This window comes from Gymnoscopelus braueri (genome assembly GCF_963280865.1).
Source record: "Gymnoscopelus braueri genome assembly, chromosome: 20".
NCBI classification, from domain to species: domain Eukaryota; kingdom Metazoa; phylum Chordata; class Actinopteri; order Myctophiformes; family Myctophidae; genus Gymnoscopelus; species Gymnoscopelus braueri.
Window position 1 is genome coordinate 6,731,156 of NC_137622.1, and position 70,918 is coordinate 6,802,073.

The following is a 70,918-nucleotide window of genomic DNA, read 5'->3' on the forward strand; positions in this document are numbered from 1 at the left end:
TCTGGCAACGCCAACACACAACTGGACATGAGAAGTGAGGCTGGAAGTGTCTAGAGGCTGGCCGAGAAGGTTTAGAGGCTGATTGCAGCGCTAGGAGGACTTGTGTAAGTTTACTTATCTGCTCTTGCTGCTGTTTTAACAGGTTTTTGATCTCTGCCATCTCCTGTTCAGCCAGCCGCTTCTCCTTTTCGTCCTGCAGTTGCCTCACCAACTCTCTCAGGTCCTGGAGTTCATTAGCCATTGCCACAGTCGGACACTTCTGATGTCACTCCTGGAAATGGAAGCAGTCAGCTGGTACCGCGGAGCACCAACTGCTGTTTTGTTAAAACTGAGCGGTTTCAACACAAAATTGAGCTATTTCAACATAAGAAAATAAAACAAAAAACTGCATGTCTCAGTGGCCTCGTTGAAGTCCTGCTGACTGCGCCAGAATGTAACCGGGTGTCAAGCAAGGAATTTACTTTTAAACAATTGTTGTATGACTACGCCACCTTGATGTTTGTATCAAGGAATTAGAATAAATGAATACCTCTAGAAATCGGGTTCCCCAATATGCACAAGTTCGTCAATGAGATTGAGACATGAGTTTCCCCAAACATATGGAAGTTTATTTAAGTTTTAGCACAGAACAGTATTTCAGTTTCTATATTTATTAAAGACCTGCTTAAAATACCAATTGCAGTGCAAGTCATTCATAAAAACCAAATAGATTATACAAGAAATAGCTCAATAAAATAATAAAAACAAACGATAAAACTCAGGCTAAACAAAACAGCAGTGGTGATAACTAAGGAAGTGGAAACAACATACATTAGTACAACATACAAACAGAATAAAACAAAACAAAACAACCACCACAACAAATCATTTGTATACCTTGGATTGACTGTGTTCTGTAACATTATCCCTCTCGGCACATGGACTCGTCTCTTCAGGACTTGAGACACATAACCTCAACCTGGGCAGTAACAAAATAATGATTAAAATACTAAAACAGCATTTTCAGTGCAACAATTAAAACATAAATGCAGTGTTACTCACCCAGGCAGGGAAAATAATAAAACATAACACATGATGAGACCCAGGTTGCAAGACCTGCGGCCATCAAACACCAAGCAGAATGTGTTTGATAGACTGCAGGGCCTTTAAATACTCTGACTGATTGGCAATGAGGAAGTGCCAGTGCAGCAGTCCTATGGTGGCCCCTGAGGCTCAACTCTGACTGGCTACATCTAGTTCATTGCTTTTCAACTTTACCTAACTGAAGGCTAACATACAAAAGAACGCTTCAACAATACAAGAGACATCTGACACAGGAAGCAGAGTTAAGTGTCCCGGTGCAGTGGGGCAGCTGATAAATTGGATGATATCCGTAGGTTAAGTTGTAGCGGTGTGCTGGCTCAAATCCAGTCACCAACACCTAGTTCAAGAGTATAGAGTTGTTACTCAAAGGAGAACAAAAGCATTGTCACAGCAGACAGCTGATAGCCAACTGTGTAGAGATGCTGTCTAGATGATCCAGAAGTCGTGGGTTCAAATCCTACCCTGCTTTTTAATGTGAAGCTTTTCTGGATTACTGACTTCCAGAAGAACAACTTCAAAACAGCACAGAAAGCTGAGTCGAGTGGGACAGTAGATACATTTGATGATATCCACAGGATTTCCTGTTGGATTGTGCTGGTTCAAATCCAGTCACCACCTATTTCAAGAAAGAATAGAATTGTTACTCAAATGAGAACAAAAGCTTAGTCACAGCAGGCAGCTGAAAGCTCGCTGTGTAGCGATCCAGAGATTGTGGGTTCAAATCCCACCCTAATCTTTAATGTGAAGCTTTTCTGGAAGACTGACTTCCAGAAGAACAACTTCAAAACAGCACAGAAAGCAGTGTCAAGTGTCCCGGTAAAGCGGGGCAGCGGATAAATTCGATGATATCCGCAGGATTTCCTGTTGGATTGTGCTGGTTAAAATCCAATCACCACCTATTTCAAGAAAGAATAGAGTTGTTAGTCAAAGGAGAACCAAAGCTATGGTGCAGCAGACTGCTGATAGCTCACTGTGTAGAAATGCTGTCTACATGATCCAGAGGACGTAGGTTCAAATCCCACCCTACTCTTTAATGTGAAGCTTTAAAGAAGAACAACTTCAAAACAGCACGGACAGCAGATAAATTCAATGATGTCTGTAGGATATTATTTAGGAGTGTGCTGGTTCAAAAAAGCAAGTCAAAAGCACAAAGAAACATGATATGACCAGCTGAGAGATGGTGTAGGGGTCTAAAGAGTGGATTCTCAGCACAGAGGTTCCATGTTCAAATCGCAGTTGTCCTATGTTTCAATGTTGTAGTACTTTGACATTTTCAAGGCCAAAAATACAAAAAAGCAAGACAAAAGCACAAAGAGACATCACATGAGTAGCTGAGAGATGGTGTAGGGGTCTAAAGAGTGGATTCTCAGCACAGAGGTTCCATGTTCAAATCCCAGTTGTCCCATACTTCAAAGTTGTAGTACTTTGACATTTTCAAGGCCAAAATACAAAAAAGCAAGTCAAAACCACAAAGAGACACCTGCTGAGGGCCCAAAGGTGTGTTGGCGCAGTGGTCTGGGTGCTTGATCGGTTGCCTCTGCTACAGACAGTTGGCAGGTTCAAGTCCCATGCCATCAACGTACTGGAGGACCATCGGGGGGACTGTGTCCCTCCCCTGTTTCCTGATAGTTAAAGGTGGGGGGTTATGTCTGAAAGAACTCTGCTCAGCTAAGGTTTTACAGAAATATACTTTGGGTTCTGTGAAACCCATTTGGCCCGACCCCCTCCGTAGAAGCTCAGCAAAGGTGTTTTTTGGGGATCACATGGTTTTGCTGCCTTGGTGCCTCTGAAGGACCTGTATGGTATCGCTGGTTTGCGAATAGGGCATGGGACTTGAACCTGCCAACTGTCTGTAGCAGAGGCAACCGATCAAGCACCCAGACCACTGCGCCAACACACCTTTGTGCCCTCAGCAGGTGTGTCTTTGTGGTTTTGACTTGCTTTTTTGTATTTTGGCCTTGAAAATGTAAAAGTACTTCAACTTTGAAGTATGGGACGACTGGGATTTGAACATGGAACCTCTGTGCTGAGAGTCTGACCTTCAAACCACTACACCATCTCTCAGTCACTCCCTTCACATGTGTCTTTGTGCCTTCGACTTGCTTTTCTGTATTTTGGCCTTGAAAATGTCAAAGTACTACAACATCGAAACATGGGACAACTGGGATTTGAACATGGAACCTCTGTGCTGAGAACCCACTCTTTAGAGTACTACACCATCTCTCAGCTACTCACACCATGTGTCTCTGTGGTTTTGACTTGCTTTTTTGTATTTTACTTACACCTAGAACCCCCATTCAAACTTTAAAATGTTCATCTTACTGTGGACATGTTTGCCTGAAAAGGAATCTTTGAAATGTTTCATTCTGCACAATGAGTCTGTCTGTCTGTCTGTCTGTCTGTCTGTGTCTCTCTCTCTCTCTCTCTCTCTCTCTCTCTCTCTCTCTCTCTCTCTCTCTCTCTCTCTCTCTCTCTCTCTCTCTCTCTCTCTCTCTCTCTCACACACACACACTTACTTTAGCATCATCTAAGCTCATGTCTGTCTGTCTGTCTGTCTGTCTGTCTGTCTGTCTCTCTCTCTCTCCTTTTTCTCTCTCTCTCTCTCTCTCTCTCTCTCTCTCTCTCTCTCGCTCTCTCTCTCTCTCACACACACACTTTAGCATCATCTAAGCTCATGTCTGTCTGTCTGTCTGTCTGTCTGTCTGTCTGTCTCTCTCTCTCTCTCTCTCTCTCTCTCTCTCTCTCTCTCTCTCTCTCTCTCTCTCTCTCCCTTCTCTCTCTCTCTCTCTCTCTCTCTCTCTCTCTCTCTCTCTCTCTCTCTCTCTCTCTCTCCTAATTTTGTTTAGTACTTTCTTTCTGTAAGAGTTCAGCTGCATTCCAATGAAAATAAGTTATTGTTTTGTATCCTGATTTGAACTGTAGTTCAGGCTCACTAAACAGTTGACAGCTTCTGTTGCTATGGATACAGGGAGGGAAGGTAAAGACAAGTTGGGCTCTATATTTTCATTTTGCAATAAAATAAAGAGGCTTGTTCTAAAATACTTTAAAAAAGAATTACGAGTACATGAAACAACATTATGAGTGTCAACAGACTAGTAAACAGAGAAGTGTAGGCTGCTGTTAGGGTGCACTAAGGACACAGGATGTGTGTCAAACCACATCCTCCATCACATTGCAGCTTGACTGGATGATGTCATCTTATACTAAATTAGTTTGAATTTTCATGTGTGGGGTCCGTGACCAAATACATATTAATTTAGGGCTCCTTTTTGATTGATTGCTTGATTTTATTTGGTGACAAAAAATAGCACAAAAGCAGTTTCCAACATACTGTACCGTCATTGTATCACAGAGGATGAAAACACAATTAAGCCAGAGGGCTTATTTCCATTGAGGTCCTCTTAAACAAAAAACACTAAACATCGGGGCGGCAGTGGCTCAGGAGGTAGAGTGGCCTCTTGGGAACTGGAAGGTATCCTGGTTCGATCCCGGGCTCCCCCAGAGTTAGTGTCAAAGTGTCCTTGAGCAAGACACTGATGACTGTCAAGTTTATTCTCAATTGTGGCAGTTTTTCAGTATGTTATTTATTTTGGCGATACAACGTGTTGTACAGTCGGTGGGGTGGAGGGGGGGCAAACTTGAGCTTTTCTTGGAACTCCAGCATTGCTAAATCCACCAGTGCCTCTAGTACTTACACATACACTCAGCGGTTTTCCTGTGGTATATTCATTTTCAAGTGAAGTGATGCATTTTCTGACTAAACTAGCTTTTAACAACTTAAACCCCAGCATCCGTATTGTGGGGATATTCGCTGAAAAAACAAATGTATTTTATGTTATTTTTACCTTTCTGCGAACATCCACGATGGTTGGCCGTCATGCATATGACACCCATGACGGTGCTATAAGTTGCTCTGAGTTCCTCAGTGTTCACCGACCACAATTTGAACAAGGCACTTCTCTGACTGACGTCTCTTCAACACTTTGAAACAGGTATCTTTGCTTTTACCTTCTTTATTATTATAGACATGATTGCTATAGAATATAGAGCTTTTTAAAACTCATTTTAACATAAGTAAATATATCACATACAAAATGTTGATGTGTAACATTTCATCAGCTATATTTAGTAACGGTAGGCCTATAGGTATTATATTTTGTTTATTTATTTGTTTGATCCAGTAACAGAGGGAGCTATGAGCGTCTTGGCGGTGATCATGTGTGCAGGGTATTCATTGATCTTTAGAACATCTCTCCTGTAAGAAACCTTGGATGATTTCGTCCCAAACTGACAAAAATCAATACACTTTATCTCTAGAGTCAGCTGACCAAGATGTATCAGTTAGACTTTTCATATACCATTCCGATTGGCTATGACTGACAATTTGTGGGCCCGGAATTTTGAAAATAGGCGATATGCAAGCTCAAAACTTGCATAGGTTGTAGGTTGGCTATTTAAAAAAGAAGAAATATATATATATATATAATAACATTTTAACAATACAAATCTCGTATGGAGGTCCCTGGTACCAAATCATTTTAGTATAATAACACATGGCCTGTTAAAACAAAGTATTAACCTTTGTTTTGTTATTTTAGGTTTTAGGACGATGGAGATTATGACCACATCAGCTGTTTATCACAATAAAGAGTTGGAACTGTCTGGTGGAAACCTCAAGAACGTGTACCTCGTCATTTGCAGCCTGGTCTTTGTGCTCGGCGTGTTGGGAAACAGTGTTGTCATCTGGCTGACGGGCTTCAAAATGAAGAAAACCGTCAACGCCGTTTGGTACCTCAACCTCGCTGTGGCCGACTTCCTGGTTACAGCGTTCCTGCCCCTGCCCATCACACGAATAGCTCTGGACGGCCACTGGCCTTTTGGCAAATTCATGTGCAAAATGGACGGTACCGTTTTCTTCATGAGCAGGTATGCCAGCATTTACATCATGATGGTCATCAGTGTTGACAGATATGTATGTGTGGTGTGTCCAGTGTGGGCCCAGAACCACCGCAGTGTCAGAAAGGCGTCTTGTGTGAGTCTGGCTGTGTGGGTGCTGGCCTTGGCTCTCAGCTCCCCTTACTTAGTCTTTAAGGACACAAAGTCCCCCTACCGTGGTAAGGACATCATCTGGTGCTACAACAACTTTGCACTCACCGATGACTACATTAAACCCAGAGTAAATCATTTGTCGGACTTTCGATTTGGGGTCATGATCATCACTCGCTTTCTCATCGCATTCGTGGTCCCTTTCACTGTCATTGTCTCCTGCTATTCTGTCATCATCTACCGGCTCAGGAATAATCGCTCACTGGCCAGCCAATCAGGTCGGCCCTTCAAAATCATAGCAACTGTTATCACCGCATTTTTCCTGTGCTGGGTCCCCTATCACATCATAGATCTGATTGACTTTGTGCATGTCCTGGTGACAGAGTACAGTGAAACACTGGATCATGTGGTCACCATCGGGATCCCCATAACCGACAGCCTGGCATTTCTCAACAGCTGCCTGAACCCGCTACTGTACATGTTCATGGGTCAGGATTTCAAGGATGTATTTCGCAGCTCTATCCTAAAGGTGCTGGAGAAAGCCTTCACTGAAGAGCTGCCTCAGACCAACACTTCCACAAACCCAGGGAAAACCAGTCAAGAGACTGCCTTGTCTGAGACACAGGTTTAGGGTTGTCTTTGGATGTACTTTGATATGTAAATGGCTTTTCTTCTCAGTACTTTCTCCAAGATTGCAACAATGATGAAAAATATCCAAAAATAATATGTTGGAGTAACAGTTTTTTTTTAACTGTATTGTTTGGAGGTTCTCTTTGACATGCATCTTTAATGTTTGAGTTTTTGTTATTCTCCCTGCTCTCCCTCTCTCCCTGTCCTCCCTCCTTTTATTTCTTATTTTTCTGAATAACAAAATGATGGAGCCATTGGATTGGATTAGCATTCAGCAGGACTCCTGTGGGCAGAAGTTAAAGTGGTTTTGGAGGTGCACTGTATAGACCAATTATTTGACTGCACGCACAGGTGCCGGGTTCATGTAATCAATTTCCAACAGATCCCCGAACCTGTTGTTTTGGAGAGCAGTCCATATATGGACTTATCAGTCATGACATTAAGGATCTCCATATATGGGCATAAAAGAGATAAGGGCTGACAGATATGGAGATCTCCATATATGGGCATATCAGTTGGATTGGCGGTGTGAAGTAGATGTGATTTAAGGGCCGCGTCCCTCACACCTACCCTAAGAACCTCTAGAACTACAAATACACTCAGCGGTTGTCCTGTGGTTTATTCATTTTGTGAACACTTTTAATAAGAAACAAATGCAACTTCCCCATTTCACGCGGTTGTTATTTTTACCTTTCTGGAAAGATGCACATCAAGGCTGACTGTCATGTATTCTAACAACAATAAAATAAATACAAGGTTCAAATGAAACCATTCTACTAGTAACTATACATACAAGGTTCATGAAAGTTGTGCTCTGAGTTCTATATTTTCATTTTGCAATAAAAGAAAGAGGCTTGTTTTAAAATACTTTAAAAAGCATTATGAGTGTTATAAATACATTGAAACAACATTCTGAGTGTCAACAGACTAATAAACATGAAGTCTATAGAGCGTGCCAACGTGTCGTCACCACGGGGGGGGCGAGGCATTGGGCAATGTTAAGTCACTCTATAGGCTGATGTTAGCGCGGGGGGGGGTGCTCTATAGGCTGATGTTAGCGGGGGGGGGGGGGGTGCTGTCATTTGGTTAAAGTTGTTTGGCTATTCAAATAATAATTTGAATGAGCTTGAAGATCTGCTATTTCTTCTTAATCATGAACATTTGTGGAAATCTTTGAATATACATATTATATATTCTTTAATTAACTCAAATGTTTGCTTCTGGGGGTCCCTGTCCCTGGAGCAACATATGTTGAGATGGGAGTCGGTGGCCAAATACATATACTTTTGATATGAAAAGGTTTGAGCACCACTAATATAGCAACATATGTTTTTCAGAAAACTGTTAGGATTTAGAAGACAAGACGTAGAATCTGCCTCAGGTCTTAATGGGTTAAAGTGGTTTCGGTGCTCAAAGGAAACAGGCTGTGATGGAGGATGTACACATACGTACATCCTCCATCATGGATGATGTCATCTTATTCTATTCTAAGTGTGTGTGTGTGTGTGTGTGTGTGTGTGTGTGTGTGTGTGTGTGTGTGTGTGTGTGTGTGTGTGTGTGTGTGTGTGTGTGTGCGCGTGCGTGCATGTGTAGATATGGTCAATGGTAATTTATAACACAGTAATACATATCAACAAATACTTATGTACATGTACAAAGAAGAAAAAGGGAAATGTCGGCAGAGAATGACACCACCTTTCTATGGGAGATTTTTTGAAAGAAGCCAGTGATGTCTCAACAGAATAGCAGGGAGACCAAATACAACCGCCCCAATTGCCCACATTATATTGTAATAACATACTTTACCATACAGATTGGGCAAAAACTAACATTGTAATCACACAAAAAGTTACATACTGCTGCTTTAATCATCAATACATTTTAATATTTTTTGTACAAATATTGGTCATTTGCCAGTACATTATTTAAAAACGTTTATATATATATAGTACTATTTTTTTTTATTGTTTGAAAATGTCTATATTTCAACACAAAAATGAATTTGATATTAAAAAGAAAATGTATTTTGTACTTTGTAGTTTTGAATACTTGAGTATTTTTTTTTAAAGCATGTCATTTTGAATGTGAAAAAACAACAGACAATCCGGGCATTCAGGATTCTTTTTTTTTTTTTTCTATCAATTGCACACCCTATGAAGCCTTGAATCCATGGATTATTTTTTGTTTGTGTCGCATTCCTAAGCTAATAATTTGATTCCCGTCTCCTACCGGCTAATGTATCCAGTAGGAGACACAAAGTAGATTATTTGTGTCTCCTACCGGAAATACACACGTCATCAAATTATTGTCTTAGGAATGCCACAAAAACAAAAATAAATCCATGAATTCAAGGCTTCATGGGGTGTGTAATTGATAGAAAATAAGTCATTTTTTGGGTGAACTCCTCCTTTAATTATTAAAAGGCAACTGCCAACATGTTTCCACCTCGGAAGGTATTCATCAGGGCAAAAATGTAATTGTAAATGTAATTTTGAATACTTGAGTATTTTATAAGCAAGTACTCACAAATTTGACTGAGCAATGTTCACTTGTAGTTGAGTAATATTTGACTAGGATACTGTGACTGTATCTATACTATGACTCAAGCACTAGGATTGAGTACACTGCGGTCTTCAGATTGTGTGGTGTTAGTGACATGTTTGTGGACACAGCATCACAGCATCCTGATCTTCACCCTGTCAAAGATCTGACAGACTTTGGCGGCAGGGACACAGCCCTCCCTCAAAATGGTTATGGTCCCTGTGGAGACAGAACGTTTTTAAAAGATGAGACAATCCAAACAAAAACAAAAGTGTTGCTGAGCTATTTCTTCCATTCATTGGCTTCCGGTTGCCGCCCACACCCAGTACAAAACACTGGTGACCTACAAGGCAACCAAAGGCATGATATCCCCATACCTTCAAGACATGAGTTCATTCCACAGTTTGGGAGCCAGGAGATTTCTTGACGTGTTGCGATACTGTGCATGCTCCCAAACTGTGGAATGAACTCCTCATTGCCATCAGAACTGCAGATTCACCCCCAATTTTGCACCGTAGTCTGAAAACTCACCTCTTCAGACTCCACCTCACCTCCTAGAACTCACCTCTGAACTTTTCTTGACTACAATATTGAGAAAATGATTTACCTTAGATAGCATGTTGTTTAGACAGATGCTAGGCCTTGATGTTTACCTGGAATTCATAGTATTCATAGATAAGAGCGTCTGCTATATGCCTAAATTGTTCTAAAACAGCTGGTAAGTCATTATGCATCATACCTTCATCGATCTTCAGGCAGTTGACCACGGTGGAGGCCACCACTTCATTGGAGTCTCCATCACAGAGAACCCCTTGGATCTTGTGTCCCAAACGGCTGCAGTAAACACAGACATGTTACCGGAGGATACGAGAAAGTAATGTGTGTACTGTTAAATAGCTCTATATTCTGAGTAATCATTGCTACAGAGTGTTTGTTCAGTAAGGTATCCCCATCTTTCCGGCTCTTTAGTAAACGGAAAATGCATTTTCAGGTCGGGATATGAATAATCCACTCTGGGGAGAGAAATTATACAGGATACAGGATAAACAAGTAAAAGTGCATTGATGAAACAAATACATTACATTACAGTCATTTAGCAGACGCTTTTATCCAAAGCGACTTACAATAAGTGCATTCAACATAGGTAGGGAACAAAACTACTAATCACCAGAAGTCTTAAGTGCATTCACTTCTAAAACAAGCAACTAAGAGTACCTAGCGCTAAGGGAAAAGTGCAATATATCAGCTACTGTACCTACTTTCATAAACAGATGAAACAAATAGGAAAAAATGAGCAAGAGCTAAAACAAATCGAATAAACAAGATCCAACTAGAAAAAGTGCTCCTCGGAGCACAGGTCTCCGCCAGGTCAGGCAGGTTATTTTGGCCTCCTGGTGGCACTATAATAGGCCAATGTGAAAAGGGTGCCATTTCTTCCTAGGCCGTGCACGGCAATCGGACACTGCATTCATGATTTGAGGCATTTCGTGCTAAAAATGTGTTTTGCTAAATTTGTCCTGCTGGTGGCTGCAACAGGCCAATGTTAAAAGGGTGGCATTTGTTCCTCAACATAGTGTGAATGTGCGTGGAAAGTTTCACCGCAATCAGACGCTGCGTTCATGATTTGCGGCATTTTGTTCAAAACAAGTAATACTAATGCAAACTTTAGATGTTAATCTTAGCCAATCAGGATGGAATATGAAAAATCAAACAGATCCGTCTTGATCACATGACTATAGAGATCATGTGTACCGATTTGCATGAAATGTGGATAAAATGGGAAGGAGTAATATTAAAAAAAATTGTTTTACATAAGTCGGCCTCTTGGTGGCGCTATAAAAGACAGATGTGAATAATGCAGGGCAAAGGTTTTTCCTTGGCCGCTAGGGAGTGCGCATACAAAGTTTTATACATATCGGTGCAGTTATAGGTTAAAACACGAATCGGCCTGTTATAACGCCACCATGAGGCTGTTTTGAACATTTTGAAGTGGCATTTCTTCCTCAGCATAGTGGGAATGCGCGTGCAGAATTTCAGGGAAATTGCATGCTGTGATCATGATGATCAAAACGGAGCACTCCAGCAAACTTTGGAAGCCATTGTTAGCCAATCAGGATGGAATATGAAAAATCTGAAATACTGGTTTCGTTTAATGACTATAGAGATATTGTGTACCGATTTGCGTGATGTTTGGACAAAATCTGTAGTACTGTCAAAAAATGTGTTTTGGAAAAAGCGGCCTCCTGGTGGCGCTATAACAGGCCCATGTGAAAAATTTGGGGCAAAGGTTCTGAATTGGCATCCAGGGAGTGTGTGTGCACAGTTTCGCTGCGACCAAGCCAACGGTGTTGGAGATTAGCTGTTCACAGATGGACACACACACGGACGGATGGACGGACGGACGGGGTGCAAAACATATTCTCTCGCCATGCCTTTCGTCCTGGCGGAGACAATAAAACAATAAAACAAGAGCTTGTACAACTAGTTAAAGTACTACTAGGTAACTTTTTCAACAAAACTAAAGTTTAATTGTATCTATAATAACAAAAAGGAATCTCACGCTGTTTTTAAGAGATTGTAGGATTTGAAGATCGAAAAACAAAAGCTCACGGTAACTAAAGCTCCACTGGCTAAGAGAAACGATCCACAGATAGTATAAAACAATTAAAAGAACGCTTTTTGAAACGCTTCCGTCTTCCGGTGAAAACAAATGGAATTCTGGGTAACGGGGGAATCAACAAACGGCCTGCAGTGACGGTAATGACCAGCAGAGGCTGCTAAAAATCGTTATTTGTGGACCTGCATTGTATTACTTTAACAACAAGTAGGCAAGGCAAAGAGGCAGGGTAGTGTTTCCTGAAGAGGTGGGTTTTCAGCCTGCGGCGAAAGATGGGCAGTGACTGCTGTCATGACATCAGTGGGGAGTTCATTCCACCACTGTGGGGCCAGGCCAGAACAAATAAAATCAGCACACAAAATTGGAATTGGAACTCTATAAAACTGCACACTGGGCAAGACCTAGCCGGTTGAGTGTCTAAACGGAAGTACTGGAATTTGGCGAAAGTACCGCCCAAGGAAATGATGTTGGCACTTTACAAATCTGTTAACATTCTTCGTGAATGAAACGAGTGTTGTGATTGGTCAAAAAAGATCATTTCCGGGGGAAATACATACAACGAAAGTCCTTCCCCATTGGCACTCTCTGCTTTAGGTCATGACCTGGCTTTTCTCTTCGCAGATGAGTAGGGAACGAGGCTAATAAAACTGAAGCTGATAAATTGGTTCTCTCTCTTTATTGGATGGAATATACAGTAGAACCACGTGGTTCCAAAACCTTTTAGCTTAAGACCCAAAAGAGAAATTAGACGTTTGCCTGGAAAGAGAAAGACGCGCCGTGTTGTGAGCTTGTAGATCTGCCATTTTCACTACTTCTTAAACCTTTTTTTATTCATTTATGGAAATGATTAGATTTTTTGATTTTATTCATGAAATAAAATTACTTTTTAATTGATTAAACGTTGGGATTTGTTTGTTTAATCTTTTTTGTATCTTTTGAAATAATACATTTATATATATACTTTTTTTTATGTTGGAAACGAAGAAGAGGGGATATTTACCCGCAACCCATAAAGAAATTGGGAAACATGCTTTAAACTGAATGACAGCAGACACGCCCACCTGATCACCATGCTGTGGTGAGTGCTGTCCGGCGCTCCGCTGGGATTGGCCGAGGTGATGGCGAGGGGTCCGGTGAGGTCACACAGGTGACATGTGACCGTGTGATCGGGAACACGGATCATGATGCTGTCCCTGGTACCCACGTAGTCATACGCTGCCGCCACACCTACAAACACATTAGAAAAATAAAATAAAAAGTTGTCAATAGAATAATCAGTAATAAGATGATAATGGATAGTTGCAGCCCTGGTCCCATGTTTACCCAGTTTGAGGAGCCAGTCTCCCTTGCTGACGATGCAGCTGATTCCTCCAGGGTAGACGGTCCTCATGAACTCCCACAGCAGAGGGCTGAACGGGGGCTTGGCGCTCACCAGCTGCTCAATGCTGGAGATGCAGATACAGATGGGCTTCTCCGCTGGTCGCTCCTGATTGGTGCAGATCATACATACATAGACAACATTAACACAAAGTCAACCGGATTGCAGCTTTAATGATGGATAAAGAAAGATGTGTAGATCTCTCTGCCATCTTGCCTTGATGTTGTAGATGTGTTGAATGGCCTGGGGCTGCTTGCAGGATGCAGGCGTACACAGTGTCCGTGGGGATCCCACACACCCCGCCGTCCTCCAGGAGGCTGGAGATGTGCAGCAGGCCGCTGGTCAGCTGGGAGTCAGCCACGGGACACGCCCCCTCTGCTGCCGTCTGCTGCTGCTTCTCATTCTGACACAAAACCATAAACCGTAAAAACGCCCATAGACTCTACAGACCGTAAATGAAGCCTATTTTTCAACTATTTCGAATCCACCATCTTTCTATATCTGAATATACAAAAAAGAAACCGGAAATTAATGAATGCTATTGGTTGACACCAGAGCGGGGGTGGGGAATTAATTCTATTGGTTGTGTAGCTTTGTCAAAAACATCATCACAAGGTAGCCACGCCCCTCCTACAGCATACCCTACTTTATCATCAATGTTTTAATAAATGGGACCATGATTTACCAAAACGCATATCATGGTGATTGAAAGAAGACTTTAAACTAGCGACTGGAAGCATTATAGTATTTATGACAATGTTTATTAGGGTAATAAAATCAAGTGTAAAGTTCTGCAAAAACCAATCCGCTTGAATAGAGCCCGATTATTTCTGACACCAGCAGGGGTGAAACAGCGAGATTACCGGCCAATCATATGAACCGTCACTTCCTATACAGCCTCAATTTACAACTCAGAAGCTGGCCCCTTGCACAAAACACACATGGAGGGAGACCAAATGAAGCGTCCAAAACCTATTTTGTCTTTCTGTGTAAATTCTTTAGAGGCAGGGCAACAGATAATTTGTAATGCTAGAAATGCAAATAGTGGGAAAACCAGTACTTGTGTTATGATTTGGTGTTCTCAAAAACAATAAATATGTTTCAGAAATGTTGGGGGAAAAAAAGAAGATGTTTGAACAGCTAAATCTGCCCCAACGTTCAGTTGATCAGAAACTGGTACTGGTGTTCAGATATGGACTAAATATCAGTAGTTGTCGCTTATCTGTTGCCCTACCATTAACATGAATGTCGTTTTTACGCTGATGAGTTGGCAAAAGAATAGAATAGAAGTGTTCACCTTCAGTAAGGGCGGGCCCTGTGGTAACAGTCTCTGGGAGAACATGCAGTTTGTCAGTGATGCCAACATTCCATAGAAACACGTTATGGAGAACACTACCAGCATGGCAACTGTAAAGAAAATATCACAAAGTCTTCCAGAGTCAGGCCAGTTTCACATATGTCTCCACTTAAAGGGGCATGAAACCATAGGCTGATTTTGTCGTTTGTTTTCCATTTCAGGTGGAAAAACTACAGAAGGGTAAAAACATGGCAGGCTAGTACACAACTCAGCAGCAGCTAATCATATTGATAATGTGTTTGTTAGATGTAGGTGTTTCCAAAGCTATTGGTGTGTCAGTGTGAAAGCACAGGCGGTAATCAGACCAGTAATGACCATTGCACATTGACATACCTTGTGTTGTAAATCTAACACACTCAATGTTAAAGGGATAGTTCACCCCAAAAATGACTTTCTTCCCATCGATTAGTCACCCCATTGAGACTTGAATTCATGGATATTTTTTTTGTTTTTGTCACATTCCTAAGCCAATAATTTGACGACCTGCAGCGGTTCCGGTAGGAGACACAAATAGTCTCCTTTGTGTCTCCTACCGGAACCGCTGCCTACCGGTCCGCTAGTCATCAAATTATTGGCTTAGGAATGCGACAAAAACAAAAAAAATATCCATGAATTCAAGTCTCAATGGGGTGACTAATCGGTAGCATTTTTTTGTTTTGTTTGGGGTGAACTATCCCTTTAATTTGATTAGCTGCAGTTGTGTTGCTTTCTTCACTGTAATACATACAGATACTGTATATTACCATGCTAGATAATCCCTAGCCTCATCACTAGTATGAAATGGTACACATTTCCATTCTCCTGAGTGGGTGGGGCTTGACATCAGATGGGGTTTCATCATCAAGTGACGAGAAGTCAGGAATTGTGCTTAAATCATGTTAGTGAAACCAATTCTATTTATCTATTCAATGTTCAGGCACTAGGGTTGACCATTGTGAACCTGTGAATTTTCAAATTGCTAAAGTTTAAATAGGGCTGAAGTGGTTTTGTAATAATAATCAAAATCTACAAAGTAACTAAAGTTTTCAAATAATAGTGGAGTAAAAGTGCAATATTTGCCTCTGAGATGTAGTGGAGTAGAAGTAAAAGTACTGAAAATTTGAAAAACTCCAGTAAAGTAAAAATACCTAAAAACTGTACTCAAGTACAGTTCTTGAGTAAATGTACTTTACACCACTGCTAACCAGTACCTACTTTCTAGTTGGTATGGTAGTTTCTGCAGTGTGGAAAGCAGGAAGCAGACCAATATCACTTCCATGACTGTCGTTAGAAACAGCAAAACCAGGTTCCTAAATGCAGCTGAAAGACAAAGTAACAAACAAAGGACAATTAGTTAAAAACCAGTTGTGTCAATTACAGTAGCCTTTCTATTGAACAGTTATCTGGAGGCCAGTTAACTCACCAATTAGCATAAGAAAAGCATTAATGACCAGGAAAGCCACGGCTCCAGCTGTAAAGGCGTAGGCTGTCTCTGATGAAAGCTGGAGTAGGTTACCTGGTAAAGCAAAAATATGAAATACATATATATTTTTTTACCTTTATTTATACAGGTAAAATCCCACTGACATACAATATCTATTTTACAAGGTAGCCCTGTCTAGGATAGCAGCCAACATACCAGAGGTGGGGACTTGGACTCGAGACTCGAGACTCGACTTGACTTGAAGTCCCGATTTTGATGACTTTAGACTTGCTTGACCAAATCAAAAATAGACTTGGACTTGCTTGGGACTTGAATGCCAAAGACTTGAGACTTGACTTGAACGCTAAAGACTTGAGACTTGACTTGACTTGAGCCCTCTTGACTTGAAAATTCAAGTCTTTTCAAGTCACTTTCAAGTCACTTAAGCAAGCCAAAAATGTTTAAAAAGTGTGCATCAACTATAATGTTATTAGTCAGAAATCCCGGCCGTCAGTGACACCTAGTATAGTGTTGCCAAAGCTGCTTATTTACCCTAACTTTTGGACAAACTTTGGCTTGTTTTTGGAAGTCGGTTCGCTTGTTTCTCTCCCGATACTTGGCAACACTGGCCCACATGTTGCACGTTACCAAACAAACAACACACCGGCTTCACTCCTGCCGTCGCTGCTGGAACTGAAGCCAGGTGGAATAAAATGTCAACTCCAGCAGTTATAGCTTTCGGTTTTAAAGATTACAAGGTGGAAGACAAGACGAGAAAAGCAGTATGCAAGGCAAGACCTATACTTCACATTAACATTACGGCGTGCTAAGAGCAAACTATACAGTATAACCAGTGGTGGAAAGTAACTAAGTACATTTACTCAAGTACTTTACTTAAGTACAATTTTGACTTATTTTTTACTTTACTGAAGTATTTGCAATTTTCAGTACTTTACTTCTACATTACAGTCATTTAGCAGACGCTTTTATCCAAAGCGACTTACAGTAAGTGCATTCAACATAGGTAGGGAACGAAACTACTAATCACCAGAAGTCCTAAGTGCATTTTCTGCAAAAACAAGCAACCAAGAGTATACCTAGCGCTAAGGTAAAAGTGCAATATATCAGCTACCTACTTCTACTCAACTACATACATATCAGAGGCAGATATTAGCCTACTTTTACTCCACTACAATTATTTGAAAACTTTAGGTACCAGTTACTTTGTAGATTTTGGTTATTAATACAAAACATACATTGACCACTTCAGCGCTATATACATTTCCTCTTCTACCCCGGATTTGAACGCGGTTTCCAGTGCAATTGCTGAAATTTCACCATTGTGATAATAGAGCCTGCCTGCTTGATCAGAGGATACACTGAATTTGTGTCAGATCCTGTGTCTAGGTGAGACATGGCCTTTGACATTATCTAAATGTCTCAATAGAAGAGACAAAATACAACCACCCTGATTGTATAAGTTATATTCAGTGATGAGCTGTGGATTTTTTAACTAGGGGGGCTATATTTTCTGACGTCACGTGCACGCGCACGTGCACGCATGTGCACATAGCCAATCAGCTCAGTGCTAGTTGAAATACTGTATTCAACATGTGATTTTTAATGTAATTATATCTTATTTAGTTGCATTGTTAATTTGTTGTTTTTATTTTTGTTTCAATTAATTAATTATTTTATTTTCCTTTTAGTTTTATATAAAATCCCTTTACATAGACTCACCCACACATAAGTACTTAAAATAATCAGACAACTTGTCTTTGTCTTGTCTCAGAGAACTGGGTCCTCTTCTAAGCGATCCCCTTCACACTCTGCAGTGCAGAGACTGTTGTCTCTCATTGTGAGAGGAATGTACACATTCAATTCAAGTTTTTTCGAGTAGCCTAATGTTATGCAAAGCAGCCAGGTAGACGCTATTGAGAACGGCTCGCCGCTGACGGCGCGAACCTTGAGAGGCTATTGTTTAAACTTTAAGGTGTTAAGACCGCAGCTGACGGCGCGTGCATGTGGAGCTCCCAGCCCCCCAGCCAGCGCCAGAACTAAGGGGTCGCCGACCCCCCATAGCACCCCCTACAGCGCATCCCTGGTTATATTGTAGTAACATACTCTACCATACAGATTGTACAAAATTACATTATATTCATTAAAAAGGGCCCTTTTAAACCCTGTCCTCAAGGAGGAAATTAAAAGTACAGTATCTGCGTTCTGTTGGCCTGGAAGAAACCTTGTTTTAAAACAAATGCAAATTGTGAAAAATGCTCATGATTTATGTAAATCTTTACATATCTTGAATTAACATTTTGACTTGTTTGGGACTTGAAACAAAAGGTTAGGACTTGTGTGGGACTCGAAACAAAAGGTTAGGACTTGTTTGGGACTTGAAACAAAAGGTTAGGACTTGTGTGGGACTCGAACCAAAATGCTAAGGACTTGTGTGGGACTCGAAACAAAAAGCTGAGAACTTGGACTTGACTTGGGACTTGGCTGTGTTGACTTGGACTTGACTCGGGACTTGAGAGCAAAGACTTGAGACTCGACTTGGACTTGCAACATAGGGACTTTGTCCCACCTCTGCAACATACAACAAACAACATATACAATCACATAAAGAAAATTAACATTAAAAATAATTCAACAGTGTAACAAATGTCCTGAAGCAACAATAATAGCACTTATAGAGAGCATTCAATAAGACTGAAAACCATTAAGCAGGTGGAATGTCCGATGGAGTCTGCCATCAAATCACACAATAAACATATAAAAGCCCTGAGGTTGATCAGTTCCTATTATGTCCAAGAGGTTAAGTTCAAGCTTTAGGGACAGTGAAGGTGTCCTCAGGTGTCGTCTAAATGGAAAAAACGTTTGGGAAAAAAAGGTGGGAGAGAAGCAAATCTAGGATGAAAAAAATCCTTGGTTTGAAAAAATGAATTACTAATAGTATGAGAGTCACTCAACAAATCCTTGTCCAACCTAAACGTGAATTATTTTGACTGACATACCTGCCAAACGAAACCAGGTCCAGACGGCCCACACGGCCCCGTAGAAGGACGGGACGACCGAGCCAAAGCGGACGCCTCCCCTGACCTGTAGACGGCTGACGTAGGCCTGGATGACGCTTCCAGAGATGAGCACCCATGGGACCGTCAGATGCAGGAAGAAGGGGTTTGTGCTGGAGACACCAGCATGAAGTGTGGACAGAGCTGCCACCCCGTTGCACAAGTAGAACAGGGCATCTGGGATTTGGCCTGTCGGGGAGTCACTCAACCTTTGGTCTCCAGCTAGGGCTGCACAATGTTAGGAAAACATGTGATATGCGATAACAGTGTTGGATATTGCGATGACGGTATGACTCACGGTAAGTGAAGAAATATTGAAGAATACCGTTAATGTCTTAGGTTTGCTGCTAACAGAGCTCAGACAATGAATATAGGCTATACACACACACTGAAAAAATAAGTAATAATAAATTAATTTCCGGTATATGTACTCTCCTGATTGGATGAAATTGGTAGCCCAAACTGAAAATGTATTTTCTGTTTACAAAAGAGCTGGAGAGACGAGGAGACCTGTGTTACTGAACAAACACTCAGTAAACAATAATTACTATCAGAATATAGAGTGATTTAACACTTATTTTAACAAAAGAAAAGTACCTTTCAAAATAAAAACTTAAAAACTATAATAACCTTGCCGGTCTCCAGCTCTCAGCCTGTAGCAGCCCAGAGTCATCTTGAGTCGGTCTGTGGAGACCAGCTGTGTACCGACGGGGATGAGGGTCTTCTCTGCGATGGAGTTGATGAGACGGCAGAACGTACCGTAGAGGGAGACCGCCGCGAACAGGGAACACGCCACTCCAAAGCATGTGTAGTAGCTAGAGTTGTCACCATCATGACATTTTAGTTCACGGTTAATTGTCATACAAATAATTGTGATTAATGATTTAATTGTGTTTTTGGAATTGAATTATAGCATATAAATACAAATTACTTTTCCGTTTGCCTTTTAAGCTTCGTCAACAAAATTGTGCAGGGCAGATATGACAAATAACTTCACACATTTTATAACCATTATGTTCATATAATTGGTCCTCACTAAAGCTCATTTCCGTCTACTCACTCTGTGTCTCAGAGGAGGACTGAGGACAGTTCAGAAACCTGCCTACCAGTGACATCATCGGTAGGCAGGTTTGGTCATTTCAAACAACATTTCACACTTGTTATTATCTTTAATGGCTTCTATTTCAGCATGCTAAGGCTGCAGTTTCCATGAGATTAGAATCCCCATCGATGATAACATAGGTAGGCAGGTTTCTGAACTGTCCACAGCTCACCAATGAGAAACAGTGAGTAGATGGAAATTGTGCCGTCTTATAATGACCAGTGAGGACCAATTATATGAAAATATGAATGAATTTGGGCGAAGTGTTGCAAATAACTGATCAGGTGATTAATTGTGACAGGCCTAGCAGTACCTCTTGAGTGGGATGGAGGCGATGTGCTGATGGTGAGAAGGAGGAACAATGCATTGTGGGTCAGCTCCAGCGTGTCTGTGTTGAGGCATAAAACACAGAGCACCAACGCAGCCGCCACAAAAAAACAGTCACCCACCATCGGCTCTCTGCCAGAGGCTACTTTACTGGGCTCCGTTATCAAAACAGACGCCACAAACTCCTCCCAAGCCTTGATCAACCAGTATGTGGCGTGGAGCCCAAACTTTGTTGCATGGTAGCAATCTTGGCGTAGGTGGCCGTAGTAGCTAGAGAACAGCTGGGCCACCGAGATAATCGAGACCCAGGCAACACCTAAGAAAGAAAGACAGAAAAAAAAGACAGACAGACAGACATTTATTGATGCTGTGAAATTCCTTTGCCAGAGGCAATACGACAGCTTAGAACACAGGGCAGATACAGATACAGATAACTGTAGCAACAAGATACCTATAAATAAATGGTAGAATATGCTCAATGATGCAAGGATAAAGAAACTATGTCAACACAGTATCAGCAATATACAACTGGATAAAGTATACGCACTATAATACAGTATCAGTGGGGAGGAAAAATAATAATACTAGCTAATAAAACCAGTATCAATACAGACCTAAGGCAAAGGTCTGGATGTATCCTGTAGAAAGCAAAGATGAAGGGAGAAACGGTGTCACTAAAGAATCCCAGGGCCACAGGCTCGGCGTACTTCGTGTTCTTCTTTTTCTCCTGCCCAATGCTCTGAGCGTTTGTGGAGTTGGCGGTCCCTAGCAGGAGAACGTTGAACAGCGGGGTCCCGAAGCCCTTGAGGGCCAGACGCTGAGTCAGGCCTTTCACCAGGAGAGCGGCCGAGCCGTAAATGGCGACGACGAGGATGAGAAGTTCAAAAACGCCAGAGACCACCAGAGCCCACGTGCCGGTCACCATGCCCACCGCTTCGAACACCAGTGTGACCGTGATGGCACCGAACACGAAGGGCATGATGTAGTTGACCGTGGCCGAGCAGAAGGCCAGCAGGAAGGACAGCAGGATGTACGGCACCAGACCAGAGATGGCAGATTCTTTTAGGGACAGAACTGATGATGCTGGGGTGGTGTTTGTCACGGACAGATTGCTGGGCAGGAGACTCAACGGGGACGTGTTGTTCGTAGAGTTGTGGGGCGAGAATATTTCTAAAGCGGAAGCTTGATTAACGGCTCCGAAGTAGATTCTGGTGGCACCGTAGCTGCCCCAGAGAGCGGCGTACCCGATGAAGGCAGTGCCACTCAGGTGGTCGTATTTTCGGAAGGATAGGAGGCCGGCCACCAGTTGGCATATACCACGGATCAGGATGAGGTGAACACCTGCAGAAAACATTAAAGAGTACATATTTAAATCTATCTATTAATTCACGAAACCTGTGTGCATGTGTGTGTGTGTGTGCGCGTGCACGTGTGTCCCGGGCAGGGATGAAAATTTCATGTCACGATTATTGTGACCAAAATTATTCCCATTTACGATATCGCAATAATCAAAATATGCTTAAAACTCTTAAAATGCCACTTTTGTTGACCATTTGAACCCAAGCCATCCATAGTCTGGGGTGGAACATTTGCCAAAAATAGCAGATCTACAAGCTCCTCTACGAGCTTATAGATCGGCTATTTTTGTCAAAGAGATTTAGAGGGTGAAAAAAATAAGGTACCGGATATGCAGCTCAGCAAAGGTGAATTGATCCCAGTGTATGACGGAGCACAATTTCACGATAAATAAAAATCTCTGCGATACGATTATTGTGAGCGTCTTTATCACGATAAAACGATAATAACGATTATCGTCCCATCCCTAGTCCCGGGCATAACTCGGGCGCCGTCATTTTACTTAAGTTTTACCTGCTAGAATATTCTCCACGCCTTGTGGTGGGACGCCCGTGCGAGCAGTGTTGAAGTTCTGTAGGAGGACCAGAAGTGCACAGATGCCGTTGGACAGCATGCCCAGGACTCCTGGCTCCCCATAGAAGCTGGCTGGGAAACCATCTGATGTTGACATGCTTTCTCAGAGTTTTGGCTAAGCTGAAACAACGGACAAACAAAACAATTGAAAAGAAAACGTAAATCTTAAAGAGAATAATGTTCTTAAGATATTTTCATCATTTACCATTTTTTAAATGTATTGTCTAATCCAGCTGTTCTGTGAGGTCCAACAGGGGTCCTTGAGTTTAACCACTTTAACCCTATATATATATATCGGCTATTTGAAAATAGACGATCTACAAGCTCACAATGCGTCACAATGCAGCGTGTTGCGAGCTTTTAGATCTGTTATTATAAACAAATCTTGACAAAAGTTTGAGATAGTGGTCTAATCAACTAAAATGTTAAGAAATACTGTGATGGCATCCCTGGTCTACTTACTATATTTTACCTATAATTTACTGATTGATAGTATATTGATAGATATTTTTGAATAGATGAAGTGTAAAATGGGGCTTAATCTATAAATGAAGTTTTGTAATAATAATCAAAATCTACACATTTTTTTAACAGTTTTCAAATAATTGCTGTTGAGTAACAAGTACAATACTTGAGTAAATATACTTTCCATATTCCAACACTGGTGAGTTGTTTGCCTTGTTGCGGCCAGCAGAGCTATTGAAGCACACTGAAAATACATACAGAAAACGCACACACTGCACTAACATGCACTCCGGGAAGATCTCTAAATGTTTAGGCTGAGGTGTCTGATTCACAAAGTATCTTTGACAATTCTGATTATTTATTCCCTGGGTGGCACCAGTTTGTATTTGCATTTCAATGAAGAGAATCTTTCTAGTGTTGTTTTCATTTTTTTCCTACAAACTACACGTCACTTTTTTTGGTAAGACTAAATTATTCCTCAAAGTGAACAGTGCCCTCTATATGTAAACTAATGTAACACACCCGGTTCAAACAAAAATAATGTTTATAATTATGAATGAAGAAGGACTGACATTTTTCCTCTGGGAACATTATTTATAACTCATGAATGAAAGGCAGAAATGTGTGTTAAATATCATGCTTATGCAGCTCTTCCAAAAGATACTAATGTAACAAATAAACAAACAAACAAACAAAATTAGGCATTATCAAAACCAAAATCTTATATTAAGGTTAAGGAAAACAAGGAGCAGTTTAAACACTTAAGCCGTATTTTTATTTATTAAATTAAAATGTATTTATTCTATTATCCAATGTCCTTCTCCCCTTTATTCGCAGCTATTTCCAGGGACTTCATGCAGTGAGGAGGCAGGGACAAATTCACTGTCACCTGTGCCACCGAGCAGGGCACACACATCTTCAGCTACACACTGGGATTAACTGGACTCGTCGACTCAGGAGAGATGCTAAGGTACTGTTTATAGTGGTGGAAAATAACTAAGTAAATTTACTCAAGTAATGTAGACCTACTTAAGTCAAATGTTTGAGGTACATTTACTTAACTTTTTGATAATTTATACTATACGGACTTTAGCCCCCCCTCGGACACACCTGTGGACTACACCAGGTACAAATGACTTTTTGTTGCACTCCCTCATGGAGCTACCTGCGGATTATACTAGGGTCGGTCCACTCTAGGTGGACACGCACTGACCTTTTGCACCTTAATCCCTTGTATAACGCACTGACTTTTTTGGTCTTTTTTATTGTGCTCCTTTTCCTCTAAGCACCTTAACGTCCATTGTCTATCATGCACGGTATAAGTATAACATGCACAGTATACAATACATTGCTGCTATGCTCAGGCACCTTAGTTTAGTTTTTTTTTAGTTTTTATTATCTCAGGTAATTTGTAAATATGTAGATAACTTGTCTGGCCTTCTGTTGCTCTCTTGTTTTGATCTCCTTCCCACTTACCCCCCACCCTCTTCTTCTCCCCCCCCCCTCTTCTTTCTATGGAAACTAACGTTGCGATGGGAACGATGTACAAAAAAGAATTTCACCCACTTTTTTACCTTGTAAACCTGTGATGTGACAATAAAACTGATTCTGATTCTGACTTCTGACTTCTACTATGCTAGTAGAAGTTTTACTTTTGGTACTGTAAGTACATTGTGATGCCAATACTTTTGCATTTTACTCAAATAATGTCTTTAATACAGGCCTTTTACTTCGAACAGAGTATTTCTATATTGCGGTGTTGCTACTTTTACTTAAGTAAAAAAAAACTACTTCTGAGTACTTCAGCACCACTGTATGGGTCAGCTAATTTCAAAGTCTCCACTTGTGCTTTAGAATACACTTTAAAATGTTGTGAAAAGCAATAGGAAATTAACTGCATTCATACTGTAAGAAAGTTCATGAACAAACTCAGGGCAGGTACTGTAACTCAAATAAATGTTGTGTGCTTTCCCCATTTTGTCACAACAACCAGGCTCATAGAGACACGCAGACTCTAAGATGTATATAATCCCACTGTGCGTAGTTTAGTGACTTTATGGTCATTACAGAACAAGAAGTCTGTCTCTGATTTAATTTGTTGTTTAACATTTTTGTGTGACACAATAAATAGTTTGCAGTAGTATTAGCATAAAAAAATTGTTTTTCCCCATTTCCTGGAAAGTAACAGTTTTGACCGAACAAGGCTGAATTCCGCCTGACAGCGACGATGTGGTAATAACAATAAGACCATAAATGGTACAGAATGAATGTAGTCTGATATATTTACCTGCAGCGGAGGCTGGAAGAGATGGCGTGCATAGAGCTGCCTAGTCTGGAGACGAGTTGTGAGTTCATAATATCTCATAATATACCTTTACTGGCTGAAGGAAATTCCCCGGGACCATGCTTGTGATGAGCTCAGCTCTGCCAACCCCCCACACCTAAAGAAGTCATTTCCTCCATCGCCATGCACACTTCTCAGCTGACGGCGACGACAATGATGGTGATGGTGATGATGATGACCTATGTGGAAATCCCTCCCTTTTACTTGGGAGAAAGCTTCCTCATGACTTCTTGGCTCGGTTATCAGTTGTGTTTATCAACGCCGGCCTATATAATGAGACAGCCTGGACTCACAGTATCAACGGTCTTCACCTGGGACAGCAACACGACGGCTTGAAGAGACAAAACTAAGCAGGAGCTGAAAACACATTGAAGTTAAACACCTCGGTGACACCATGCTCACCAAAGTACAGGTCAGTGGTGTAAAGTAACTAAGTACATGTACTCAAGTACTGTACTTAAGTACAATTTTGAGGTATTTGTACTTTACTTGAGTATTTCCAATTTCCGATACTTTTACTTCTACTCCACTACATCTCAAACAAATATTACTTTTACTCCACTACAATTATTTGAAAACTTTAGTTACTAGATATGCAGATATAAATTATTACATTATAAAACATACATTAACCACTTTAGCCATAATTTATATATAGGCTATTTGAAAATAGCCGATCTACAAGCTCACAACGCATCACGACGCGTTGTGAGCTTGTAGATCTGCTATTTTCAAACATTTTAGTACTTTTAGTTTTGGTACTTTAAGTTCATTTTTATACCAAAACTTTTGTACTTTTACTCAAGTAATCAGGTAAACATTTATGCTGTTTTTCCAGGGGTTTCTGTTAGATGCCATTCAGCTGCATCTTCTGCTTCTCGTCTGTGTCTCTAAAAAGAAGGATATTTCCACCTTCTATAGTGCAGTAAAAAAAGTTTCAGAACGAAAGCCTCACATTCTGATCACGTTTGATGTTTTGGGATGTTTGAATCATTCTGGATCTGTCATTTGATCTTTATTTAATGTTGATGAAGTTGGACGGTGCAGCAGTAATTGTGCACCTGGTCCAGCTGACTCACGCACACAATGGCTCTTTCATGAGAGACATGCTGGCCGAGCAACACTCATCATGACGACACCCAGAGCTAAGGGTTGAATTCATAAGGTCTGTCTGACAAAGAGAGCCAGAAGGTCACTGCTCTCATCCACTGCTTCTAATTGATGTCTGCCTCCGTCACACGTTACTGTGTCCTTGCCGTCCACTTGGAAACCTTGTATGTCCCACAGTGTTACCTTTCAGTAAATGAAGACTTTTGTACAATGAAAGTAGGCCAATTTTTCAAGAGCAAAAACATAAAAAGTTGAAACGTGGAGATGCAAGGTTTCCCAAGCCCACACATCTCAGTGAAAACACTTGACATCCTCTATGTCATTGGTTCTCAAAGTGGACCAGGGGTCCTTGGCGGGGTACCAGGGGGTCCCCAGCTAAATAAGTTAATATACCGTCATCGTTTTAACCACTTTAACCATTATTGTATACTTTGGCTATTTAAAAATAGATATACAAGCTCAGAGCTTGTATATCTATTTTATCACTGAGTGCCGCACTATATGAGCTTGTAGATCTGCTTTTTTTTATCGTGAAGATTTGTGCAAATCTTTGAATATATAAAAAAATAAAATATATGTATTTTTTAAACCAAAATATTTCACTCAAATCTTTGCTTCTGGCGGTCACTGGAACAACATATTTTCTGTGGCCAAATACATATTATTTTGGGGGTCCTTCACATGAAAAAGTGTGAGAACCCTGCTCTCTGTCTTACAGAAACCCATCAGGACGCTGTGTGGAATCAGAAGAATGCACAGGTACATCATGGAATGTAAGAACTAACTCCATCTCAACTCTCATAACAATACTGACACTCAAACTGTGAAGGAAGAAAGGCAGATATATTGGTAACACTTTCTATAATGCATTAAAAACATACTTTTAATGCATTATAGTCTGCTTATAACAGACTGCATAATTATTGCAGTCATACATATTCCTAATGCTTTATAATGATAATCTTAATGCATTATAAAGCATTTTGTAATGAATTATAATGTCATGTATAACTGCAGCTATCTGCTTATAACACTGTATAACTACATTTATAAGCACTCATCATTACTAAACGCTTTATAAGAATAATCATAACACATTATAAAGCATTATATAGGTCCAGGGACCCTCAGGGTTCCTTGAGGGGGTCCAAATTGACCCTTACAGGTAATAATTGCTGGTCTCTCGCGGACTGATGTGTTTGTTTATCGTTTATGACAAGACGACAAGACAAATATGTTTATTTGTCTTGAGGCTATAATGAAAGAGTGGTGTTACTGTAAATATTGGGCAGGTCTCATGTTGGTTCTGTCAAGCTGCTCTGTCGGTTGCGACGACAGATGAGTAAACTGAAGTGGTGGAAAGTAACTAAATTTGAGGTACTTTTAACTTGAGTTGAGTATTTCCATTTTTCGATACTTTATACTTCTCCATTACATCTCAGAGGCAATATTGTCCTTTTTAATCCACTACAATTATTTGAAAACTTCATTTACATGTGACTTTGTAGATTTGGACGCGATGTGAAGCAAGGTTCTGCACGATCCCGTCCTGTCCTATCCTATCCTGTTCTGTTCGGTCCTATCCTATCCTGTTCTGTTCGGTCCTAGCCTATCCTATCCTGTCCTGTTCGAAAACAAGCTTGAGCTATTCGTTACATGACAAAGTAATTAAGGACTTAAGTGGTTAAATGTGATTGATTGATTGATTGATTGATTGATTGATGTCACTCCTGTCCTCCCCCATCATCATCTCTTTGGAGGGCGGCCATATCTGAATGGGTAGATTAGGCTGTCTGGTAATCAGAAGCTGAATTTCCCCTGTGGACTTAACAAAGTTTTCCCTTTCTTTTCCATTTACTCCAGCGGCGGTGCGGCCGGCCCTGGAGGACAAAGTGGCCCCACGACGGGCCCCTGAGGGGACAGTGACCCCACGACGGGCCCCTGAGGACACAGTGGCCCGACGACGGGCCCCTGAGGAGACAGTGACAGGCAGCTTTGGGAGGTTCATCAGCGAGGTGAAGCCTCAGCACCTGTCCCCCACCGTCCTGCATCGCAGTAAGAGGATGGTGCTGGACAGCATCGGGGTGGGCCTGATCGGCAGCACCACAGAGGTGTTTGAACTGGCCCTACAACACTGCAAGGTAATGAGCCACCCTCGTAGGGTCTTCGTGTTTTAGTCACACCCAGGGCCTTCGGGTCACTTTGACCCGAAAATTTTCATATCACATGTTTAGTACAGTAAATAAGGCAAATAGAAGAAGTTTCATAGAGAACAAAAATGTTTTACATACTTTTAATTAATGTTGAAAATGTTAAACCGGGTTAAAAGGACCCGAGGACCCTACGAGGGTTAAACCATTAAAACCTTTTTTGATTTTAACCACTTTAACCATTATTTTATACTTTGGCTATTCAAAAATAGCAGATATACAAGCTCATAGCGAGTCACTTCATTTTCGCTGGTCATTTTAGCTAGTTCAAGGTGTTAAAATACAAATAAAGTGTAATGTAGGAATGGGAGGAGATGTTGGTGGTTTGAGTCTTTTCTTCCCGTATTTCATCAGAGCTTGTTCAGACTTACACTGTATGTGGAACTGAAACCAAGGTTATTCAAATCAACTCTAAACTACAACCGAAAAATTAGGTGTGGAATAAACTAAAACTAGACTTCAGAAAAAGACAAATACTGTATGTAAATGTGAAGGAAAAAAACTCCTTTATGTGGGGCAATTTGTCAACAACAAGCAGGAGGCACAGGTGGATAATGCTTACTCAGACTGGAATGTTTACATTAAATGTTTGCATTAGGAAAGTGTTGTTTTTGTATTGTAAAACATATTTGTGCGTGTGTGTGTGTGTGTGCGTGCGTGCACCTGTCCCGTCTCCGCCCCCTCAGCACGCATACGCTGCCAATGACATCAGTCGTGTGTACGGCCGCACAGGCACCAGGTTGTCCCCAACACTGGCAGCCTTCGTCAACGGGGTGGCAGTGAGTACAACCACTATATACTGTATAACTGTCACCAGCCAACAACAAACACTGTCAGCTATGGTACTGACACAACAGGAGACTTCAAACATTTACTGCATACTGTATATACAGATTACCAGTGGTGTAAAGTAACTAAGTACATGTACTCAAGTACTGTACTTAAGTACAATCTTTAGGTATTTGTACTCAGAGGCAAATATTGTACTTTTACTCCACTGCAATTATTTGAAAACTTTAGTTAGTGGCTACTTTGTAGGCTTTGATTATCATTACAACACATACATTAACCACTTCAGCCCTATACATTTCGGCCATTTGAAAATAGCCGATCTACAAGCTACAAGCTTGTAGATCGGCTATTTTCAAAAGATTTTCATACATTTGAAAACTTGACATTCTGTCTAATGAGTACTTTTACTATTGGTACTTTAAGTACATTGTGATGCCAATACCTTTGTACTTTTACTCAAGTATATTTTGAATTCCAGACTTTTACCAGACAGAGTATTTCTACATTGCAATATTGATACTTAAACTTAAGAAATGTGAGTACTTTTCCCACCACTACATATTACGTAAATAAGCTGCTCGTTGTCTGCAGACTCACTCTATGGACTTTGATGACACGTGGCATCCTGCCACTCACCCCTCCGGTGCCGTGCTTCCTGCTCTCCTGGCCATCTGTGACCTGCTGCCTGCGTACCGCATCAGGCCCCGCGGCATGGACCTGCTGATGGCCTTCAACGTAGGCATCGAGATCCAGGGCCGACTGCTGAGGTTCTCCGACGATGCCTACAACATACCAAAGAGGTGAGAGGTGTTTAGGCCTGATCTTGATTATTCGAATAGTCGACTAATCGATCGAGGGAGACTGATTCGACTGCCAATCTCTTAGTCGAATCAAAAAAATATATATATTAAAAAATAATAATAATAATAATAATAATAAAGGTTTTCTTCTTTTTTTGTTTGCATTATTCGACAGAGATTGGCCTAATTTGGTAAAATAATTAACTAATAGTTTGCCAAAAATAGGATATATGTTATGATTTATTGGGAGAAACCAAGCAAGTATCTTTTTTGCATGGTCAAACCGAGAGATTGGCAGTCGAATCAGACTGATTCGACTGCCAATCTTAATCAAATCATGCAAAACAAATAACAAAAAAAAATCTTATTTTTTGGCTATATCATTCGACTATTAGTCGACTATAGGCAACGTTTGACCAATCAGATTCGACTGTAGAAATCCTTCGTTGGGGACAGGCCCAGAGGTGTTGCGCAGTGACTCTCAACCTTCTGTCATGGACCCCCAGTTTGATATTAGTCCACAGATCCCCATTTGATACCGGTTTAATTTTTCATCTCTGGGAGCCCAATCTATTATAAAATCCTCAGCATTAATTTAACTCTTGTAACCAACTGGAGCCATATATAAGGGTCCATTTGGTTCCATTTGTAAGGGTCCATTTGGACCCTCTGTGGTCCCCAGACCCGAAGTTGAGAAACGGTGGTCTTAATGAATTGCAATAATAATAAGGGTAGTTCAAGAGCCATATTTGACTCTGCTGACTGCTGAAGTGGGGAAACATTTGACTGAGTGCCCCATTAGGCAGCTGTTTACACGCCGTTGTGACCCAACACTTCATTTGCTTTATGAAAGAGTACTGCAATGAGTCAAATGTACTGTGCTGAAACACAGCGTCTCTGGACATGGTGTTCCACCGCACAACACATGCTTAACAGTAGCCGTCTATTCCTAGCAGCTCTGCTGTCACAACAAAATGAAGGAGTTTTCAAGCAGATGCACCCAATGTGGGGGGGGGGGGCACAGCTCCTCAGGCATTAGAGCAAAATATCTGAACCGAGGTACAAGGCGTTTCCATGCACACAGGTGGTTAAAATAGATGTTTATAACCTAGGAGTAGGAACCATGTGCAAAACACCTTTGAATGCAACGCCCAGGATTTGCACTCGAGTCTCCTGTGCGAGAAGGGACACTAAAGCCAAACATCTTAACCACCAGCCTAAAGGGAAACCCTTATATTTATCCCTTGCATGATGACCAGCTGAATGTTGGTTATCCCTTGCTTAATGACTACTGTAGGAATATGAAGCCAATTTACCGCCTGCTGTCACCCTTGCAAACATTACTTGGCCTCTGGTATTGCTGCTTGCAGCTATATTTATTATTGATGCTGCTACAATATGCTCTTCCTCATGGACCTACTTGCGGATTATACCAGTGTCAGTCTACTTTATGTGGATTATGCGGTCGACACGCATTGTCCACCTTAATCCCATGTACGACGCACTGACTTTTTTATTGTGTTTTTCTAGCAACTTAAAGGGACATTTCGCCGATTTTGCAACTAGATCTTCTTTTAATGAAGTTTAGGACTCAAGAAACAAGATCCTGGGTTTTTTTTGTGTATAATCTGTGTTTTTAGATATCTAGTAATCTTCGAAGATTTCGTGACGTTATTTACGTCACGAGATGTTGATCTCATTCCTTTCCGCACTACATGTTGTCTCGACGCGTCTCAGTCAGACCAGCTCCAAAGACAGCCCCAAGGGGTGTCCGTAACACTTTGTTCAACCTTCATTCCCCACTCGGCCACTCCCATTAGCTGCGGCCAGCGGGCAACCCCCCTTGCAGAGTGAGGCATTACTTTACCTGAGTTATCTTCTGATAGTTGTACTTGAATGTTGACATGAAATAATAATCCTGTTTAGTGTTTCATAAGCGCAAGCGTGAAAAAAAATAGATACAGCGTGCAGTGGCGGCGCTGGTAAACAAACACCGTCGCGAAAGGCTAGGATCACAATATGGACATATATGTAACTAGATGAACGTGTGCGAGGTACACATTCTTCAGCCAGTGTTGCCAGATATTGTGAGAGAAATAAGCAACCAGGTCTATGAAAACAAGCCCAAAAGAAGATAACTAGGCCAAGAGCACTTTACCTAGACATGGGATATTATATATTTGAAAATTGCCGATCCACAAGCTCACAACGCTTCGCGACCCATTGTGAGCTTGTAGATCTGCTATTTACAAAAAAATCTTGAGGGGGAAAAAGTGCAAAATGTGGAATATTTTTGACACATATTTGTTAGGGGCTCCCTGGCACAAATTATAATTTCAGATGGGGGTCTGTGGAAAAATTCATGAACATGTTTGAGAGGTTTAAACAACAATCAAAACATTTGGAAACAAGCCCAAATATCAACTACATTTTAGAAAGAAGCCGCTTATAATAAGCAGACATGGCAACACTGGCATGCTGTTTGTATGTTGTTGTTGGAGATCACACCCACATGCAACCTCCACTCCCCCCACAAGGAGGGGCAGTGCACCAAAGCATTATGGTCATTGTAGTAATGCAGCAGTCCAGTCAAACCCTAGTCAAACACAGATTTCATTATTTTTCTGGCCATAGGGTGCAAATCTTAAATTGTGCTACTGTTATCTACTACAAATACTATTACCATTGAGTGATTGCAGTTTCTTCCAGGGGTGAAATGCTCCTTTAAGTAATGTCCAAAAATATATCATAGCACAGTATACATCTGCTGCTATGCTCACGCACCTTTATATCTTATCTCTATTTACCGTGTGTAAATATGATAACCTGTGGGGTTTTTTTGTTCTCTTGTTTGATCTCCCCCCCCTTCTTTTTTTCTATGGAATTAACAATACGCTGGGAACTATGCACGAAAATGAATTTCACCCACTTATATGTGATGTGACAATAAAGCTGATTCTGAACCCGAACCAAATCATTTGTACTCTTATATACATGTACACACAAGAGGTAACAATAAATGAAATCACCTTGAGGTCTCTCTGTCACTCTCTTCTCCATCCTCAGGTTCCACCCTCCCAGTGTGGTCGGCACCATGGGAAGCGCCGCGGCGTGCGCACGTCTCCTGTCGCTGGACAGCTCCCAGTGCCGCCATGCCTTGGCCATAGCCGCCTCTCTAGCTGGAGCGCCCATGTGCAACGCCGCCACCCAGTCCAAACCCTTCCACATCGGCAACGCTTCCCGCCTGGGGATGGAGGCGGCTCTGCTGGCCTCACGAGGCCTGGAGGCCAGCCTCCTGGTCCTGGACGCTGTGCCAGGGGTGGACGGCTTCAACGTCTTTTATGAAGACTACGTGCCACGCCATATGACCTCCCCCGACGACGAGGAACACGTCTTCCTTCTGGAGGAGCAGGACATGAAATTCAAGCGTTTCCCTGCTCATCTGGGGATGCACTGGGTGGCGGAGGCCGCCACCGCCGTCCACGCGGTGCTCACGGGCGGCGAGTCCCTTCGGCCCGTCCTCCCCGCTCAGGTGCAGGACATCCTGCTTCGAATCCCACACTCTAAGTACATCAACAGGTAGGGTTCTCACGATCATGACATTGTAGTTGATTCATTTGTCATACAAATAATTGCGATTAATTGTGTTTTTGGCAATGTAAACAAACATTGCAAAGGTCTGATATGACCAATAACAAATATACAAAGAAATGACTGACAATGACTGGTACCAATAATCAAAATAAATAATGTACTTTGGCCAAAACAAGCCTTATTTAATCATGAGATACTTTCAAAATTAGTGGAATTAGCCAATCTACAACCCCACAATGCATCGTAGTGTAACGCAATGTGAGCTTGTAGATGGGCTATTTCCGTTATCTTTAAACAGATTAATTTAGACAGATGAATGGAAATGATTCTGATGATCATTACTAATTACAAAATAATTGTAATTATTTCAAACTAGAGGTTCGGGCCGCTATGAGGCCCTCACACCTACGTCTCACCGACCAATATACCCATATATGGAAATCTCTGTATGTGTGTCAGTCCTTATCCCTTTTACATTCATGGAGATCGCATCAGTATATATATATATATATATAGAGATGTCATCAGTATATACCTATAGGCATGCCCCCTTTTGTGACCATATATGGAGCCGACTGATTTGTTTGCGCCTGATGCCATGACGACACATTGAGGTTAGACAATACACTCCATATTTGGGCGTAGCTGCATTGGGAACCCGTTATATGGTTATGGCTGAGTCATAGCGACAATTTTAACAAAAGATTTTAATATAAGATAACTACCATCAGGTGATTCTGTTATAACTGTGACCGGCCTTTTAACAGGCCCTTCCCCGACTCTGAGCACGAGGCACACCACTCCTTCCAGTTGACCACCTGCAGTGCTCTCCTGGACGGCGAGGTGACGATGTGGTCCTTCTCCTCGGCCGCCTTGCAGCGCCCTGAGGTGCTGGCCCTGTTGAGTCGCGTCCACGTGGAGCACCCGGACGACAACCCGGCCAACTTCGACCGCATGTACGGCGAGGTCCAGGTGACGCTGGCCGGAGGAGACATCCTGAAGGGCCGCTGTGACACCTTCTACGGTCATTGGCGCAACCCACTGAGCACTGAGAGCCTGAGAAAGAAGTTCTGTGACAACGCAGGGGCGGTACTTCCTCCTGAGAAGGTTGAAGGGCTGCTTGAGGCAGTGCAAGAGCTTGAAACACTTGAGGATTGCACAGTCCTTCTCTCACAGCTGCAGTGAATCTGCCAGCACTCCAGAATTATGCAAATATTTTGTTATCTCTTCACATAATTGGAACATTTGGCAGAATTGTTCCTCCTTTTAATTAGGGGTGCAACAGTTATTCGAACTCATCTATTTAATCGATTATAGAGAATACAAAATAATCGATTTTGAGATAAATTTTAAGTTTAGCTTCCCCCCAATTTTTTTCAAAGTAGAAAAAATGCCTGATCACCATGCTCAGCTCGTATATCGGCTATTTTAGCCATTTCTGTTTGATACTGTTGTACCAAGAAGTATGAAATAGGGCTTAAGTGGTTAATCATACATGCTAAAAAAATATTTGATAGTTGCAGCCAGGCCGGCGACACCCCCTCAACCGGACCATCTCGCCCCCTCAGTCAAGACTGCCAATTAAAAAAATAAACTTCTACTTTTTAATTAAAAGCGTTTTGACGCCAAGCCTTCCACAGCATGTTAAGAAAGTAGTCAGTGCTGTTGTGTGTACCAGGAGGGACTGATAGACAGACAGACATGACAAGGACTTCAGCTGCTGTCGGTAAAAATAAATATATTATTTTAAATCTTGCATGCGCGAGGCCCCCTGTACTTACTCTTAACTTAAAAATGTACTTCCCATTATGAAGCGACTAACATAGCAACAGCTAATTATTAAGTGGTGATTGGGGTGATTTATGTCAACTTTACATCTGAAATTGGGGTGGCAAAGGACTATTATGTTACTGTATGTATGTGTGTGTGTGTGTGTGTGTGTGTGTGTGTGTGTGTGTGTGTGTGTGTGTGTGTGTGTGTGTGTATACTTTATTATTTAGGTCCTCTGTCTCCTGACTGGATGTGAAAATGTTTATTTCGAGGATAGATTAATACTGTACTTGTAAAAACTCAATGAATGTTTTCTTTATTGTTTATGTATCATTTTCAACTTGTATTATATTGAATAAAAACATGTAAACTATTATCTGTGTATCATCTTTTTCAATGCGGATTGCAGCTACAATTACACATTAGTTTGGGGCTTATCAAGGTGTTTTTAGTTTTATTTTAGTTTTATTGTAAAATAAACATTTGTCCTCCTGAAATTAAGTCAGGATGACTATAATCTAAGAATCTATGGAATCATACTGTACAGTTCAATATCTGTTTTGACACGAACATTTTGGAGCAAAACCCAAAGCAGCAGAAGAAAATGGAGGTTTTAACTGAATATTGAGCTGCTCAATTAAATAAAATTTCAATTCAACCTTTATTTGTAACAGGCTGCAGCTATTAAAACACTTAAAATAAATGGTAGTGGATTGTATTTTGGTCAGCTACATGGATAGTGGGCAAATAAAAAGATAAAAGTACATAAAGATAAAGTAAATATGCATTTAACTTTTTTAAATTAAAAACATGTTGCATAAATAAGCACATACTGTATGTCCATAATGTGCAAGGGATCTTGTCCATGGTTGAGAAGGAGCGGAGCGTGTGTGTGTGTGTGTGTGTGTGTGTGTGTGTGTGTGTGTGTGTGTGTGTGTGTGTGTGTGTGTGTGTGTGTGTGTGTGTGTGTGTGTGTGTGTGTGTGTGTGTGTGTGTTTATGCGCATGGAGGGTGTCCTGAACCAGTGATTCTCAGCCTTTCGAATTTCAAGGACCCCCAATTTGATATGCATTACGCCACGGACCCCATTATTTTACAAATGATGGGCCAAATACATATATTTTTTAATTACATTTGAGGCCCAATATTTCTACACAATGCTACAAATTGCAACAAAACCTGTGATATCCAGTCATTTCAGGGATAAACAAGAAATTGAAGGGTAAATTTAGGTTTAGATAATGGTGTACCGTGCATGTTCAAATCATATATATTTTACATTATTTCAAAATATTTTCCAAAGCATACATTTATTCTCCACTGGACCTGTATTGGATATACTCACCGGCCTCTATGCCAGGGGGTCATCGTGGTGAACCCAGATGTCACACATCAGAAGTGAGTAAATGACAGTGACAAGGGAAGGAGTGAGAGCTAGCGTCTTATCTTTAGATCTCCCTCAGGAACAACAAGCTGCAAGGAGAACATAGACACACGGTGGCCAGAATCCTCAGTGCTTGGAAAACTTTGGTTAAAACAATTATATGTCTGCTTCTCAAATGGGTTTGACTGTGTGTTTGTACGAAAACTCACACTACGTGTTCTTTCCTAGTTAATGGACAGTACAATTCCTCCAGACATGTCTGGAGGTAATAACACATTCCACTCAATAACAAAAAAACAACAATATTATACGCTATAACAGTGATTCACAACCTTTTTCATTTCAAGGGCCCTGAGTTGGCAATGCAATAGGCCATATACCCATTGATACAACTATTGTGGGTAGAAAGTTGGGTTTAGTGTGTGTAAATGATTTAGCAGCAGGGAAAGTCCTGCAGTGGTCTTCCTTCTCACCAGCTGAAAGCCTCTGTTGTCTCGACCACAAGGAAGGACGCGACAGAACCTAGGGGGTACCTATCGTGTTTCCAGTGGTGGAACAAGTGCTCAAATTTTTTACTTAAGAGAAAGTATCAATACAGCTATATAGAAATAATAGTAATAATCTGTTACAAGTAAAAGTCCAGAATTCAATATGTACTTGAGTAAAAGTACAAAAGTACTGGCATCAAAATGTACTTAAAGTACTCATTATGCAGAATGTCCCATTACAGATTACAGTTTACAAATGTATAAAAATCTTTGAAAATAGCCGATCTACAAGCTCTCTAGCGGCTATTTTCAAATGGCCGTACATAGGGCCGTACATAGGGTTTAAGTGGTTAACATATGTTTTGTAATAATAATCAAAATCTACAAAGTAACTAGTAACTGAAGTTTTCAAATAATTGTAGTGGAGTAAAAGTACAATATTTGCCTCCGAGTTGTAGTGGAGCATAAGTAAGAGTAATAGGAATTGGAAATACTCAAGTAAAGTACAAATACCTCAAAATTGCACTTAAGTACAGTACTTGAGTAAATATACTTATAATAATAAAGCTTTATTTATATAGTACCTTTCGAATCTATAAAAGTGGGTTTTCAGGAGGGATTTGAAACGGGGCACAGACTCTGCAAGCCTGCTCTCTAGGGGGAGGGCATTCCAGAGATTCGGGGCTCTAAAAGCGAAGGCCCAATCACCTTTTGTTTTTTTAATGGGAAAATGGGATTTTGAGTAGAGCTTTGTCTGAGGACCTCAAATTGCGCTCTGGTTTATATGGCTTGAGTAGGTCGGAGATGTACGATGGGGCCAGACCAGAGATGGCCTTAAAGGTAATTAATACAAATTTAAAATCAATTCTGAAAGTGATTGGGAGCCAAAGTAGGGATGCTAGAATTGGTGAAATATGATCACTTTTTTGTGCCGGTCAGGACCCGGGCAGCAGCATTCTGAACCATTTGTAACCGTAAATATACTTAGTTACTTTACACCACTGCGTGTTTCCCCTGAATTGATCATGTGTAAAGTAACTTGCTTCAGTATGTACAAAAAGCTCAAGCAGGGAAAGAGTTGAGTTCACATGTGCTGAGAAGAGAATGAATACAGGCCTTTTACTTAGTTGTAACAGAATATTTTCATATTGTGATGTTGCCGCTTCTTCCACCACTGCTGCTGACAACCATCAGATTGCTGAACAAGCGCTGAGTCCAGTCAGTTGTCTTCCCTGACGACAAAGGCAGCCACATGGGATTCTTTATCGTGCACATAGCTGTCTATATATGTTTACTGTCGCTGACATGTTTGATATCTGCTGCTAAATTAAGTCTTTATTGAGGTTATATCCTTTGTGGTTCTTGCCTCACAAAATGTTGAACGCACAAAAGACTACATGCACAAGGGACTGTTTCTATATTTGCTTTAATATTGTTTTTATCCATGCACCACCAAATGTATTGTATGTTAAAGTGATTTAGATAGCATGTTGTTTAGACAAATGCTAGGTTCATATGGCATCCTAGTGTCTTTGAAGTTCTCTCTGCACTCTACTTTTGTGACTATTTACCCAGCCTGATGATTTAACCTAGCTGTTCATTGACTAATAGCTCATACTTAATCTGCTTAATCTGACTTCAATGGCTCTATTTGAAAAGAGTATGTAGCAAAGATTATGATGACTTTAGAGGCTGTTGTTTAATACTGGCTGACTCAACATGACGCCTCTTTGAATACAGATGTGTGTGTGTGTGTGTGTGTGTGTGTGTGTGTGTGTGTGTGTGAGTGTCATTATTTATCAGACTGTACTGTTTTTAGAACCATGTTAGTTTTTTTTTTCATTCAAGAAGGTAAAATAGTTTTAGTACAATATGACTGACTACATTGCATCCTTTGCAGTGTCACCAACGAGTACATTGCGTTGCTGTAACAATATCTTGTGCAGCCTTATGTGACATTGCTCGCATTAGGATATCTGACATATATATGGTCTGTTTTCCTTGTTTCTTTCATTCTCCGTTCTTTAGGAATAGAGAGCTTGTTAAGCTTGTAAGCTTGCAAGCTTGTAAGCTTGTCTGACAGAATGTCACCCACTTTTTACACCTGTAAAACTGTGACGTGGCAATAAAGTTGAATGTGGAATATTTATACCGACTCCATTCCATTTGTCACGCCGTGTCTGCGCCGTTTCGTTCTGTTCTACGTGAAACCGTAATACAAATATTCTTTAAAGAACGTGTGTAATAATTTGCATTTGATGTCCCATTGTAGCATAGCATGGTGTAGTCCTCTTGTCCTTTCTCAATTATCATCATGTATGCACAAATAGCACCAACATGGCAAATAAAATGATTCCAATTATTGAATTATCTTGATCACTGAGCTGTGTACCAACTTTGTCTAAATTGAAAGTTGTAACAAAATATTTTTCCAAATACTAATAATTTTTGTGTAGTCATTGAAATGGCAATTTTGTCTTCTCCCACCCCGTGTATGGCCATCCTGCATATCAAAAATAACAAATAAAATAAATTATAAGTCTAAATGTTTTGATTTGTTGATATACCGGTCCTGTACTGGGGAGAGTCCTGTACTGGGGAGAACGTTATTTTACATTATAAACTTATTTTAAGTAAGGATATATAACCTAGAACTATTAGCTTGAATGTGCATACCATTACAACCTGTTAACAAATAATGCAAATAATGTATTTTAGCCGTCTTGACATGGGGAAAATCCAATGTTCTGCAGGTTTAACAACTCCTTTCTTTGAATACACATGCTATATTTTTGTGTGTTGATGATCAACGTTAGTCCAATGGAGTGTCTAATAATGACAAATAATCAAGTTTAAGTATTTCATGTGTTCAAGATGAGTAAACATTTAATCTAAAAACATGAAAAGCATCACAAGAATAATCACTAATTGTGATTGCATGACCATTTCTTCAGATAGGATATTATCTTGAATATGCCATAAACATTTGAGCACATGGCAACAAGTGAATCTGCTATTTGTTTATTCTGTAGTAGGCGTACAGTACAGGAAAGTACTTTATAATATCAGCTCATAAGACACATAATCGTTGTCATTTCTCACATTCTGAAATATGCTTTCTAAGCGCTAATTTTACTTACCTAATTCGCCCCATTCACGCCTAAACGTGTGGTGTGGAGTGTTTTGCACTGGCCAGCCAGAAGCTATTTCCATAAAACAAACAGTTTCCTGTTCACAGGCATACTTAAAGTAGCAGCCAGCCGCTGGTCCAGAGAATTACGCAGTAATAATAATAGACCCTCTCTCTGCCTGGTCAGCTGATGTTATCCAGCTAAATGTTGAAAACTGCAACTAATGGTGGGCTTTCTAACTGTCGTTATTCAAACAAATGTGCAGAGTGGTCCTACTGGACTGAGGCAGCAAGGGCAACTTGGATATAATTCTGGTTCTTTGAATAAACCTTTGCCCAAGAAGAGAAACTTTTCCACTTTATAGACTTTCCCAAACTTAAAAAGACATTATGAATTAATCACTTGAGCCCTATTTCAAAAACAGTGAAAACAGTACAAACCCACATCGTGACGAGTTGTAGATCTGATATTTTCACAATTTCATCGAATTATCAAACTCACAAACAAGTCTCATTTACAAATGACAGGAGCTCCTAAGACGTCCCGTTGGTGGCTGTGTGGTTGTAGTTTGACACTTCAATCAGGTTGTGGTCGGGGTCACGGAAGTACAGCGAGGTGATGGCTCCCACGGCTCCACTCCTTTCAACTGGACCTTCCTCTATCTGCACCCCGCACGCCTAAAGACAAGGATGGGGTGCAGCGGTGGTTAACCCATTAATGGGATAGTTCACCCCCAAAATGACTTTTTTTTCTATCGATTAGTCACCCCACATGGAGACTTGAATTCATGGATATTTTTTTTGTTTTTGTCGCATTCCTAAGCCATCAAATTATTGATTTGTTTACCTTTGTTACGAAAAACATATAATTATGGGTGGTCCTTGACATGAAAAGGTCTGAGAACAACTGATATTATAGCAACATAAGTTTAAAAAAAAGACTGTTAGGATTTAGAAGACATTTGTAGAATCCCCCCAGAAGCAAAGATTTGAGTTTTGAAAAGTTTTCACTTTGAATATTTTTCAAAGATTTGCACACATTTTCACGATTTTTCAAATAAATAGCAGATCTACAAGCTCATAGCGCGGCACATGAGCTTGTAGATCTGCTATTTTTGAATAGCCAAAGAAATCAAAAAATGACACAGATGCGTTCCCGGTCTTAATGGATTAATCAAACTAATTGATAATAAAACATAATCGATAATAATTTGTATAAATTAATGAATAATTCATCCCTATTTGGGGCATGGTGGGGGTACCTGCAGGTGTGTAGCGACCGCAGCCAGCGGGGTCGTGGTGATCAGACACAGATCTGCAGAACCTGAGGTTGGACGTCCAGCTTTGGGCTCAAACTCCTGACCCACCTGGTGAAGGTTCAATTTCTGCTGCCCAAAACTCAAGGCCTTACGGTTCCCCTGAAGTGAAGGCATTCATTTATTTAAAGGGGGTCTATGTGATATTTCTTTGTTAAAATAGTGTTAAAAATAGCTTTAAATCCCCATAGTAATCATTTCTACAGTGTGTTTGTTTGTAACAGAGGTCTCCCTCTCTCTCCAGCTCTTTAAAAACCTAATGAAATGAAAGGGCATTGGTTCTGAAACACAGGGTCGTCACATACCCATTTTTAAATACCTGTTTTCTTTCTTTTTTGTTTTCCTTTGTTACCAATTTGTTTATTTCAAACATCTCATACACTGTGGTGAGGACAGCTACATGATCAGTGATCAAACCCTGCCATCTAGTGGACACGTTGGAGGAGTGAGTGCATCAAGTGAGGAAAGCTTTACTTTCAACCTGGCAGTGGTGGAAAGTAACTAAGTGCATTGTACTTTGTATTTGTACTTTACTTGAGTATTTCCAATTTCCAATACTTTCACTTCTACTCCACTACATCTCGGATCCAAATATTGTACTTTTACTCCACTATATTTCGTTAGTAATTACTAGTTACTTTGTAGATTTGGATTATTATTACAAAACATACATTAACCACTTTAGCCCTATATACATTTTGGCCATTTGAAAATAGCAGATCTACAAGCTCACAATGCATCGCAATGCGATGCATTGTGAGCTTGTAGATCTGCTATTTTCAAAAGATCTTTATACATTTGAAAACTTGAAATGGAACATCCTGCATAATGAGTACTTTTACTTTTGGTACATATTGATGCATTTTGACTTTTACTTGTAACAGAGTATTTGTATATTGCAGTATTGATACTTTCTTGTAAACAAATGTGAGTGCTTTTTCCACCACTGCAACCTGATTCAGTAACGTTTAGAACCAAATAAAATACTGGTGTGCGGAGAGCACCCATGTTGTGTGGTCCTACCTTGAAGGTAATGACCTCCATGCCCAGCACTGAGGAGTAGAAGTTGATGGTGGTGTTAATATTCTTCACCGTCAGAACTAGGTGGTCCAGGTGGCTTACTGACACCGGACAGCTGCTTTTACATCTGACAACTAATGCCGGACTGGAGAAAGTCTATAAGAGAGAGAGCGATCAATCGATTAATTTTGGCAAGAATGTATAGCTTACAAGTAAAATACAAACAATATAAAAAAAATACGAGGATACACACAGTATAATAAAATAATCTTAATTTCCTATGTGAATACAGAAATCCAAGGTGGAAAGGCAACAGTAAAAAAAAAAAAAAACATTAAATGATACAAGTTGAAACTAGAATGAGATAATAATCATCAAATAGGGAATATAAATATAAAATAAGCACCCATCCTCAACTGGCTACATTACAACATTTAACTTCAGATAAGACAAGTAATGAATATCATTGCATTATGAGAGCATGTCATTGACAAGAGTGGTTCTCAAAAACCTTTACGTTTTCAAATCAATCTAAAAAATATTGTGCAGGGAGACTGATCATTTCTTCCAAATGAAATTGTTTAAAAACAGCAGATCTACAAGTGACACATTGTGAGCTTGTAAATGGAAGTCTATAGGTCCAAAAATAAGAAAATAAAATCCACAATGAAATAAATAAAAACAATGAAATAAAAAACATGCAATAAAAAAGTACATGCATTTATTTAACTATTTTTATTGATTTCATTGTATTTTTTATTTACATCATTGTGTTTTTTTATTTATTTCATTGTGGTATTTATGCTTTAATTTTTGGACCTATGGACTTCCATGCCACCATGTGGTCAAATTGGGTTTTGCATGTCTAAGTAGCTACCTGTATCTTCTCCTCAAGTAATAGGCTCTATGCACAGCAGCCATATTGTGAAGAAATGCACAGGTGTTGCCAATGATACTAAGGCTCTGTTCCATTCTGGTCAAACAGAGTCAGGGTGTTGATATTGTGCATGCTGGCTCACTGGAAACACTTAACTACACCAGTGGGTCTAAAATTGGGGTCCAGGGACCCTCATGGTTCCTTGGCTTGAGGGGGTTCCAAATGACCCCTTACGGATGTGTAACTTTGAGTGTACACATTACGGGTCCATTTGGTTCCATGTGTACACTCTCAGAGTTATGGGGGTCGTGGAAATTAAAAAGTCTGAGAACAACTGCGCTACAAATGGAACAGAGCCTTCATTAGTATCATTGGTAACACCTGTGAAGGATGTGATAATATGGCTGCTGTGCATAGAGCCTATTGGTATTCAAATGTAACCAAAGGTAGAGCTTTTAGAGGAAAATGATTCGGCAATCTTTCAAGTGATAAAAGCAACGGTTCAGTTCAGTCTACTTCAAGTTCAGAGCGAGACTTATTGTGTTCTGTTGCTCACCTTGAAATATGTCCGTTGAAGTTGTGATAAACGGCTCCCAAAAGTCCTGAGGGTCATACTGACAAAGTGAAAACTGAACTAATGTGAGTTGGGCTCAGCGTTGCCAGATTCTGAGAGAGAAATAAGCAACCATGTCTAGAGAAACAAGCCCAAAAGAAGCAACTAGGGCACTAGGCCATTATGAGCACTTTAAGCTATATAATGTATTGTATTCATAATGTATACATTGAAAATAGCAGATCTACAGGCTCACGTGTGAGCTTTCTTAAATCTTGAAATAAAATGTGGAATATTTGGAAGATTTTTAACACCACAAATCTGGTACGGGGCTGGCTCCCTGGCACAAAACATTTTCAGATGGGGGTTAGGGACAAATACATATTAATTTGGGGGTCCTTGACATAAATATTTGAGAACCACTGGATTAAATTAGCCTCGTTCCGAGCCTTACTCATCTGCGAAGAGAGGTTAAATAATAAATAAATGTCCAAATAAACTACTACACTTTATAAACACGTCCAAAATAATCAACTACACTTTAGAAACAAGCCCAAAAAACGCAACCTGCAACTGTCAATATTTACAAGCAACTTTACAGAAAAATAAGCCCAAAGTTGCTTATAGTAAGCGGACATGGCAACGCTGGTTACTTCCTTCTCGTCTGGCGTAGGCTTCAATCTTACCGTATAATACACAGCGTGTGTGCAACTGAGTTTATACGCATGCACGTTACAGAGTTGTCAAATATTTGCACTTTAAATAAGAAGAAAAAAATACAATTAACTTGCGCCAAATATATATATAGTCCAACTTGAAATACAAAAATAAACCATACGAACAGGCAGAGACCTTATTAGGCCTACAATGCAATTATTGATAAACTGTATTAATGGAGTTCTATTCTATGCCATTTATCTTTTAGCGTTTTTGTGCTTAAAGAAATAGGCCTAAATCCAGTGGGTAACTAAGTACATTTACTCAAGTACCCCAACAGAAACGAGCCATAGGCTTTCTTGGGTTTAAAATCCTCTTAGCAGACCAGTGCGTTCGGAAATGCGCACGGGAGCGCACTCAGTGCTGTATTCCGAACGCAGCTACTTGTATTGAACTGTACTTTCCTGTGCTTCTTTTGCAAACTGTTAATAAAGTATTCAATAAATCAAAAAATTGTACTTAAGTAACCATTTTGAGGTATTTTTTACTTTTACTGGAGTATTTCCGTAGTTTTCAGTACTTTTACTTCTACTCCACTACGTCTCAGAGGCAAATATTGTACTTTTACTCCACTACAATTATTTTAAAACTTTTGTTACTTTGTAGATTTTGATTATTAATACAAAACACACATTTCCCACTTCAGCCCTATTTACAATTGAAAATAGCATCTACAAGCTCACAATTCGTCGCATGATCTGCCATTTTCACACGATTTTTATACATATGAAAACTTGTGAAATGGGACATGATGATGCATAATGAGTACTTCCTACTTTTGGTACTTTAAATACATTTTGAAACCAATACTTTTGTACTTTTTACTCAGTACATTTTGAGTTCTGGACTTTTACTAGTAACAGTATTTCTACATTACACTGATACTTTTACTTAAGTAAAATTTGAGTACTTTTCCCACCACCACTGGATCGGTTTTACAACAAATCGTTAAAACTTAATTCTGGGAAACACTGCCCTCTGCTGGTTGCAGGCTGTAGTGTAGAGGGCTGCATAACAATGACTATACGGATCATAGAAACTTCATTATAGCCTACTACTGTATCATGTACACAGGGCCATACAGATAATAAAATGTGGTACAGCCCAAAAACGTAAAAATGTCTTACCACTTTTTAGCTGCTGAAGTCAACCACTCAACATTAACAGCTGCAGGTATTTCAACCTGTTCTTGTTCACCTGGGGAAGAACATTCATCAAATACACTTTACCTGAATCCAACCTAAAAACATTGCAAAGATGTTCAAATTAGCTTGATATTTTACAATGAATGGGACGAATAACCACAGCACAAGTACAAATCATCAGCATGCACAGCAAAATAAGTGCTCTCAGTGGTTTAAGTTTAGTACAGCCATGTGTTTAGCTAACTGGCCATGATACAAGTCCAAATACCATCACCATCTTCATCAGTTGCTCCTGCTACCTGTCCTCTCACGAGCCTCATTGTGATCATGCCAAATGACAGTATTGTATGTGCTAGCATATTTACACACTTAAATCTAATACACCCATTATTAATTTGATATGCTGCAGTTGTTGCTTAAAACACAATGTTCAGCCAGCCAAGACACTTCAGCCAAAAAAAAAACTTTGTTTCAATGGCTTAGTCACCCCATGGACACTTGAAGTTCATGGATATTTTTTTTGTTGTGTCTCATTCCTAAGACAATAATTTGATGACCGGCAGCGGTTCCGGTAGGGGACACAATGACTCGTTGTGTATCCTACCGGAACTGCTGCCTACCGGTCCGCTGGTCATCAAATTATTGTCTTAGGAATGAGACAAACTAAAAAATATCCATGAATTCAAGTCTCCATGGGGTGACTAATCCATTGAAACCAAGTTTTTTTGGGTAAAGTGTCCCTTTAATGATTGTATTGCATTTTTAGATGGCAACACACAAAAGTTTAGTTTCTATTCGGTTCTTAAGACTATGAAAAGTAGAAAGGTACCCCAGGTGTACCACATGATCAATGGATCAAGGTTAGTTCTCTAAAACCAACAACAAAAATAGTATTTTGGGTGGATATTAAATCCATTTTCCAAATTTTAGCGGTGCCAGTTTTAACTAAATACATTTTACAATAAGTTTGTTTTTATTACAAACTATTTTTTTTATCTCATGCCTGACAAGGGGGAGATAAAAAAACACGTAAGAAAAACTAAACAAAACTGAGAAAAATGCAAACTACAATGACTTTAGGCTGCATGCTTGTTTGCGTTGATATGCGTGGTCTGTAAATACAATAAAAGGCATGCAGCTACAGTGAGTTAAAACCACAGTGATAAGACCAGACTTCAAGACACACCCAATTTACGCGCCGTCGTACTACGGTATGGCATGCCGAAAATAGGCGATCTACAAGCTCACGACGCGTCGTATCTGCGCCGCTTTGTGAGCTTGTGGATCGGCTACTTCCGGCACGTGATACCGTCGTACAACAAAGTATAAATCGGGCTTTAATCAGGAAACACCAGGAGTAAAAAAAAATGCATGCCTACAATACACTGTGTAGCATAATAACCTGTTTAATTCAGAAAAGCGGTTAGATGGAGTGGGTTTTAATACCCAGTCAACATACTGCATTGGGGTATGGATCAAGGCCAGGACTAGGGAAGCACCGCCAAAAAAAGAAATAAAATACAGTTCATTTACATCTGTATGGTATATCCAATCAGAACAGCTTCATGAAAGCTTCACACATGAAACCGTCACGGTAACAAGCATGAAGTGTTCCTTTCCCAGCCGTGATGCTATGAAAAGGACACATCAATAAAAGAAAAGAGCTTCCAACATTTTTTTTTAAGTAACAAGTCTTCATTTCTTAAGAGATTTTAACAGTCTACAATATTTCAATAATAATATACACATTTATAATCATGGTTTGTTATTTCTCTACTTTCAGGTTTTGTATCTTCTTTTTTTAAATGTATTGCACACCAACATTCCAAAGATGAAGCATTCACTCATGAGAAGAGTGGAGGACACAGTGGAGGTGAGCGCCATCTTGTGGTGGGAGTCTCCGTGACAGATATACAAAGAAAAAGGCATCGTTTCTTTTCAGACGAGGTATGTTTCAATCTGGATAATGAAACCTGATCAAAATGACAGAAACGGTCGATGGTATGCCGAAGGCAGCCTAAAGCCCAAGTTATACTTGTCGGATGACGGTCTCGCGCGCCGAAAATAGCTTTTAACTACAAGCTGTGGATGGATAAAAAGTGAATGAATGCATGAAAGGTGTTTGCAAGATGAATGAGGGGAGTCTGAAGACGGCGATTCCAAACAGTGCTTCCATCAATTGTTTGACGTCATTGACAACCTGGCAGACCCGAGCTGCCTTGTCAAACATACCAGCCATACAACAAAAACGGGATCAAACAGAAAATGTTAAGTGCCGTTGTGGCGTCAGGTGGGGAAGGAAAAGACGAGGTACAGGTTGTCCCTGCTACGCACTGCTATTTTCGGCACGTGACACTGTTGTACAACGGTAATTTAGGCTTAAATCATAGCGTGGTGTCAGTTAAGAAAGAGGCCCCATCTGTGCTTCATTCCATATAGGGATACACCAATACCACATTAAGGTCAATACTGACTACTGGCCCAATACATACACACATTTTTACATTGTAAATAAACAATTAAACAAGTCATTTGGGGATAATAGCACAAAGATGTTTTGACAAATTTTCTTCCATTACAGAGAGTTAACATCTTCCTATGTGTGAGAAAGTAAGACAATGTCACTTTGTTCTAATAAGTGGTGCAGTAGACGTAGCTCTTGGTAGATAGTATATGGGGAAACTGGGATACCAACACATTAATAATCTATTGGGCCAATACCTGATATACTAGCATCGGTATATCCCTAATTTCAGGTCTGAACACAACTCAATCATTTGTATTGATCAGTGAAAAGTAAAGATGCTTAACAATTCCAAAACAGAGCAAAGCATTCCAAAGGTTATCTTAGTTGCACTTATGTCTTTCCCTACAGTTTGTACAACATTCTACATTTATACATTTTTTAACAATTCAGCAAGCGTTGATGTGTTTGGCGGTCCGTGCCACTGACAAATAAGGACAGTTTTGTTTCTTTTGGGCGAGAAACAACACACGGTGGTACATGGTGTGAATGCGCTCAAGTGTGACATCCTTCTGAAAAACCCTCCAGAGTACTTAAATATACCACCGACCCAAGGGATGCTCCCATCTGAATGATCTGCTGTGAGATGATGTGTTCTTACTTTCTTGTATTAATTTAACCACTTAAACCCTATATACGTAGTTGACCAGAGTCCCCAGGCTTCGGCAAAAACAGCCAATCTACAAGCTTACGACGCCATCACTGCACGGCACGTTGTGAGCTTGTCGATCGACCATACTGGCAGAATGTTCGGCCCCAGAAAAGGGGCTAGGGTTCAAGTGGTAAAAAAATACATTTAACATTAGACATGTTTTCTGAGTAGGTTGTAGTGACTTTGGAAAAGTAAAAAAACGAAACAAAAAAAAACTTGCAAAAATCTGCATTCATGTGGAAAAAACAAAACTTTAATTCATGAGAATAAATAAGAGATCTTGAACCGATACCCATCCTATATTTAGATGCACATTAGCAGTAGATTGCTACCTGACACAGTGCCTCAGAGGCTGTGCTGCAATACAACAAGCTTTTCCATCAATAACGGTTGATGATGTCAATGCAAGGGCCTGATCATTCGGAGCATCCCACATCAAACCTATATCCATGGATCAAATTTAGGAATATGACGAGGAGGGGGGGGGGGGGAAACATAGTCCTAACCACCTCTGACCGGCTTGAGGCATCAGATACCACGGTTAAATTAATGGAAAAGGCATGCTGTCTCCTCCTGTTGAGTGCTGTGTAAAGCCCTTCTATCAACCGGTGTTAGACCACGCTCTCTCGGTTGGCAGATACCAGGACAGCCCTGCGGCAGATGGGGCAGGTGGAGTTTTCCGACAGCCAGCGGTCGATGCAGTGAACGTGGTACTCGTGGGAGCAGGGCAGCTTCCTTAACTTGTTGCCCTCTGCGTACTCCGTTATGCAGACACTGCAAGTCTTCAAGGCGTCACTCTCCCCGAAGTTACGCATGGAGAGGTTGTCGATCTGCTCTTTGGTCAACCCCTGGGGTTGGTCTTCGTCATCGTCGTTGAGGAGGAAGAAGTGCGCGAGCCGGAGGAAGGGCAGCGAGCTGGGCTCCTCCAGGCTGATGGGGGGCCTGGGTCGAGCCCTGCCGGCACCGGCGCCACCTTCCCTGGCGGGTGGGGGGCCGGACACCAGACCCTCTTCTAAATGCGTGTCAACTGTCCTTGGTTCGGCTCTGCCTACGGGCGGCTCATCCACTGCCGCGGCGTCTGCATCCGCGTTGTTGAGGGCCTCGGTCAGGTCGGCCGCGGGTGTGCCGGCTCCTCGGTTCGAGTCCGAGGAGTCAGAGTCAGAGTCCATGAGGTAGCTAAGCTCACCGAAGCCCGTCATGATCTGTCGAATCATAGACTGCAGTGCCACGGACGTCGCCTCCCCCAGGCCCGCGTCAGAGATCCGCCGAATAGGAATGCGGATGGTGCTCACGTAGGTCCTCACGCCGGCACGCTCCGAGCGCGAGAAGGTGCGACGGAAGCCGCCTCGCTCACTCTCGTAAAGAAAGGTGTTTGAGTTCTGGGAGCGTGAACGGGTGCGGTTGGCAATGCTGTCCCTCTGGCGGTACTCGCCTGGACGCACACGCCGCACCTGAAGATCGAGCATGATGGTGGGGGGACGCCGGTCGGCTCCACCTCCTTCCGTGGCCGCAGCCTCCCCTTCCTGAGATGCTACGCTAGGGGCCTCCGGTGGGGCCACTCCTGCTCTGGATGACGGACTATCAAAAAAATCTGTATTGCTCGGTATATGCTGTCGAGTCCTGGAACTGCCCTCTGGTGGGGGCACTGGGGCGGCGTTGGCCCCGTTAGAGCGGGGACCGGCGGCGAGATGAGCGGCCAGGTCAGCCACGCGGATGGGGGGTAGAGGGGAGCGGCTCCTGGCTGTACGCGCCCGGGTCCTGCGGGCTTCTGGGCTGCGGCTGCGAGCTCTCCGCTGGCCCCGACGTGGCGTCGGGGGAACCGGGGGCTGAGCGGGCCGACTGGCGGGCGCCGGGCTGGCAGGTTCCGACGCCACTTCCTGGGGAACAGCCTCTTCTAGCTCAGGCTCTGGCTCCACTATGACGGCCAGTTCCTCCACCACAGGTTCTTCCACCACTTCTTCAGACTCCATTGGCACTGGCGTGGGTGTGACTTCTGCTGCCGGGGCACCTGCTGTAAGGGTGCAACAGTTCATTTAAGTAATTGATTTAAATCGATTATATTTTATATCAATTATAGTTGTGAAATGTCTTTTTGAAATAAAATACCAGATATACAAACTCACTGAGCTTTTTACACAAGTAGGATTAAGTATAAAATAGGGCTTAAATGATTAATCAACTTATATCGATATGAAAAAAATAATCGATTCGAATTTTTCCACATCGATAGATATATAGATTTCCTTTTTTTTTAACAAAACGATGAATACTAAATACTTGATACCAGTGTTCATTTTGACAGCATATTTTGATTTAGTCTTAGTCTTAAGGGGGGCACATGCTACCATTTTCGGTGGTCACCTTATCACCGCGGTGGTGATAGAGAGAGCTCTCTCTATCATAGAGAGCACTCTCTCTATCACCTAAAGGGTGATAGGGTGACCACCTCATTTGGTAGCATGCGGGTCCTTAGTGTCTTTTGAATAACACACCATTTAGTTTTAGTCTTGTCTGAAATTGTTTAGCCTTAGTCTAGTCGCCTAAATATCAAAAACCTTAGTCTTTTAGTCTTAGTCGACAAAATTAACACTGCTTGATACTCAATTAAACCAGTGGTTCTCAACCTTTTCAGGCCGTGACCCCCAAAATAATCATATTTTAACTGGGGACCCCCCACTCGGTTCCACAGATAAATATTGTGAAAATAGCAGATCTACAAGCTCCTACATGTAGATCGGCTATTATACAAATGTTTGCCTCTTTCTATATTATTTGACAATTTGGCCAATGTTTGACCAGTTTTTATAGTACAGTTTGTTGGTTACTTTTGATGCAGTAATGGTCTCTTTTTTTTGTGATTAAAAAGGTCTTAAAAGCCCTTAAATTGTCACTTCATTGTCATCTGGGGACCCCCCCCAAAATCATGTGGCGACCCCCCTGGGGGCCCGACCCACATGTTGAGAACCACTGAATTAAACGATAAAGTAATAATCGATAGATTCAGCCCTAACCTGGTACTGGTTCTTCTGGCTCTGGCTCCACTGGAGTCTCGGCTGGAGTCTCCTGCTCACCCCCTGCGGCTGCGGCGGCGGCAGCAGCCGCTGCCTGCTGCTGCGCGGCCAGACTGCGGTTCACATTGATCTCCAGACTGAAGCGGAAGTCTCCACTGTTCGGGTTGGTTTGGCTGACTGCCCGCCAGGACTGGTTGCCACGGTGACCCGATCTGGTTGTGTTGCCCGTGCGCCTCACAGTGTTCAGCCAATCCAACAGGGTGTCTCCGTTGGACGGGTCCTCTGAGCCTTCTGCGGCTTCTGAAAGCACGCATTTAAAAAACATATATAAGTCAATGCCAAATGATAATCCGTTGGAAAACAATTATGACTTCTTACTAAAAAAAAACTATCACAACTATCAATTATCTTCTTTCTTAGCAATTATAGAATTACTTTTAAAACGAGAATTCAATAATTCTTTCTAATTTCATGACTAGGTGATTGTGCAGCCCCAAATCCAGTTACTCGTTCGGCAGATTTATCATCCGAATGTTTCCTCTTTTTTTTGTACTGCACTGAGAAGTCATGTATGCACACAGAGGAGCTGTTTATGGGCTCCAGGTTAATCTGCCCGGGACTATAATTGTCCCCTTTGCCCAAACAGAAATGGTTATCTTTATAAAGTCCTGGTATCTTTGAGTACAAAAGTGCGTGGTACATAGCTAAGATTAGTTGAATTTACAAGTTTCACTTGCTACTTTGCTTTGAGCAGTTCACTTTCACTTTAATTTCCTCATTGTAGAGACACCAACATAGTGAATGGTTGTTTATGATTACGACAACTGACACGGACATAGTTTATAAAGATCACAATTCATTTGCTGGCAAGGCAGCTTAAGTCAGTGGCCAGTTTATGGATAGGCTCATCGCCAATAATGGACAGTGTTTATACTTCACTTAAGTTAAAAAAAACTATTTTTTTACACAACATTTGCGTTGGCATTTCCTGGTTTTACACAGACAACATGCCAGGGCTACAGCCTTGAGTCTGGACGATGCAACTGGCTCAAGACTCGGCCTACCGCGTTTACCATAAGTGCTGCTGGCTTATAACAAGATAACAACTTAATTGATTCAGAATATTCAGAACAAAAATCGCCAAAGCTTGGAGAAAAAAGTAAGGGGGAAAAAAGGGTATTGGGGACAGCCCTAAAAGGCCAGTCCACACCAATGCAACTCCATGCAACTACTTGCAACCATTATCCCCAATGGCAGTTGAGTTGCATTGGTGTGGACTGGCCTTTTGCCACAGTTCCTCGACATTGTGTCCGGGGACCACCACAGTACAAATGTGCACTATTGTGCACATTTGTACACTCGAGTTAAGATGTAGATGGTTGTCCTTAGCCTAACACATCAAACTGTGGTTCCATGGTTGATAGATGACAGTTCCAGGTTGAGAATCACTGCCCTAGGTGACTGACAAACTGACCTCCTGTGGCGGCTTCTCCACTCTCAGTACTGGGAGCGTTCGTCCGCGGTTCTGGAGGACCATCTTTAATTTGCTGCAGTCGACTTAGCAGCTCATCCTCTGTTATCTCACCTACAGGACATATATAAAAAAATAACTTATTCAATAAAAAACAATGAGAAAAGAATCATTGGCAGTCCAGGTTTCTTCCTTTTCCAAGGATTAAAAGTTAAGTGATGCATCCCTCTTACCCAGCCTGAACACCAGAATCAAAGCCAGAAGAGAAACATAGTGGGTAGCTAGAACCACCCTCCCTACACACGGAATAAATTGTTCCCCCATTTAATACACTGAGAGGGGAGGCTTCCGCTGGTTGAGATCTAGCGTAAAATTTTAATAAAAACACATCTGCCACTGCAGCATATTGGGAACTTGATAATTTGTATTTATTTAATATGTACATGTACATAGATTGTTTTCTGTGCTGTATTGGCCCACAGCTCCTCTGAATACAGCAACAGTACTACTGAAGACCACCAGACTTACCAGGACCACATCCAGTCAATGCATTCTCCTGGCACGGTGCTCTGCTCAAAGCAGCTCCAAACTTACATTTCCCCTCGAACTGTCCTGGGACAGAAACGGATTGGACTTCCTCAGTTGACTGCAGGCTTTTGCTTTTCGAGCACAGACACAAAACACTCAAGCTTGAGGCAGCTTATCTGGACTCAAATCCCAGTACATGTCATAGCTGCATAGAGATGTACAGAGATGCACAAGGCCTCAGGGTGCCACCACCTTAGCAAGAAGTGTCAGTGACCTTGGCTGAAAAGCTCTTACAAACTAGCATTTCATTTTAATTATGGTGACTAACCGTGACATCTCACGCCAAAAAGCGTCACTACAGATATAGAGGAGCGTTAACAACGGGAGGAGCAGGATGCCCATATAACAAACCTCGTTTCCATTGTCCTTTAAATGACATCAGTACACCAAGTTATGTTGGTATACCACAATGACTAAAACTACTGTTGACATTTGGACGTAATCTCATTACTACTTAACATTGTCTGCATCTAGCTTGGGTTAGTCAGGAGGAGCGCATGAATTGTATCTTGTGAGAACGCCACTTAGTGATGTCACCTGCAATGCCACCAACTTAAAAGCAGAGCTCATATTCATATATATATATATATATATATATATATATATATATATATATATATATATATATATATATATATATATATATATATATATATATATATATATATATATAACACAACCCTCAAGAGTTCTGCAATTGCCTCTGCATTTTTTTTGCTGAAAGCCAAAGGGCACAGGATTGAAGAATAATGCAGAAACGTACAGCAGCACATCATAGCTCTGCACTTCTTCAGTACTGCACACGGGTGCTGAAAAGACCATATTATCCATATCGGAATGGAAATTGTCACGGCAGACAAAAGAGAAAACTCATCTACGGTTAGTTGGCTCCCCTTGTTTCACGTTCAATGTGAAATCATACAGAGAGGACTGTGTGAGCAGTCTGAAATCAGCTGTAGGCTTTTGCCATTAAGAATCATTTAAAAAGGCAACTTGACACAACTTTGAAGATTGTTGCTGAAACTTATCAGTAGCACAATTGCAGAATTGTAAAAACAATAATAATAATCCACTGAAGATTACCTGGGGTGCCCAACAGATTGTTGTCTCTCATCAGGCGGTAGTCTTCATCGCTGAGATTGTTGACAAACTGATAGAAGGCCTCCTCTCGGTCCAGACGGTCAAGCTGCCTCCTGCGTTGTGACTCTGACTGGTCACCGCTACTCTGCTCTGAGCTGTCAGACCCCTCCATTGATGTAGAAGGGAGAGAGGATGAACAATACGCTCCACCTGGATACAGCTGCTGTCACAACAAAACAAACAGAAACGCTCAGCTGCATTTTAAATAAATAGATGCACATAGTTTGCTGACCATACAGTGTTATCAATGAGTGTAGCAAAATGGCTGCGTGTATAGTTAATTTATCATTTCTACAACATCTGCTCTTAAAAACATTCTACAACCAACAATTGTATAACGCTCACTTGGGCACACAATACACAACAATGACAACTATGAAACATATTGAGACAAGTGTGTGGAGTCAAACAACTGTTATAGCTGATAGCTTCAGAGAAAAAAAGACTGTCTTCTAAATGTGCATGTGAGGACCGCACTGATGTCAGACGGTGAACTAGATCAGTGGTTCTGAATGCGAGGTCCAGTCGAGATCACCAGGGGTTTTTGGGGGCCATTCAGGGGGTCTACAGCTAAATGATTGATGGTTAATCTTCCCTAATATCATATGTATTATGTGCAAGTTAATAAAACTAGAGAACATACAAGAATGTCTATTTTGATCAGTTTCATTGTCATCTCTATGCCCTACAGCCTACAGTAAGGGATTTATGGACAAAATAACAAATGTCAAACATTAAGATTAAGTTCTATTGGGTCCCACATATTAAAACAAATATATATGAATTTGAGGGCCCTTGAAATGAAAAACGGTTGAGAATCACTGAACTACATAAATGAATAATATTTCATACACAGATCTCCCCCCCCCCCGTGTTAAAACGACAGAGAACAGCAAGCAGGACTTTAAGCCAGACTAGACAGACAGCAGTAGGTCAGATGATAACAGCAGGACTTTAGGCCAGACTAGACAGCAGTAGGTCAGTTCAACAGCAGGATTTTAGGCCAGACTAGACTAGACAGCAGGAGGTCAGTTCAACAGCAGGACTTCAGGCCAGACTAGACTAGACTAGACAAGACAACAGTAGGTCAGTTCAACAGCAGGACTTCAGGCCAGACTAGACTAGACTAGACAACAGTAGGTCAGTTCAACAGCAGGACTTCAGGCCAGACAAGACTACAATAGGTCAGTTCAACAGCAGGACTTGAGGCCAGACCAGACAGCAGTAGGTCAGTTCAACAGCAGGACTTTAGGCCAGACTAGTTCACGTCCATGGACTCCAAAGTGGCTTTGAGACATTCGTTACTTCAGACTCGTCTATTCCAACCTCTTTTGTTTTCACCTTGACATTGTGGTGCTAAAACGAGGCATCATCTGGTGTTTAAATCTACCGACTAGGCTTTCAGAATTCATTAATAGTCCTTTGTAACAAATATATTTAAAAAACGCGACTTAAGGCCAAAGTCGAGGAAAAAACAAAATGGCATCAGCAGCAGCTCTATTAGCATGCTAACAAGCTAGCTAAAGGTTAACTAACAGCCGTAGCTAGCTTAAAGCGTTAGCCGGCTGTATAGCTCAACGTAATGAAAGGGAAAAAGCCCTATAAGTCTAAACAAGTCATCATCTGGTAGAAATCAAACCAAATCACACATGGAAACGTAAACGTTGGCTTCGGGTTTGGTTAGCTTTTAGCTAATGATGTTACCTGGATGTGTCGGACTGAAAGCTCAGGAAGCTGTTGGATTATTAGCCGATATTAACGTTAGCATGTCGACCAAGAGGCCGTCCGTCCGTTCATCTAATTCAGTGGTTTTCCCAAAACCTTTTAGCTCGAGGACCCAAAAGGACCAGGAGTCAGGAACCAAGCTAAGTGAAAATAGCAGATCTACAAGCTCACAAGATCTGCTATTTTCACTACTTCTTAAACATTTGTTTTCTAATTTATGGAATTTCTTTGATTTTATTTTTTTTTATTCATGAAATTCTTTTGAAAAATCATTGAATTTGTTCCTAATTCATGAAAACAAAATTATTATTTTTTGTTTTTATGTTTTGAAATAATAATTAAAAGCTAAATGTGGCAAACAAAAAATTAAAGGGATATTTACTTGTGACCCACAAATGGGTCCCGGACCCAGTGTTTGGGGAAACGGTGATCTAATTCATTAAAACCAAACGATAACTTCTCCAACTGACAGCTTATAGCTTCACCATCATCTGGGCGGTTATGTTTCATTAACACCCACACAATCACAATAACGACTTTTACTCACTTAAAACACATTTAATGTATACTGATACTCCCATCTCGCGAGAGTATCGCTTCATGCAACAACAAAAAAAGAAGAAAACACACGTCTTTCATCAAGCTAACGAAACGGATTGGAATGTTTAGCCGTTTGCTCCCTAACCTCGAGGCATTTTGACCAAATATTATACTCTTTAATTCCGTTAAAACACACCGTGAATCAAAACGCCACCCACAATCTGTCATAAACAAGACATAAGCAGCATCAAGCTAACCGTTAGCATCAAGCTATGCTAACCATTAGCATCAAGCTAAGCTAACCGTTAGCCTAGCATCAAGCGACGTCAACTAATGACGTTGTTATCGCTAGCAATGCTAAGCTAACCGAAACTAGCTAAGCTTTAAGACCGAAGACAAGCCAAACGGAAAGAAAGGACGATACATAACAGCAACGTTACCGGTATATAATGTTACCTGTGGTGTTTGCAAGGTGTTTTGTCCAGGTATTCGTGTTGAAATCCGTGATAAAAGACGGTTATAAAGACGGTTGAAGCTCTACGTGCGATGGTCCATCTCACGAATCCATTTTCTCTTCTCTTTACCACAGAAAGCTCCGGAAACTGGGGAGGATGCGCACGCGCACATGGGGGAGGGAGACGAGCAGTGTTGCCATATTTTGTGAGAGAATACAGGGCTGAGTGCCAACCCTCCTGGATTCTGCAGGAGTCTCCTTGATTTCAAACACATCTCCTTGAGGACTCGTTGATTGTAATTTCTCCTTGATTTGGGATCAAATTCCCCAGAAAACTGGAAGTTAAAAAGTTGGCTATTTTCAAAAACTCTTGCAATAAAATGTGGAATATTTGTAATATTTCTTTTTGAAACATTCTAGCAACACAAATGCTCCCTGGCACAAAACATGTTCATGAAAACATTTGAGAACCACTGTTTTTTTGTGGGGGGGGGGGGGGGCCAGTCCAAATAAACAACTACACTTTAGAAACAAGCCCAAATAAGAAACTACACCTTAGAAACAAGCCTAAATAAGCAACTACACGTTAGAAACAAGCCCTAATAAGCAACTACACTTTAGAAACAAGCCTAAATAAGCAACTACACTACAGAAACAAGCCCAAATAAGCAACTACACTTTAGAAACAAGCCCAAATAAGCAACTGCCAACTACACTTTAGAAACAAGCCTAAATACACCTTAGAGTTTAGAAGCAAGCCCAAATAAGCAACTACACTTTAGAAACAAGCCCAAATAAACAACTACACTTTAGAAACAAGCCCCAATAAAACCTGCAACCACCAATGTTTACATGCAACCTCACAGAAAAAGAACCCCAAAGTTGCTTATAATAAGCGGACATGGCAACCCTGGGGGGGTTGTTTTGTAGGGTTCTAAGGAGGGAGGTTCCCATCGTCCGCAGGGACGGTCGCTGGGGCTCGAGCTGTGATTGGATGGCAGGGTTGTCACTAGGCACCGGCTGACGCATGATGCCTCTAGCAACCTGGCCTCCCTATTTTGGGGCATTTCATTGCATATTTTTAAAACATTTAAAAAAATGTAAAAAGGAAAACATGAAAAAAAAATAGCAGCAATCGCAAACTCACAACATGTCACTATTTCCATTCTACAACGTCATATGAAGTCGATTAACCACTTAAACCCTATATGGGTAACCGGAGTCCCACAGGGCTCAATACTAGTGTATTTTCTGTTTTCTGTTATTGTGAGGAAAGCTTTCGCTGAAAATAGCCGATCGACAAGCTCACAATGCGACACAGCGCGTGGCATTGTGAGCTTGTCGATCTGCTATTTTCAGCGAAAGCTTTCACCACAATACAGATGCTTTCGCCTTAATTCATTTTTTAAAATTCAATTCAAACCCTAATCCTTTATTTCAGACCCAGGAAGATTCATATCACAATTACAAACACAGCACAATAAAACAACAGAAAGGAAAATACAAATAGCCCACATTGTTCAGTTTCAGACATAAATGTGTGCCAATGGTTCCACAGTCTAGAGGAGAACCTGACAGTTCTAACTGGTATTAACCTTAAGTGGTTAATAGTCAGTGGTTCTCAACATGGGGTCCAGGGACCCCCAGGGAGTCCTTGGATTCACTGTTTTCTCGACAGTAAAGGAGTTCTGGACCAAATGACAGAACATAATATCTGTCAAAATCATGTCTAGAAATACAAATGTTCTTAGATTGGGGTCACAGAGATACAATTTGTAAGGGATCCGTGGCCTCTAATGCAAATCGGGGGTCCTTGAAATTAAAGTTGGTAGAGAATCACTGTAGTGAATGACATTAAAATAAGGAAAGACAAGCTGCTCTTTCTGTGATACGCATGTTGAAACGGCCCTACATGTGTTTGGAATTATTATTATTATTATTAGTAGTAGTAGTAGTAGTAGTAGTAGTAGTAGTAGTATTGTTGTTGTTTTTGTTGTTACATTGTCATTATTATTATTATTATTATTATTATTATTATTATTATTATTATTATTATTAAGAAGACTACACATTATGTAACTCATATGTAATCCCTTCAAGATATTCACCTTTATTATTAACAGGCTATATAAATGTATGTAGTATGTATATTTTATTTATTTATTTTCTGAATTACACTGTTTGGTGAAACTTTAACTTTAGCCAAATAGGTGGGAAAAGTACTCAAATGTTTTACTTAAGCAAAAGTATCAATACTGCAATGTAGAAATACTCAGTTACAAGTAAAAATCCGGAAATCAAAATGTACTTGAGTAAAAGTACAATATTGGCATCAAAATGATCTTAAAGTAAAAGTACTCATTGTGCGGAATGTCATATTTCACAAGTTCAAAATGTATAAAAAATCTTTAGAAAATAGTGAGCTTGTAGATCTGCTACTTTCAAATGGCCGAAATATTTCTCATTATTGTATTTACTCCACTGCGCCCTCTACAGATTTGGTTGATGGTTATTTATATTGACTAGATCTGTAGAGGGCGCAGTGGAATAAAACTAATAATCTGGCGGACATATTTTATTTTCTGCCCAAAAAGTGTATTATACAGAGATGGTGGGGTGCTGAGAAGCTTTCCCACCCTGGTAAATAGACTTTCAACAACACAAAACTACCTTTGTTTTGGTGAGTAGCGAAATAGGTTTGTTTATTTTTTACTAAAGACGGAGACTTCGCACTGTAGTATGATTGTCTGTCTATGAGCACATCAGCGTGGCTGGCAGAGCGTTAGAGAGAACTCACTAACTCTCTCTAACGCTCTGCCAGCCACGCTGATCGATGTGCTCATAGACCGACAATCATACTGAACCAGGGCTATTCTGCACCAAGCGTGAGGTGATTAATAGTTAATTAAGTTAATGACACTAATCATCTTACAGCTGGTCATTACTGATTCAAACAAAATCAACGTTTGTTTGTAGCTTTTTGGATAATTTTGTCACAAAAACTTTTATTATGTAGCCCATTAGCCTGGCCTAGCCTTGAATCAAGACTATCATATAGTGTATTTTATCGAGTCTGACTTTTACTTTCGTGTCTATGATAGTCTTGGGCTGTACCCCCCCGTCCTGCACTTTCACCAGTAAAGCCCGTACTTCTCCGTACATGTACACAAAATATATATAAGGTGCTTACCCGGTTGCCCGAAATGTTACCTAGCGCTGCGGATTTTTAATGCACTGTATTAGTCTCAACCAAAAAGTGTTTTAATCCCGTCTGTATCTGATTCTGTCGGAAGTTCCCTGTATTCCTCAATGGGAGGTAGTGACGGGACGCAACCGGTGAAAGCCAAAATTACACTAAATGTAAACAGGAAGTAACCGAGGGGGGGATGCGTTCGGCCACAGACGGGATTAAAACACTTCTTCATTGAAGAATATGGACTAATACAGCGAACAAAGATTCCGCGGCGCTAGTTAACATTTGGGACAGCCTGGAAAGAACCTTATATATTTTTTGTACGGAGAAATACCGGCTTTACTGGTGAAAGTAAAGGACGCACTAGGGGGTGCAGCTCAAGACTATCACAGGTATAAAAATGTCAAAACGATCAATGACCCCCAAAAGAACTATGATAGTCTTGATCCAAGGCTAAAGCCTGACCCTTTATTGTGTGGCAGTTCAATTTAATTGTCAGGCTATGGGTTAAAATTGTTAAACATCAATCAGAAACAGTTATGCCTGTGTATAGGCCTACTATTGACTCATAATAATAATAATAATACATTTGTTAATTATTTTGTATTCGATTTGTTTTTACTGCATGCCATGGTCATGACCAGAAATCACAGTATTTAGCATACTAATGAAATTATATCAATTGTATCATGTCATAATACCATGATACTGTCGACTATATTGTATCACAATGCTAAAGCTCTGTCGTTTTTTTTGTTTTTTTTAAGTGATTACACAAAACTACAATAGTCCTAAATGACTAACAGAATAGTTCTCATTCAATAAACAAAAGATGGACCCACCCTACCCAGTACATTGTATGCGATACTCTAGCTTTGTTTGCACGTCTATATCTGCTATATGGGTGACTAAAGAACAAAAACAATGCCAGTACACCGCCTGACAATGTTGGAGAGTAGATACATCATGTCTGTTTAATCCAAGACAATAGTCCTAACTCCAATTAAGCTATGGCAGAATGTGCTGCAGTGCAGACCGCAGTAGCCTGCTCAGTTATGGATGAGCAATCACTCTAGCGAGGCCTGACCCTGCTTGCTAATTAGATATAACATTAAAATAAACAAACCAGAAGTTGTGCAGAAATTAAATGCCTTTCATCTCAGAATCCTACAACAAATTGGGGCAGACTTAGAGGCTATGGGAATTCTTTACATCAGTGGTTCTCAAAGTGGGGTCCAGGGACCTTCATGGTACCATGAGGGGGATCCAAATGGACCCTTACAGCTTGTCTGTAACTCTGAGAGTGTGCTGATGGAACCAAATGGACCCGGGGAGGGAAAGAGGGAGAGCTTTGTTAGTCCCACACGACACAGGGGCAATTTCAGCTTCACCAAGCTGAAGGCTGCTTCAGATGGTTATGATGAGTGCCCGGGGGTAAAGCATTTAGGGGATATGTGTCTTGCTCAACTTATAAAAATCCCTTGCCTTCAGTCTGTAACTTCACCAAGAGTACTTAAAGGGCAAGACCACTTTGGTAGAGGTTTGGTTTAAATTTGTGTAGTTACCTTGCCATGATGTAACTCCAAAGGTGGACAAGAAATCTAAAATAATTGCTCCATTGATAAGAAATTGATCATTCAAAATATGCTCCTCGTTGAATTACATTGTACGGTAAAACAGCTCTCAAAGTCACTCTTTTAGCACATAAACAAACACAAACAAAGCTGATTCAGACAATATAGATTATAGAACATCACAAAACCCTGTACTTTTTTTTTTTAAATAAAAATGTCAACTTCCTGCTGATTTTACTATTTGAAGATCCAGATCCGGATCCGTTGACGCAGTCCGGGTTTTCTTCTCAATGAAAATAGCTAAATCAACAGGAAGTTGGAGCAATTATTTTAGATTTCTTGTCCACCTTTGGAGTTGCATCATGGCAAGGTAACTACACAACCCAAACCTCTACCAAGGTGGTCCTGCCCTTTAAGCACATAAACCCTAGCGCCCCCTATTCTGGGACGAACATTCGACATGTTGTGAGCTTGTAGATCAGCTATTTTCAGCAAAGAGATTTGGTGCAGAGGTGGGAAGTGCTGACATGTCTTACCACTGAGCTAATAGCGCCTGCCTGCTTGCTCTGGGGAGAAATAGAATTTTGACCTTTGGGTCAAAATTTGTGTCAAACCAGAAACAGGATTGTGTCCTACATTGATGCTGGATCTAAATGTCTCAATAGAAGAGCAGGAAGACCAATTACAACCACCCCAATTGTATAAGTTATAAACATACTCTACCATTATGATTGGACAAAAAAAAAACACGCAATAGAACTTTCAATCTTACCAACTGTCACACCTCATGAATGTGTACATTTACATGTCTATGTTGTATGTTGTACAATATAGGAAAGGAAATGCACCTGCATGCTGTGGTGAGCTGCTGACTACTGAAAACAAACTTTAATTAATTGACGTTTCGGCCTGCTGGCCTTCCTCAGAATTAACAAAATGTGTACATTTGTACATATTATAATGAACTGAATGTGTACTGTTGTACAAGAGTAAACTGTGTAATGTTGTACTATAATAAACTAAATGTGTACTGTTGTACAATAATGGAATGTGTGCTGTTGTAATATAATAAACTGAACGTGTACTGCAATACTATAATAAACTGAATGTGTACTGTTGTGCTATAACATACTGAACGTGTACTGTTGTACAATAATAAGTGGGTGGAAGAAACACAACCCAACTCTCTTCAGAAAGCAGCATTCAAAATCTTATTTTAATTTGTATATTTACTCCATAAACATTATTACAAAACTCAGCAAGGTACCAATATTACATTATCACCATACAGGCTTGATCACAAATATTTAAAACTTTTGCAACAATTACAACAAAAACAAAATAATACTCAAATAATTTACATGAAAATCTATAAAACAGCAAATTGTTCACAAATTAGATTTTTTTGTCGAAGTTTTCTTTAGTTTTTTTCTTTGCTTATTTGTGTTTTGCACAGTAACACAGCACTCTCACAACAAGATCATGGTCTTATTACAAAACTCCCAACAAAATGTAAATATTTCTAGTTTTCTGTCGATACTTTCATATTTTGGTTTTTAAAACCAGAAGCTTGTCATTGTAATATCCTTTCCACTGCCTGTAGAGGCGCATAAAAGGTTACTCACACACACAAATACTTCACAGCACTTTCTAAGAAAAATATACACTTAGAAAATATGTTACAAATTGGCACACAAAAAATATACAAGATTTTGTCGCGTCAAGAGTTCATTAAGATTCCTTCTGGTAACAACTCTAGACAGTATATATAAAGCTCGGTATTCTTTTAATGAAAAGAGCGAAAGTAATTCCAATCAATGTCAAAGAATCATGGAGTGAATACATCAAACATAACATAACAATATAATATACATTCATAAAGAGGGTTAAGGTACCTAATCTATTTTGCATTTCTTTTCTGTTCATGTATGGGAAACCAAAAAGAAACCGAAAGAAAAAGAAAAGCAAATGAAACAATTGTCAGCTTTCTTAGGCCCGATTCATACTTTGTCGTGCCACACTGTCACGCGCCGGAAATAGCAGATCTATAAGCTCGTAATGCATCACATCTGCGGCGCGTTGTGAGCTTGTAGATTGGCTATTTCCGGCGCGCGACGCAGAAGCGCGACAGAGCACAGCTTAGGCATTAGCACCATTAACATGAGGCAGCTCGACAGTGGCACGTTTTTTTTAATAAAGAAAGCAAAAACCAACGTCTAAGAAACTCAAAGAGAAGTACATTCAATTTGACAATAGGCAGAACAGAGAGAAGGCAGACTAAATGGCCCGGTTTGGCCCATGTGGAGCTTCCATCAGCAGCTTGTCTTGGTCCTAAACCCTGATACAGTCTGGAGGAAACAAACGCAGGAATCATGGCAAGGAGAGAGGAAAAGAAAAGAGACACAGATTGATTACGATTCCTGCCATATTGCAAGCAATCAATTCCTATCACCTGTGCGTATCCGATGTTGACGTGGCTCGCTTCCAAATCAACCTTCGATACATTGGCAAATCTCCATGTAGACCTGCAGTTAATTGCTGTTCTGTTCGGGAAGGTATTTGGAAGAGAGAGTGCAGCTCTACAGTAGGCCTACGCTCACAGCAAAATCCTCAGTGCTAATTTGACAGGGGTGTGATATATTTTGTTAAAATAAGTGTTAAATAGCTCCATATTCCTATAGGACTCATTGCCATAGAGTGTTTGGTCAGTAACAGGGGTCTCCCCGACATTTTCGGATAACAATTTTGTCCAATCAGGAGAGAGAGCTCACACAGGAAACAGGATGTATCCTGTGAAAGTGATTAAAAAAAGAGAAAAAAAGAACAAATACTTTATAGAAACTATCATAATATAGAGCTTTAACTTTCTTAACAAAAAAAGAAAAAACATCTTGTTTTAACCAAATAATATCTCTTACAAGACCTTTAACTCTGAGAGTGTGCAAATTGGTTACATTTGTACACTCTCAAAGTTACAAATCAATACATTAACATTGAGGATTTCACTGTTATAAATTTGCTTAGGAAATGTTCATGCCAATAACAGAACAGACTTGTGTAGTTGTCATCCTACAAATGTCTGAAAGTCTTTTTGATTGTGAATTTATTTTGAGTTTTGCATATGTGTCATCATCATGGTAGTTGTGATGCGATGAAATTGATTAAAAAAAGAAAATCTTCTGTTTGTACATGGAATCAGGACAGTTTTCAGCTTAGACATGAATGCATAGTATATTTTAAGATAGATTTCCTTCCAAATGTTCATTTCACTGCAACCAGTCAGTAAGATTAATCTAAAGACTGTAATTAATATAAATTGCCTGGGGAAATAAACGACAAGAAACCATGGTTCGTATACCCTCTATTCATGTCCATATCGGCTTGCTTTTATAGTTTGGACTCTTCCATGTCAACATGTCAACATAAAATAAAAAAACATGGTACTATAATGGAAGATAATATCTAAATCCATTTGGAGAAACACATTCAAAGAGAGAAAAAACTAAACTTTGATGAACATGATATGAACATAGTATTTAACCATATTAAACCTGCCATCCCCATTCTTTTCATTAGGCCTATATAGGCGAACATTTTCAAAGCGATGCGTCACGTTGTGAGCTTGCAGATCTGCTATTTTTGAGATTTCTGAAATTGGGGTTAAGTGTTAAAAAAAAAACGTAATGAAACTGCATGGGAATGGGTGGTATAATTCTTGTCTCATTTGTTACATTTCAGTAGTCTCTCCAGCCAGACTGTCTCTTCCACAATCTTTGAATGCTACAGAGTCTGTAATTCCACCCCGTAAAAGTTTCTCCGAATCTTAAGCGCTGTTCACGAAAATACTGTAGCCTATATTTAAAAATACTTTTTAAAAGGGCGCTTGGGTGGTGCAGGGGTACCTGTTCACCACCGCAAAATAGGGGTTCGAAACCACGGCGGTGCTGAACCTCTATTCGACCACGATTGGCCACGTTCGGAGGCAGGGAAGCCAGGCGGCGAGGGCGATCTTTGTGTCGCTGTATTTCCTACGGGCTGGGGCAGCGCCTGTCAGCAGGGGGTGTTGAGCGGGGGGAGTAGCACGGAAGGTGCTACGTCCTCCCGAAGGGGGCTCCTCACTGGCAGGTGAGCCAGTAGGGTACAATGCAGTGGCAATGCAGAAATGTGCGGGGAGGTTTCATTGGCATAACGACTAAATTGGGAAATAATTGCAGTCTGTGAATTATTATTATTTTCATTTTTGGAAAGCAGCTAGCTAGTTAGTCTTCAAAACATTTTATTTCCAGTAATTTATAGAGTGGCTGCACAGGTGCAATGGAAGTGGGGGGGAGGTGGGACATCTGCTTTATTTTCTACTCATTTTCAGAGCTTCCGAATTACAGACTATTAGGCGCAGAAGCAGACACTGTGGGAGCAACACATCTGTCTCAAGAGACCATGATTTCAGTTGAAACGGGAGTAGGAGTCCCACGTGGAGTCGATGCAGACGCATGCTTTTCCTTTCCATTTTTATAATAGCACAAATTCCGTTCTAAGCGAGAAGTGACATTCACATTAAATCTAACTGCGGACACTTCAATGTCAGGAGTGCAATGACGCAATGACGCATGTAATCAACATCTCTAAGAGTAATACATTGCCTTGAATTTCTAATACAAAACATCTTTTCAGTGAAAGCACAGCCCAGACGGACGGGACAGATAATTGCCTTGCTTACCCTCAAAACATTGGCACTACACTCTCCTTGGTTCAATGAAAGCTCGTTTGAACATCTCCTTTCTTTCATCTCGTTCCTCTTCAAGGAGCCTTCAGAGCGGATCTCTCCTTCGACTCCCTTTTAGTTTTTGCTTCTCAGAGCCAGGCGATGTTGAGGTAAATTGAATTTGGCAAACAAAGTGTGGGGGGGGGGGACAAGGACAATTCAGAGAGGAGTCTTTGTGTTTTGGTTTAGTGAGTGGTGGTCGTACCACTGTCAGCCGTTGGTGCCTTTCGTCAGAGAGAGGAGAGAGAGAGAGAGAGAGAGAGAGAGAGAGAGAGAGAGAGAGAGAAAAAAGTTCCAAATAAAGAATTCCTGGACTGTTACAATAAAGTCTTTGTCAGGAGTCTGCAATCCGAGCAGCCAATATTCCGATGGATAAAAAAAGAGGAACAGCCAATATTCACACATATATAAGAGGTCATTTACACAGCATTGTTACTTTTGGCACATTGATTTTTAAAGATTATAATGATCTTTTTTTCTTTTTTTTTTGTTGCAAATATTGCATGTCCCTGTACAACAACATTGACAAAAATACTCTGAGGGTGGAGCTTTTGTGAATTTGCAAGGCGTAAAAATGTGAATTTAGATAACCAGTTCCTCTTAAACTCCAGAAAAAAGAAAAAGAAAAAACCAAACGGAAACATTTGATAAAGGAAAATGGCAAGTCATTCCAACATTGAGGAGAGAGAAAAGAAAAAAAGAAAAGATTAAGACAACGTTTGATATGTCATCAATACAAAATGGTCCCATCTTGTCTTAAAGAAGTCTTGGGCTGAAATAGAGCTCATTACTTGAAGGTTTCCCTCTTGAAATGAGCCAGGCAGTGTATGAAAGACAGCAACAACAGGACATCCATATTCTGCATACAAAAACAGATGAGGAGGAGGGGTGCGTAGATGTCACTCAATGCATTTTTGTGTATATAGCTACATCTTTAGGGAAAAGGGAGAATAAATACAGAATTCGGGGCGGCTAGTTTCACTAAGAAAAAATACAAAAGCAAAGTTTCTCAAAAAGGCGACAGAACTGTTTTCAAGGCTTTTTTTTTTCTCTTTTCTTTTCAGACAAAAAATTCAACTGAAAACGACTATAAGAAGAAAGAACAAAGCAGAAACAACAAAAGCAAGAAAAAAATGCAGCCATGGTCGTTTCGAATCTCAATCAAGCTTTGACACAATCACTCAATAGGTAGTTTGCAAAGTACAAGAAGTTTTTTTTTTCATGCAGATATTAATTTCCTCTTCGGGGGTTAAAAGGAAGTGGGAGGGACGGAGCGGGCGGGGCGGAGCGGGCGGGGCGGGGCAGGGCGGGTGGGCGTGGAGTGGGGGGGGTATTCGGGGGGAACATAGTAGTCATGCAGCTCTGGCATAGCGTCAGTGTAGGTATGCTCGGGGAGGGGGGGGGGGGGTGAGGTGAGGAGCAGGGTGCATCAGCAGCCGATAACAAAATATTACCTCAGTTTCTCAAAAGAGGCCATCAGTGCTATGTCCTTATTAGGGTCTCTCTCAGCTCGCTTCCCCTTCAGTGTCTCAATCCGGGGGAACTTTGCACTGGTCTTGTGGCGGTACAGCTTTTTGTGTGCGGGTCCGGGGTTAATGAAGCTGGGTTTATCAAACATGTTACAGCCCAAAGCTAGCTGAGGGAACAAGGGATGAGAGGCATTGAATTTGGCCTGGTTCTTGCCTCCCTTCACCCCGGCCTTCCTGTCCCTCCCAGCCCCCGCTAGCGCGCCTCCTTTTTTCTTCAGATCGGCCTCGGTGCCCGCCAAGATTTTGAGGGTCTTTAGGTTGAGGCTGTTGGCCTCGGGGGGCATGCAGGCCTCGGACATAGGGTCCCACAGAGGCTCTATTGAGGCCATCATGAACCTTTGGACCTCTGCCATGCCGGAGACTATGTTGGACAGAATGTTGGAGGGTTCTTCAAACTCTCTCTGGTCGTCTCCGACCAGACTGTTACTCTCTGACCAGGCCGTGCCAGACCAGTCCCCAGTGCAGCTGCTGTCAGTCAGACCTGCCCCGCAACCACCCACCTGGTTCTTCGCCGCCTTTCCCTCCAACATGGCCTTTATCTTTTTGGTGGAACGAGAGTTCTGTTTGGGAGCCTTGACCTTGTCTGTCTTGCCTGCCCTGGGGGCTCGGGGTTTCTTTGGGCCCTGCCCTGCAGCCGTCTGCTTGTAACTCCCTTTTCTCTTTGATTTTGTGCTTTTCGCTCCATTGAGCGCTTCATCAAAGTCCGCGTCGCCCAGCTCTTTTTTATCCGGGTCTAAGCCGGCCTCACTGTTGAAGTTGTGCAGCGGAAACTGCCCTTCCTCCACCGCGTACACACCCACGCCGTGCTCATGTTGTTGCATGACATCACAGTTCCACTTCACCTCCCTGCCAGCGTCCAGGGGGATGTCGCTCACCTCCTGGTAGTCGCCGGCTTTCCCCGCCATCTTCATCTCGCGGCCGACCACCTGAGGGGACAGGTTGGGGGTCTCGGGGGGCGAAAGCTCGGACAGGGACGAGTGCCTGAACTTATCCGGGGTGAAGTTGGAGATATCCAGCAGGTCTGAGGACTCTCGAAGAGGGGTGAGGGCGTCCACACTCTGCTGAATCAACACTTTGGGACTGCAGTGAGCTAAGAAGCTGTCTCTGCCTTCCTCCTCGACCTCGTGCTCGCACGACTTGAGGCTGAGGGAGCTGTAATTGCTGGATGCGGCTGACAGAGAGCCCACTGAGTCGTAGCTGATGAGCCTGCCATTGTCTGTGCACAGCGAACCTCTCTGGTACTGCACCTGGCCATCCACACAGGCAGACTGACATGCCTGCAGCTCTGCCCCGGCCTGCAGGCCGGCGTCAGCCAGGTAGTTCTTCTCGTAAAGTAGCCTGTCGGCTTCGGAGCTCAGCTGGGTGTAGCCGGACACCGGCAGGCTGTCGTTCATGGACAATTCGGCGGGGAAGTTGCTGGGTAAGATGGGGGTCTCGGGGGTCTCGGGCCCAAAGCTCTGGCCGTGGCCGGGGCAGAGCTGCGGGTGCCACATGGGCGGGAAGCTGGGGCAGTTCTGAGGAGACTGCTGCAGCTCAGACTCCGAGGGAGGGGAG

The 70,918-nt window shown here is 41.1% G+C and overlaps 6 protein-coding genes, 1 long non-coding RNA gene and 1 pseudogene across 10 annotated transcripts in view; 3 read left to right on the plus strand and 5 right to left on the minus strand.

Annotated features, from left to right (window-relative positions):
- The first annotated feature begins 5,665 nt into the window (after positions 1-5,665).
- On the plus strand, positions 5,666-7,385 carry LOC308075972 (chemerin-like receptor 1). The gene has a single exon (XM_080416020.1). It carries the CDS (start codon positions 5,693-5,695, stop codon positions 6,758-6,760), a length of 1,068 nt encoding a protein of 355 aa, XP_080272146.1. The 5' UTR covers positions 5,666-5,692; the 3' UTR covers positions 6,761-7,385.
- A 1,670-nt stretch (positions 7,386-9,055) lies between these two features.
- LOC308076066 lies at positions 9,056-20,639 on the minus strand (annotated as a pseudogene). Its single transcript, XR_013935023.1, has 11 exons — positions 20,544-20,639; positions 19,759-19,943; positions 19,072-19,356; positions 16,055-16,147; positions 15,847-15,951; positions 14,593-14,702; positions 13,512-13,698; positions 13,241-13,403; positions 12,979-13,144; positions 10,040-10,134; positions 9,056-9,519 (listed from the first exon to the last, which is right to left on the minus strand). The product of XR_013935023.1 is annotated as an uncharacterized misc_RNA (transcript).
- Positions 20,640-20,744: 105 nt separating this feature from the next.
- Positions 20,745-25,375, minus strand: LOC308076069 (uncharacterized protein). Of its 2 annotated transcripts, XM_080416176.1 has the most exons (4): positions 25,239-25,375; positions 22,427-22,606; positions 21,172-21,898; positions 20,745-20,873 (listed from the first exon to the last, which is right to left on the minus strand). In XM_080416176.1, the coding sequence occupies exons 2-4, from the start codon at positions 22,581-22,583 to the stop codon at positions 20,828-20,830; spliced, it is 930 nt and encodes a 309-aa protein (XP_080272302.1). In that variant the 5' UTR covers positions 22,584-22,606; positions 25,239-25,375; the 3' UTR covers positions 20,745-20,827. The 2 variants fall into 2 exon arrangements, with proteins under 2 accessions (XP_080272302.1, XP_080272303.1); XM_080416177.1 differs by lacking the exon at positions 25,239-25,375 and having other exon boundaries at positions 22,427-22,692.
- Positions 25,376-25,570: 195 nt separating this feature from the next.
- irg1l (immunoresponsive gene 1, like) lies at positions 25,571-35,724 on the plus strand. The gene is made up of 7 exons (XM_080416170.1): positions 25,571-25,707; positions 27,124-27,178; positions 28,269-28,546; positions 29,302-29,394; positions 29,999-30,207; positions 33,274-33,786; positions 34,569-35,724. The coding sequence occupies exons 1-7, from the start codon at positions 25,690-25,692 to the stop codon at positions 34,984-34,986; spliced, it is 1,584 nt and encodes a 527-aa protein (XP_080272296.1). The 5' UTR covers positions 25,571-25,689; the 3' UTR covers positions 34,987-35,724.
- A 4,565-nt stretch (positions 35,725-40,289) lies between these two features.
- Positions 40,290-44,449, minus strand: LOC308076056 (glyoxalase domain-containing protein 5-like). Its single transcript, XM_080416160.1, has 4 exons — positions 44,343-44,449; positions 42,913-43,065; positions 41,836-41,991; positions 40,290-41,251 (listed from the first exon to the last, which is right to left on the minus strand). Exons 1-4 carry the CDS (start codon positions 44,397-44,399, stop codon positions 41,108-41,110), a joined length of 510 nt encoding a protein of 169 aa, XP_080272286.1. The 5' UTR covers positions 44,400-44,449; the 3' UTR covers positions 40,290-41,107.
- A 3,144-nt stretch (positions 44,450-47,593) lies between these two features.
- Positions 47,594-58,444, minus strand: rlim (ring finger protein, LIM domain interacting). Of its 2 annotated transcripts, none has more exons than XM_080416073.1 (5): positions 58,309-58,444; positions 55,531-55,750; positions 53,863-53,973; positions 52,389-52,688; positions 47,594-51,388 (listed from the first exon to the last, which is right to left on the minus strand). In XM_080416073.1, the coding sequence occupies exons 2-5, from the start codon at positions 55,697-55,699 to the stop codon at positions 49,989-49,991; spliced, it is 1,980 nt and encodes a 659-aa protein (XP_080272199.1). In that variant the 5' UTR covers positions 55,700-55,750; positions 58,309-58,444; the 3' UTR covers positions 47,594-49,988. The 2 variants fall into 2 exon arrangements, with proteins under 2 accessions (XP_080272199.1, XP_080272200.1); XM_080416074.1 differs by having other exon boundaries at positions 55,531-55,747; positions 58,309-58,432.
- Positions 53,911-55,046, plus strand: LOC308076015. The gene is made up of 2 exons (XR_013932242.1): positions 53,911-54,043; positions 54,076-55,046. It is a non-coding gene; the product is annotated as an uncharacterized lncRNA (long non-coding RNA).
- Positions 58,445-69,285: 10,841 nt separating the features above from the next.
- The window catches only part of nexmifb (neurite extension and migration factor b), a gene marked incomplete at its 3' end in the record, with an annotated part of 3,894 nt that continues 2,261 nt past the window's right edge, over positions 69,286-70,918 (minus strand). The window contains exon 1 of the mRNA XM_080417004.1: positions 69,286-70,918. This exon is cut by the window's right edge and continues 2,261 nt beyond it. Within this exon, the coding sequence (XP_080273130.1) occupies positions 69,286-70,918 (1,633 nt within the window).

Bases quoted from the DNA above. Each gene is read 5' to 3' on its own strand.
- LOC308076056 (XM_080416160.1), bottom strand. From the start codon at position 44,399: ATGACCCTCAGGACTTTTGGGAGCCGTTTATCACAACTTCAACGGACA. The intron at 41,992-42,912 runs GTAGGACCACAC...CCTTCACTTCAG, and splicing joins TGGAGGTCATTACCTTCAAG to GGGAACCGTAAGGCCTTGAG. The intron at 41,252-41,835 runs GTACCCCCACCA...CCTTGTCTTTAG, and splicing joins CGGTCGCTACACACCTGCAG to GCGTGCGGGGTGCAGATAGA.
- LOC308075972 (XM_080416020.1), top strand. From the start codon at position 5,693: ATGGAGATTATGACCACATCAGCTGTTTATCACAATAAAGAGTTGGAA.
- irg1l (XM_080416170.1), top strand. The intron at 27,179-28,268 runs GTAAGAACTAAC...CATTTACTCCAG, and splicing joins GCACAGGTACATCATGGAAT to CGGCGGTGCGGCCGGCCCTG. The intron at 30,208-33,273 runs GTGAGAGGTGTT...CTCCATCCTCAG, and splicing joins GCCTACAACATACCAAAGAG to GTTCCACCCTCCCAGTGTGG.
- rlim (XM_080416073.1), bottom strand. From the start codon at position 55,699: ATGGAGGGGTCTGACAGCTCAGAGCAGAGTAGCGGTGACCAGTCAGAG. The intron at 52,689-53,862 runs GTCAGTTTGTCA...GCGTGCTTTCAG, and splicing joins TGGAGAAGCCGCCACAGGAG to AAGCCGCAGAAGGCTCAGAG. The intron at 51,389-52,388 runs GTTAGGGCTGAA...GCACCCTTACAG, and splicing joins GCCAGAAGAACCAGTACCAG to CAGGTGCCCCGGCAGCAGAA.
- LOC308076069 (XM_080416176.1), bottom strand. From the start codon at position 22,583: ATGTCAACATCAGATGGTTTCCCAGCCAGCTTCTATGGGGAGCCAGGA. The intron at 21,899-22,426 runs GTAAAACTTAAG...TGTTTTCTGCAG, and splicing joins CGTGGAGAATATTCTAGCAG to GTGTTCACCTCATCCTGATC. The intron at 20,874-21,171 runs GTCTGTATTGAT...TTTCTTTCTTAG, and splicing joins CATCCAGACCTTTGCCTTAG to GTGTTGCCTGGGTCTCGATT.